A 72,089-nucleotide genomic window follows, 5' to 3' on the forward strand; every position below is an offset into this window, starting at 1 on the left:
CCATCACAGTTAGCATGGTTCTGAGCAGAGAGGACCTTCGGAGTCGAGGCAGTCATACGCTATGCAGCATCATCATGCCTGTTACATCCCAGCACCAAATCATTGCCAATGGCAAGGGGCTTTGTTGGGTTAGGATGTGCCAGATCTGAAGCCCTCCACTGTGAGGGCTTTGAAGGCCTTTGAAGGCCTTTCTTAAGGTTTCAAAACATATGATGGTCACTCTATCATCTGTATTGCCTTTGTTGAAGCATGGTGATTGGTTTGCGGTACTTTCATATCGCTATTCATAAGGAACATCGTAAATACCAGGGCTTTCTTTATCAGAACAGGGTTTTTCATTATAAGGTGCTCCCTTTTGGGTTATCTACTGCACCATGGGTGTTCATCAAATGCATGGCACCTGTTGTGACTTTTCTCAGGGAGCAGGGGTGTGCCATCTTTCTGTATTTGGTTGATTATCTTATAGTGGCAAATACACAGGAATGGTTAATACAGGATGTGAATCTTGTTGTGCGCACTTGTGCATTTCTGGGATTCCTGATACATTTTGATGTCCAAACTGTTGGAATATATGTGTGTTGCAAGGTCTGAGATTCAGTCATTATGGGGTTAATGTGTTTACCTACCATGCTATTGTTTAGATTGACCTGGAAAGGGAACCTGGCACAAAGCCAATAATCTGCAAGCCCGGGAAACTTGAGAGTGTTTGTAAACTGTTATTGGTCAACAGGTCAGGTGACTGTCCTTTCAGGGTCAAGAAGAAGGAGGAAGAAGAAGATTCTCCACTTCCATTATCCTAGCTCTTTGTTGTAAACAGTAGTGAGAAATGTAGCTCCAGGTGTTTTTGTTTTGTAGGCAACCTGTGACCCTTTTCCCTTTAGAAGTAAATGTTTTTTAAAAGCTAAACTCGTGTGCTGACTCTCTATTGATCCAAGATCCATTGCACCTATGATTTAAAGCTATTTTAACCTTTTTTTTCCCAACAAAGTGGTAGCAGAGAGGATGGTTGATTTTGGCGATTTTGGTTGGTGATTTTGTTATGGTGGTTTGTTTTGCCAAACAAGCAAATAATTTCGAAATGGATCTTTAAAGAGAGACTAAGCTAGATAGGCACAAAGGCTCAGATTTTTTTCTCTACCAAACCTTTTTTTGCTGCATTCAGTTGTAACTGGGAAAAGGAGATTATTTTAAAGATCTTGTTGTCTTTAAAAGTTTCTTAAAACTGGTCTGCACTGAGAAAACTGCAGCTGAGAACTATTGGAAGTTTTTCTTTACCCTCGGAGCCGAGCAGAGACGGCAGAGAGAACAAAGGAGATCGTTAACTCCACGTGTGCCTGAATCTTCACAGCTGAAAAATGAGTTCCTCTGACCAGGGAGTCGTGAGTAATCCAAAGCCATTTCAAATTAGCCAAGGAAATTTCTATATGCCCCATTTAAATAAAAACAACTTTACTTGGTGGCTGGCATTATTAAAAAGCCAACTTGAAATGCATAATGCTGAGGACATTCTAACTGCAAACGTACCAGATGATCCTCAAATAAAGCTTGAATTTACCAGGAAAAATGCTCTAGCCAAAACATTAATTATGACCTCAGTATCTCATTATGAAGTCCAGGACTTGCATACCTTTGATACTGCAAAAGAGATGCTTGAAGCTTTAAAGAAGCGTTTTGAAAAACAGACATGCACCAAAATAATCTATCTTAAAACAGAATTGTTTGATTTTAAAATTAAAGAAGGGGATTCCATACCAGCCCAATTGCAAAGATTTATGAAATTGTATAGAGAGTTGGAAGAACTCGGAGAGGCTCCGAAAGAGCGAGATGTTGTTGTTGCCTTGCTGAAAAGTTTACCAAGTAGCTATGAAAATTTAGCACTTCTCTTGAGACATAAAGAGAATTTAACACTGGAGCAATTGTTGACAAGTTTAAGAGAGGAACTGGATTCAAGAGAGGGAAGGAATTTACAGGCTGTGTCTAATGGAATGACTGTTTTGAATTTGGGAAATGGATATAGAGGCAGACAGACTAACTGCTTTTCTTGTGGTGGAAGGAGCCACATGGCCAGAGACTGTGCATTAAACCGAATGAATAATGGAGCGGCCATTGCTAGCCAATCAAATGCACGTTACCCTAGTACAGAGACTCATGTTGAAAGAGCATCTTCTCGTGGCAGAAGAGATTATAGCCAAAAAGGGAATTTCAGAGCCAGAAGCAGAGGGAGTATGTCTAGAGGCAGATTTCAGAGAAATGGCAGGAGTGATTGTGCACAAAGAGTTTTTGATGATGAAGATATTCAGGATAAGAAATTATTCCTCATCGATTCAGGAAGCTGCTGGCATATTTGCAAATATCGTGAATTGTTTTCTGAACTTGATACTGATGATAAACCCAGACTGTTCCAAGCAAATAAACAACCACTTAATGTGCTAGGAACTGGAAAGGTGCCAATTAAGCTATGCACAACAAGAGGGGAAATAGTAAATGTTACCCTTCAAGATGTGGCACTTGTTCCTGAAGCAGCAGAGAATTTAATCTCAACTAAGAAACTTGTGGAAAAGGACTGTGTGGTGGTTCTTCAGAAGAGAATGGGTAGTAGAAGTGTAATTGTTGAAAAGAAATCTGGAGTTAAGTTTGCTGTTGAAGAGAGAAATGGACTGCATTATTTTGTGGATGTTAGTGAAAGACCAGAAGTTGCTGATGCTGGTGAAGGACAGATTTATCAAACTAGCCAAGGTGCTTGTGATCACAGGAAATGCTTGTATTCATGGCATGTAAAAACAGGCCATAGAGGCATACAAAGTGTTGAAAAGTTGTTAGAGGACTGTGGAATTTTTGTTCCTGTTTGTGATAAAGCAAGAGAGAAATGTGAAACCTGTCTTAAAGCAAAGGGAACTAGCCCAAGCTACACAGGAAAGTCCACTACTCATAATGAGGAACTTCTAGAGACTGTATACTCTGATCTTGTTGGTCCACTAGCGCCATCTCTTGGCGGCAACAGATATTTTGCAACTTTTACTGAAAGTAAAACGAGGTATAGCATTGTATATCTGATGAAGAGCAAAGATGAAACACTTGAGAAATTTAAATCTTTTGTTGCCACAGTTAAGAATAAGTTTGGAAAAGCTCCTCAAAGCTTACGTACTGATGGTGGTGGAGAATATTGCAATGCAGAATTTAAGAAATTTTTGCAATTTGAAGGCATTGAACATAAAGTCACTATACATCACTCTCCACAACAAAATGGTTGTTCTGAGAGACTGAATCGGACTATACAGGAAATGTGCAGATCTATGCTTATACATTCTGGATTACCCAATGCATTATGGGCCGAAGCTGTGAACACAGCAGTTTATCTACACAACAGAGTACCTTCAAAGGTGACAGGCATTACTCCATTTGAAGCCTGGTTTGGCAAGAAGCCTGCTCTGAAGCACATCAAAGCATTTGGTTCCAAGGCCTATGCTTTTATACCAAAGGAAAGGAGAGGAAAGCTTGATCCTCGAGCTGAAGTTGGACTAATTGTAGGGTATGCCACTGGTGGAAGAGGATACAGAATTTACAATCCTCAAGAGCACAGAGTCAAAGAACAGAACGTGGTGTATGTGGATGAGAGCCATTTATTACATGCTTCTAATGCAACTGAATCCACAGTGACAACTGATCCAAGTGATACAGAAACTGCTCCTGTAGAATTGGTCGATTGGTTACCTGCAGTGACACCCGGGAAACCGGCAAGTCCACCTTCTCAAGAGATTACCCAAACAGAAGGGGAAGCAGGGACTGGACCAGAGGAGACAGAAGCAGCAACCACTGTGAGACGATCGGAAAGAAGCAACAAAGGAAACCCACCAAAGAAGTATGGATTCTGTGAAACTGTGCAACTTATCCAAGAACCTAAGAACTGGAAAGATATATGCAAACTACCTGCAGATGAAAGAGACAAATGGATTGAAGCAATGGAAGAAGAACTGCAATCCATAAATACAAAACAAGTATGGACTCTCACAAATTTACCCCCAGACAGAAGACCTGTTGGATGCAAATGGGTGTTCAAAATCAAGCACAGTGCTGATGGGACTGTTGAGAAATACAAAGCATGTTTAGTAGCTAAAGGATTCTCCCAGGAATATGGAACTGACTACTTTGAGACTTTTGCACCAGTTATCAACCATGCAACGTTCAGGACACTACTCAGTGTTGCAGCATCAAGAAACATGATAGTAGAGCATCTGGATATAAAGACAGCCTTTCTCAACGGAGAATTATCTGAGGAAATCTATATGGAGCAACCTGAAGGATTCCAGATCAAGGGAATGGAAGATCATGTGTACAAGCTCAACAAAGGTCTATATGGCTTAAAGCAAGCAGCAAAAGCCTGGTATGACAAAATATCAGGGCTACTACAAAAGCAAGGATTCAAGCAAGGAAAAGCTGAACCATGTCTGTACACCAGAGTTAAAAATGGACAATACCAGTACATTCTTATTTATGTTGATGACTTGATAATATCTTGCCAAGACAGACAAGACATCAAAGAAATAGTTGATGGACTGAACAAAGAGGTAGAGGTGAAGCAACTTGGAGACGCACAACATTACCTCGGAATACAGCTAGAAAGACTTGAAGATGGAACTTTTCTTCTAAGTCAGAAAAGAAAGACATTGGACTTTATAGAATCTATTGGCATGAAAAACTGCAATGCGACATATATACCACTTGAACCTGATTACTTGAAAGAAAGAGATGGAAAACCACTTAGGAATATTGGTGAATACAGAGAAGCAATTGGAAAACTTCTGTACTTGAGCAAAACCACAAGACCTGATATAGCAGTAGCTGTTAGCATCTTATGCAGAAAAGTAAGTTCTCCTAATCATCATGACTGGAATGCGATAAAGAAAATAGCAAGATACCTGAAAGGAACAGCAGACCTAAAGCTGAGAATCTCGCCATCTGAGAAACCAAGACTGGTTGGATATATGGATGCCAATTGGGGAGAAGAAACAAGTGACTACAGATCAACCAGCGGATATCTATTCTTTTATGGAAATGGACTGATAGACTGGACTAGTAGAAAACAAACCATTGTAGCACAATCTACAGCAGAAGCTGAAGGTGTGTCAGCGGCGAGTGCCTGCAGTGAACTAGAGTGGATCTTCAACCTGCTAAAGGACTTTGGAATAAATGAACCTATACCTGTAGTTATGTTTGAGGACAATCAAGCGTGTATTACTATATGCCAAGGAGAAAGTACTAAAGCAAGAAGCAGATCTATTGGACTTAAATGTGAACTTGTGAAAGATATGTACCAGAAGGGACTAATAGAAATTGAACACTGTCGTACTGAAGAAATGGTGGCTGATATTCTGACTAAACCATTGTCTAAAACCAAGTTTGAGTATCTTCGTGAAATGTTGAATATGTTTGATCCTAATGCTGAAAGAAAAGTTGAATGATGTTTGTTAAATATGAATGCATAATGACTTCCATGCTAGACCTTGAGAAGGGGTGTTGGAATATATGTGTGTTGCAAGGTCTGAGATTCAGTCATTATGGGGTTAATGTGTTTACCTACCATGCTATTGTTTAGATTGACCTGGAAAGGGAACCTGGCACAAAGCCAATAATCTGCAAGCCCGGGAAACTTGAGAGTGTTTGTAAACTGTTATTGGTCAACAGGTCAGGTGACTGTCCTTTCAGGGTCAAGAAGAAGGAGGAAGAAGAAGATTCTCCACTTCCATTATCCTAGCTCTTTGTTGTAAACAGTAGTGAGAAATGTAGCTCCAGGTGTTTTTGTTTTGTAGGCAACCTGTGACCCTTTTCCCTTTAGAAGTAAATGTTTTTTAAAAGCTAAACTCGTGTGCTGACTCTCTATTGATCCAAGATCCATTGCACCTATGATTTAAAGCTATTTTAACCTTTTTTTTCCCAACACAAACTTGAGCCCAGTCAGATAATTTCATATATTGGAGTGGTCTTGGATTCTAATATGGCAAGGGCCTTGTTGCCACAAGAAAGATGGTCGCTGATTTTTCTAAGAATAGCTTTCAAACGGTTTGTAAAATACAGTGCCTATTGAGGCATAAGGCAGCCACTACGTCAGTGGTTACTTTTGTCAGACTCAACATGAGAACATTACAAAACCGGTTCATTAGAAAATATGATCCTACAGTACATTCCCCACCTGTAAAGGTTTTCCATGACAAGATGTATAGTGGAGTCGTTGGCATGGTAGACAGATGATGGAAATCTATTTAAAGGAGTGCCCTTTGGTTATGTGCAGAATGATGTTATTGTAACAACAGGTGCTTCATTGCAGGGTTGGGGCGCTCACTGTAATTCATTGTTTCTGCAGAATGTGTGGTCTGAGAGAGAACAAATGTTACATATCAACTTGTTGGATTTAAGATCTATACACTTTGTGCTTGTCTCATTTGCAGCTTTCCTCCAAAACCAAAATGTGTTGGTTCAGACAGACAACACCACGGCGATGTACTATGTGAACTGACAAGGTGGCACTGCATCTCTGACTCTCTGCAAGGAGGCTATAATTATCTGGGAGTGGGCCATTTCAAACTATGTGTTCATTCAGGCTACAAATATTGCAGGTTCAGACAATGCAAAAGCAGATGTACTCAGCAGTGTTAGTATCGAACCACGAGAGGTCCATGAACAACATTTACCTGCTTTCTATTTTCAATCTGTAGGGTACTCCAGAGATAGATGTGTTTGCAACATCAGAGAATGTTAACATCTGGATATTTTGCTCCAGGGCAGGAAGCGACCCTCTGTCACTAGGGATGCCTTACAAATTGCATGGGGGAAAAGACTGCATTACATGTTTCCCCCAGTTCCTCTCATTGCAAAGGTACTTTGCAAGATAGAGACTGCATCTTGATAACACTGTTTTGGCCCAGACAAGTGTGGTTACCCAAACTTCTAGAGCTGTCCAAACGGACATATGTCAAGTTACCCCAACAGCCAGGCATTCTTCTTTATGGGATACTGTTCCATGATGACCTGGACACTCTGCACCTGACAAAGTAGCGAATTTGCCCGACTTTAAATTTTTCAGTGCAGGTGCAACAGGTCCTCCTAAATGCTAGGAGACCATCGACTAGGCAATCCTACGAGGCTAAGTGGACACACTTTTCTGCCTGGGCAGTGTCTAAGAGTGTTGTCGCTACTGATTGTCCTTTAAACTTGATTTTTTACTACTTCTGTGAGTTGAAAGCTCAGGGTTTGATGGTAACATCATTAAAAGAGCATTCGGCAACTATTTCTGCTTTTCATCAGCAGATTGAGGGGCAAACTGTTTTTCCCCATTTTAAATACCACGAATTCCTTAAAGGAATGTTTAATCTTTACCCACCTGTAGCATCACCAGTTCCACAGTGGTCCTTATCGCTTGTGTTGGCACAGCTTATGTTGCCTCCGTTTGAACCTTTAGCTACATGTACCTTAGATCTACACTCTTACAAAGCATTTCTTGTAGCCATCATCTCAGCTAGGAGGGTGAGCGAATTGGCCGCATTTAGATTTGACCTTCCATTTTTGAAGTTTCTTACCAATAAGGTAGTACTTAGACCCAGTCTTCATTTTTTTGCCAAAGGTTTTGACTGCATTCCACCTGCAGCAGGATATTTCCTTGCCTGTTTTCTTTCCTAACCCAGTATCAAAGGGAGAAAGAGCTCTGCACACATTAGATTTGAAAAGAGCTTTAGCTTTTTATTAGGACAGAACAAAAATCTTTCATGAAAGTCCACATTTTTTGTGTGTTTTGGGGGCTCAGACAAAGGCAAAAAGGCATCCTCTCAAACGGTGTCATGTTGGATTGTGTCACCCATTGAAAAGTCTCTTGTGGCATGACAATGCAAGCATGTAGTCTTTGTTTGTGTTTGTTGGGCTTCCCAAGACCCTTGATATTTCATGATATGATAGTTAGCTTAGACATAATTCAAAAATAGGAGCTCTATAGCTGTAAACAGAAATATACCCCAGTAGTCCATTTAGGGGAGTTCCAAGCTCTATCTGCTGCCTCTTGAGTTTTTTGGGGAGTGAGGAGGAGAGGGAGGAAAGAGAAAACAATGACAGAAAAGACAAAAGAAAAACAAAGCAGTAAAGAGAAAGAAACTAAGAAAGTTGTAAAAGTTAAAGTGAACACACCCAGGCATGTCTGAGGCTCTAGTGCCCATTAGCTGGCCTGACCAATATCATGGAATAAAGAAAAAAACAGAAAAAACAGTAAAAGAGGCTAGCTGATCAACTGCATATAACATGGCTAACTATGACAGCTTCCCTACTGGCTAACTTAGAAGGGAACCAGATACAAAAGGGGAGGAAAACAAATGAGCAATAAATTAGGAAGAAGGTTAGAGACGAAACAGAGGGGAAGATGGAGTGCAACCCAATATCTATATTGGAAATGTAGAGAAATTAGTCCCAAAGCAAACAAATAGAGAAAAGAAATATGGCAATGTAATCTTTGGCAAACCATACACCAGTCACAGGAATTACCTGAGGGAATCTGCAGGCTGGTTGCTGTGTCAATTCTTTAGACAGCAGAAGACACAAGACTCATGAAATGACTTGCTTGGCATAGGAAACTCCTGAAATCAGTTCTGATGTAGGGTTGCCAACTTCCAAGAGGTGGCTGGAGTTCTCCTGGCATTACTACTGCTCCTCAGGTCACAGAGATCAGTTGCCCTGGAGAAAATGGCTGATTTGGAGAGTGGAGTTGATGAAATTATACCCTGCAGAAGTCCCTTCCCACTACCCTCCCCAGGCTTCACCCCTAAAATTTCCAAGAATTTCCCAACCCAGAGCTAGGTCTTGATCAGGATAGGAAACTCCTGAAGTCATTTTTGATGCAGACATCTTGTTTCTGTTGAGCTTTATTGCTGTTTCAGAAATTTAGGTTGCTGCATAAAGTATCACTCTCTGCAGTAGAGCTGAATTGATATATGCAAAACTGATGTATACAAAACAAAATTACTGGGAGTAAAGAGAAAAAGCTGGCAAACTACTGGCTTTTAAAATAAAGCCAATATGTACTTGTAACAATATTGCAGCAGTTAAGGATAAACAAAGGCAGGTTCATGTCACTCAAAAACCAATTAATGACTAATGCACAGTTTTCTTCAGCTCTTTATTCTATAGATGGTGTACCTTCTACAGATGCTGTTTCAAAGCTTTGAACAACCAACATCAGGAATTTCTGACAGCTCCTCTAACAGATTCTGAGATTGCAACAGCAATCCAAAATACGAAAAGTGGAAAGACTTCAGGGCCTGATGGGTATTCTATGGAATGGTATAAGGCCCTCAGTAATGAATTGTTACCCTTCTTAATTTGAATTGCAGGAAATGCACAAGATTCTGGTATTCTGTGAAAGTCAATATCTGAAGCATCCATTACACTTTCCCCTAAGCCAGGGAAAGACCCACTTCTCTGTTCTAACTACACACCAATATCCCTTATATATGTTGATGCAATAATCCTTGAAACTGCTCTTGCAACATGCTTTAAACATGTGTTAGCTAAGTTATTCCATTCAAATCAAGTAGGTTTTGTCTCAAGGAAATAAATACTAAGTATCTCAGACACGTGTTATTCTTGTTGCACACAATACAGATGTGATCCTTTGTTGGCCTTGGCACTGGATGAAGAAAAGGCTTTTGACAGGTTGAACTGGGAATATTCTGTGATGCAATTCTTTGTCATTCCTTCAGAATTTATTAACTTTTAGAGATCCTTTTAAAATAACTCTGTTCTAGAGTAATTACTAATGGGTTCCATTCAGAGACTTTTCCTGTTGCTCATGACCCATGCCAAGGTCGCCTTCTCACCTTGGCATATGCCATCCAACAAACAGTGAACACTAAAGGTAGCAAAGTGTGGGACACTGAACTCAAGCTCATGTTGTGCACAGATGATGCACTAGTTCTGCTGTCTGATCCTGAGCAACCTGCTGCCCTGGGCCATGGACAACCTCCTGGAATATGGCCACCCTCCAGGGACGTTTATACCAAAAAGGTGGAAAAACACAATTGGAGGGTAAGGGGTTTAAAGAAACCCCAACTCAGGTGGAATAATAATAATTTAATAGAATTTAATTGGAAGAAATTGAAAGTGACAGTGCTCTAATAAATACTCGATACAAAATATATACAGACTATTCCTATAATATCAAATATATACAAAAATACATGGAATAAATAAGGCCATGAAAGACTGTCCTCCGCCCCGCTGTTGCTAATAATGTCCTAAATTTATTTTAATTTTTTTTCTTTTTTCTTTTTCTTTGTAGGTACAGCTTGAGATGTAAAACTGGAAACAAGTCCAATCAGATATGCATCCACAGAAACAAAAACTATTAAATGCTGATATTTCTTTGTTTTTTTCTTTCATCAGGTGACACCGTGAACGTTGGGGCACCCAGAGTGGGCGCTACTCCTCCTCCCAACACAGGGCCAGCTACAAGTCTTGATGTTTCGTCCATGGACTTCCTCAGGGGCAAACTAAAGGCTCACCTGAATAATTCTATAAATACATGATAAAGTGCTTTAAACAAGCAGAAGCCAATACAATAAAAATAAAGCTAGAAAATCAAGAATCAACTCACCATCACATAAGATATTGTTCACACATAAAACATGTAGCTTGTCTTGATTGGCAGCTGAAAGCAACACCACTCATAATTATACATGTTGCTAGGTTATTATACAGCAAAAAAGTTTAAAGGGACTTATACAGGATTCTTTCTTACCATTATACAAAATGCATATAAAGATTACATGTGTAATGTACACAGATACAATAAATCAATTTACAAATAGCATGAGAGATTTATTTCATTATTTAAACCACATGGTCTTAAACTATCCAAAGTGTGTATCCAGTAAGTTTCTTTATGCAGGAGTTCTTTCTGAATCAATTTAGGAGGTCCCTTAATGGCTGAATACAATACCATAAACAAAAATTCATCCTATCATGAGTACAATTAAAATGTTCTGTCATTGGAGTATCCACTACTCTATTTCTTACGCATGACATATGTTCAGATAGGCAAATTCTCAGGAGGTGAGTTATTTAGGTACAATATACATATGTGTCTTCAGCACTCAAAGACTACACCTTCAAGAGATGACTTGCATGTGTGAAACTGCCATCTCAGATCACAAACAACAGAACGTTCATGTCAGCTTATACAGTTACAGACAGGAAACTTGATTGATCAAGCTATTGCTTTTCATGAGAAGCCTCCCAAAAATACCAAGTAGATCAAACTCCTCATTACCCAAAACTACATCAGAAGATGATTCAGTGGTTTATCTGACAGCTTGAGTCAGGATTATTGGGAAAGGTGAACAGGATAAACAAGCTCAGGTGACAAAGTAAAATGAGATTATTATTGTCTGACTCAGTTTCTTAGCCTTTGGGGCATGCTTCATTCTAGTTGCCAATTTTTCTCCATATGGTGTAGGTCTAGAAATCCTTGTCTACAGTTCTCTAGCAAGTGATGAATTTAAGGTTTAAGATATTTCAACTAGCAATCTCAAATATCCCCAGTTTCCTAGCTTGCTCTCCTTTGGAAGGGTTTATCTAATGCGTTGAAATGCGTTTTAGTAGTAGCATGATACTCTTGCAAGACCTCCAATGAATGAAACATGGTGCATATATTCCAGAGGAGCATGAGAGGAAGATATTTTCCTGTACCTTTTAAAAAAAACCTATAGGACTGTATATTCCAGTGTTGGGGAAGACCTTGCTGGTTCAAGGCTACTTCCACGTGGAGATTTTTTTTCCTGCATGGACAGTGTGAAGCCTCCTGACAATAAAGGGCAGCATTTCGACAACATGATGTCCAATGTAGGGGTGAGCACCTGAAAAATATCCTTCCCCTCCCATCAGGAGAAAAAAGGAGTGGGGTGGGAAGTTTGAAAGCAAGCAGCACTTTTCTTGCTTTTTGCAATGCAAAGTGATACAAATCACTTTGTAAAGCTTTGCTTCGGGACTCCTGAATTGGCTTAGCAATGCTGAGGCCGATTCAGGAATCCCGAATCTTTACAAATTGGGCCCAAGAAACCCAAATTGCACATCCCTAGTCCAATGTGTTCATGCCTTACTGGTTTCTTTTTAATTCCTTTTTACTCCAGGAGTAAAGGAGAAATAGCAGGCTGGCTGCAGATGCCACCATGGAGTGGGAAGCAAAGCTAAATTCAGCATTACCTCTCCCTTTCAGCTCTTTAAAGGGCATTTCACTCTTTCCCTAAAGAAGAATACTGTGGCATTATGGCATGGGTCAGCAGGGAAAAGGACAATAAAGGGAAAGCAGGAGTTTCTAGTCCACAAGGGATCCTAGCAACAGGAAAAACAGACAAGAACAGCAGGTAGGTACAGTGGCAATAGCAAACAGCTCAGATATGGTTTATGTGTGCACAGCAGTGGCACCAGGGTTTTCGGCGCCCACAGCAGGCCAGCAGGCTGGGCGCCTGCGCGCGCACCCACGCACCGGCCTGCATGATGATGTCATGTGTGACGTCATCACAGGTGCGTGCACGCCACCAGCCCAATTTTTGCAGTGGGTGGCTGGGACGGCATGCGGGTGGCCTCCCAGCTCACCCACTCAGTTGCCCTGTGCTGCCGCAGATGTCTGCCCGTGGCTGCTGCACCTGGCTGGGGGCATGTGCTGCTGGCGGCAGCTGCGCAGGGCAGGGGGGGAGGGCTAGGAGGCTGCAGCTCCATGGCGCACGCTCCCGCCCCCTGTACCTCCTCCGGCGCCCCCTCCGGCACCCCGCGCCCTGAGGCCACTGCCTGCCTGGCCTCAATGGGCGCGCCGGCCCTGTGTGCACACCATTCCTTCCCTTTCCCATTCTACTTGCCGTTGTGGCAGGGATGTCTTTCACAACCGTGTGGATGTAGCCTAGCATTCTGTTTTTAGCAATAACAAACCAGATACTCCTATGCAGTTTAACAAATCTAACATTTCCTGTATTTTAATATCCCTGTTAGTGGGCGAATGAGGCTCAAAGAAATCCAGACAAACAGAGTTTAGTTTGCTCCCTTCCAAGGAGATGAAAACTAGCTGGAAATGTGGGCTGACCAAACCTTGTTTTGAAATAAAGTTTCAGTTATCTTAAGAAGAGATACAGCTGTCAGTGATATCAGCATTGTGGGGGGGATGGGGGATGAATGTCAAAATTATATAGGAATAATAAAGGAAAACATTCGGGAGAGTAGGTGGGCACAGCAGGTCTGCAAATCATTTGATATGGACAGCAAGATGCACCTGCAAAAGATGCAGCTGAGAGTCGGAAGATCCTAAAAATTAGCAGGAAGCATGGAATATCAGAGACAATGTTAGTTTGTTGCCCCCAAATAAAAAAGACTAGTGACACCTTGAAAACTAATGAAGCGGGCTCTAGTACACAAGAAGAATTTGTAACTCTATTAGTTTAAGGTGCCACAAGATCCCTGTTAGTTCAGGAAACATCAAGAAATTGATACTACTTACGAGAAGACAGGACAAAATGGGCAGAAGAAAAAGCAACAAGAAGAAAAGGAAAGCGAAACAATGAACAAAAGAGGTGTACATGAAACTAACACAATGGGTTGTGACCTACTTCAGGGGTGAAGATTATCTATTATTCATGGTAATAGGAGAGAAACTCTGCATGTCCCTCAGTGCTCAAGAACCAAGAGATGCTTTTAAAAGAGTGTTGAGTCATACCCTTGATTCCCAGAACAAAATCAGTTTTAGGGGATGAGATGGGAAGCTCTATCATTAGATGCGAAAGCAATGGCAGGGGGCGGGGGGGGGGCAGCAACCATCTTCTTGCCCTACCCATTGATCACCTCCACCTGGTAAATGAAGCAGCTAATTTCCCCCTGCTCTTCCCAGTTCTATTTTTTAAAAGTACAGAAGGCCACACCCACACCCTATAGGGCTTCCCAAATTGTTGCCAGATTCCTTCCTCTCAGGAAAGCTCCACCACTGTTTTGGTTGTTCCTTTTCCTTAACTCTCTTAAGTGCTGAGAATTTCCCAGATGATAGATCCAGAGTACTGCACAGCTAGTGGAAAGGGTTCTTCTAAGTATATATTGATCAGAGAAGGAGATCACAGGTGACAGGAGAAGGAAACGTAGGGGAGATGGGTTTAAGATAATTCTGGGGGAAAACGTTATAAAAATAAATGGTTTGTCTGCCCCAAACAGTCTATGATATTTGTTGGCATGTGAACTGCAAACAAAGAGGGATAAGTAGATTTTGGTGACTCACAAATTATACTGATAAAAAGAATCAGAGTAGTCATTAGCTAGAAAGAGAATGTGGGAGCTAGGTTTTGCAAAAGCTACATCCCGAGAGTTTTTCCATATTATTTCCCTAGCTGACACATGTTTCATATTATACAGAGGCTGTGGGAAACATGCCAGAAGTATAGCTGTGCCCACGTGCAGTACAAATATAAGAAGGCAGAGGATCAACTGGTGGATTACTGTCCAATTTCTGGTGGACCACCTACTATCCACTGAGATCCTTACAAAAGTTGCTAATTGAGGAGGCCCTGAATCTGATCCAGTAGTGTATATATGTTCTTAAGCCAGAGTGCTTACTATGCCTTAATTTTTTAAGAGATAGAGATGCATAATTATTCTGTAGATTTAAAAGATGCTGATGCGGGATCCTTATGGCTTCCAGTTCGGTGAGAGCCAGCAGCTGCAGATTTAAAAGATAGCGGTGGACCATAGCGTTTTTCCATGTTCAGAGGAAAGTATACTTCGAATACCACATACAGGAGAAACACACAAAAACAGGCCAATGGATAAATATCATGCATCCGAATATTCAGAGACTGACTATTATTGGAAAAAGAACGCTGGACTAGAGCCATAGCTTTTTCTGATCCAGCAAGACAATTTTCCTTGCTCTCCCAGCTCCACATACCAAACTAAAAGCTAGCAGAGCACAGGTGTAGGCTGAAAAAAAGTGCTTTCCTTCCATCTCCAGCTCCCCCAAGATCAGAAAGTGAGAAGGTTTCTCGACTTTTCAGCCTAAGGAGTATTCTTTTTTCTTATAAACTTTATTGAAACATAAGCAGGTTGTACAATAAGAGCTTAAAAACATTATACATAAAAAGTTAGAAATCAAAACATTGAAGAGTACTTAATATTAAAGTATATATAAGCAGGGCGGGATCGAGGGGGGGCAGGCGGTAGTCTGCCCCCGGCGTTGCCAAGGAGGGGGCACCGGGCACAGCTGCCAGCCACCGGGAAAACACAGGCGGCCTCCCAGCCCCCCACACTGCCTTTCGCCTGCCCTGCAGGACAGAGGGCAGCCGGCTTGCCATGCACCCCCTGTCCTGTGGGGCAGGCAAAAGGCAGCACGGGGGGCCGGGAGCACGTGCACACGCACAAGGGGCCGGACTTGGGTTGCCCTGGGTGCCGGCAACCCTAGATCTGGCCCTGTATATAAGGATTACTAAATAATTAAATAGCAATGAGTCAACTAAACTTATTTAAAATCATAGATAGAACTACAGTTAACAACATAACTACATCATAAAAGTAGGAACTGTTTGGGCTGAGTGAAGTGGAATATTGTCTCATTACTTGCTATAAAGTCAATTATAGGTTTCTACGTTTCAGCAAAATCAGAAATATATTGGTCTGATTCGATTTGCTTCTGTTGATCTAGAATTCTCTCCATTACAAATATGTCCCATATCTTCTTGTACCAATCAGATAACAAAGGGAGTTTACTGCTCTTCCAGTGTTCTGCAATGACTAAGTGTGCTTCAGCACATAAAAATGTCAAGTCTGATCAGGGGCATACTAGTATTTTAAAGGAAATTCAACAACATTGCTTATGGCTTAAAGAAATTAGATAGGATGTTATAATAGATATTTGAATTTGAATTAGACACCAGAATGATAGAATATGCTTACAAGATCACCAAGTATGGAAATATGATCCTTGGTCTCCACAGTTTCCAGCAGGTTGATTGTTGATTACACTTCATATGATGAATTTTAACTGGCATAAGATACCATATAATTAATATTTTAAACATCTGGGTTTTAATATTGATTGATCTGGAAGCAGCCAATTTAGATTGCTGGATCTGTTGCCATTGATCTTAAGAGAGTGTAAATCCAAGTTCTCTATGCCAAGCCTGCACATACGATGGTGGTTTGTTATTGGAGGCTGTTAATAAGACTGTGTAGATGTTTGAGATAATTCCTTTGTCACTTGCTGAAGATGTTTTTTAAAAAATTTCAAAGTCAGTCAAAGGTTTAGACAAACATTCTTTATAAGAGTTAACTAAGTGTCTAATTTGAAAGTATTGATACCAATAGGTTCAGGAATCTAGTTTTAGAGAAATCTGTTTTTGGTTAAATCTATTAGCCTTGTACAGTGAGTTTTCCTCCAAAACATGTAGTCTTGTGTCTGCAACCCTGGTTTATACCATGATTAAACTATGAAGGTAGAAAGTGGTGATATTGAGGTGCAAGCTTGGAACACCAAGCAGTGAATTTGCAGTGAATTTAAGAGGAAAATGTTATCAACAACAGAGTTTGGTGTTTCCTTTGGATTATTCCAAAATATTTCAGGAAAGGTTTTTGGATAAACAAAACTCTGCTCTATGAGCTAAGCTACAAGAGACGAATAACATGAAGAGGAGCACGTGAAGGGAGTTGCAATGTTAGCTGGGAAGCTGAGTTTTAAAAGAGGTCAGAAGGCTTTGTCAATTTCCCCTCTCTACAGAGGGAGGGAGATTGCTGCTAAGAGGGTTTAGTTCTTCTTTGCCTCCTAGAAAGAGAGGTGAAACTGACAGAGCCTTCCAGAGGCAAAGAGGAAATTAACAAACCCTCTGAGCAGTGATCTCCCTCAACCTGTAGAGGGGGGAAATTAACAAAGCCTTCCAATCTCTTTTAAAACTCACTTCCCAGCTAACATTGTGACTCCCTTCATGTGCTCCTCTTTGTGTAATTCGTAGCTTGGCTTTATGTATATCCAATCTAAAGATATACATAAAGGATTTAGAGTTTTTAATAGACTTGCTAGAAGTGATGCATCTCAATACAGTTTTAGATCCGGGTAATCGACTGCTCCCTGATTCTTAGGTTTACTCAGAGTGTTAAAACTAATTCTAGGTTTTTTGTTGTTCCATACAAAGTCATTAAAAGATTGTTAAACTTTCTTAAGGAACGTGTTTGGGAGAGGAATTGGTAAGGTTCTAAAGAAAATGATAAATTTAGGTAGAATAAATGATTTAATCAAATTAGTTTTCTCTAGCCAGGAAAATTGTAGATTATTCCAATACGTAAAGAGGGAAAGTGTTGAATGATATAAATCCAAAAAAAATTATATTTAAACAAATCATTTAGATCAACCGGAATCTTCATCCCCAAATGCCGCCAGAATGTAGAAACCCATTTATATTCATAAGATTTTTGGATTTGAAAGGTAGTCATTTTGGAGAGATATATAAGAAATATTACTGATTTAGTCCGGTTAACTTGAAGACCCAAAATTGCTGAAAATTGGGAACTTTCTGTGTACCCAATTTTTAAACTGGAAATGCCAGGGATTGAGCCTGAGGTCTTCTGCTTGCCCAGCAGATGCTCTACCACTGTTTCTGTAAGGAAAGTGGACATTCAATTTGGAAGTGAGAAACATCTCAGCTAGAGCTAGGGGGCAGGAGCAGGGAGGGAGAAAAAAAGGAAGATCTTGGTAATCAGAATTCTGAAGATCTGAAGTGGAACCTACAATGTTCAAGGTGATGGAAATCAACAACAGAGTGTCAAAAACTTTTAAGAGATCAATCCTAATTAGGTCTACTCAAAATCCTACTGAAGTAGGAAATTACTCCAAGGAAAGTGTTCTTAAGGTTACATGGATTTACAGTGTGACAAAAAAATGTATGGGTAACTATAATTTAGAAAATGTGAACAAAAGGTTTGTACTTCTACGTTTAATCTACAAAACCCTTTACAAGTACAACCACCATTCAGTTGAATGGGTCTTGCATTGCTGGAAAGTTTTGAGCTGCTTTAGCTTCACAACACGCAGTTGGATACCAACTATGTTTTCTTCTAGCAAAGGGCAGTACAGTAAATTTTTCACCTCTTCCACTACAGACCCCCATGCTGTTCACTTCCATGTTGTTCTCGGGGGAGGGTGTCACAGATCCCTGGGGGCAGAGCAGGCTGGGGGGGGGGGGGGCTATAAAATTTTGCTCTCCTAAGCACTTGTGTGTTTGTGCTAACTAGGATCCAATTAAACTATTGTATTCTTTAAGAAACCCAGTTATTTTAAAAACATGCCAGGTACCCATCTTTAAATACTTAGTTGTTTAAAGAAGTTCTGTTTGGGGTTGCTCAGAAACTCTCGGCTTTTTTTGTGTGCAATATCCTGGGTGACGTGTCTTAATTTTGGCACCTATAGTACTCAAATTATAGCTCCAGTGTTTACAGAATCTTTTCTTACCACATGTGGTGTGTCATCCTTTGGATAATTAACAAGGCTTAATCACCTGCTATCGGATGATGAGCAGTACGTTCCATTACCATCATTACTAAGAATGTTACATGAATCCTGATACTATGAAACAGAACTTTTGCATTTCAAAGCAATCTATAAAATCTTTACATTTAGATTTCACAAAACCTGAAACATTTTTCATGTTCATCTGGCTTCACAAAACTATATATATATATATATATATTTTAATTTCAGATCTCATATTGGACCAGTGGTTCTATCTGGCAACAAAACAAGAGAGCTTTCATTATACTGGCCAGTTATGGCATGTTCCAAGTTTTCCAGTTAATAGTAGAACATGTCATCTGGTATTTTTTAAAAAAAAAAATACCGTATTATTTAAATATTGAAGTTGAATAGTACATAACATTTCATTGGGATTTATTTCCCAACAATACTTTCAAAATGATGTTTTCTATCTGTAGCAGAGTGGTAAAGTGGTTGGGATGTCTGCTTGTTCAAATCCCACTACTGTCATGAGCTTTGCAGGCGGCCTTGGGTAAACTACTCTTTTCAATCACAGGTCCCCGGCTGTGTTGTGGGGATAATAACAACACTGACTTTGTTCACTGATCTGAGCTGAGTACTACTCTGTCTAGAAAGAGCAGTATATATTTTATCATTGTGTAAAGTCTGAAACTCCAGCAGAAGCTATTATACATGTAAGGGTCTTGCCCAGAAGTTCAGTGTATTGAGCAGCAAATGTATACTTGTTTTTGTGCAGATTCTTGAAAATTTGCTCCAATATGAAGCCATATTTTCAGATAGAAAGATCTAGGAAGTAAGCAATTACAGTAGGATCCAACAACACTACGATCCTATCTAAAATCCCCTCCTGTCGCTTACTCTGTGAGTTGACCCTGCCTTCAGAGATTAGGTGGGTGGTCACTGGCTTTTTCTACTGGTAGCATCTGTCTTCCCATAGCTACTCTTCTGGTCCTGAATCGGACCATCAGTCCATCAAGGTCAGTATTGTCTACGTAAACAAACAGAAGTTCTCCAGGATCTCAGGCAAAGGACTTTCACATCACCTGCTACCTGGTCCTTTTAACTAAAGATGCTTGAGATTGCCCTGGGACCTTCTGTGTGCAAAACAGAGGCTCAACCATGGAGTCCCAGCCACTCCCACTTAGACTCTCAACTGCAGGTACCAGAATAAAGCATTTTGCTCACTCAGAGTTTGGTTGATTTTAGATTAACTTTGTGTGGGTGTGTTGCTCCCTCACCCCATTCTTCTAAAGTTTTTCACCTCACTGTTTGTTTTTAACTTATTGGCTTTTAATTTATTTATTTTAATTTATTTTATTGTTGTTATTTTAAATCAGTTTTAATCAATATTGTTTTGGACTCTGTTAGACAAGAGGTAGGGTGCAAATCTTTCAACTAAACAAATATTAAGTTTTCTTTCAAGAAGGTGCTCTTTTTTTCAAGTCTTGCATTTTCCCAGTAGCCCAACCACAACACATCCATCAGTGGAAAAATGTAGAGAAGAGTAGTGAGAATTGAGTCGGACCTGTTTTTAACATTTTTGTGGGAGTTGATCATCTGCTTGGAAAGCAAATTTCCCATTCTGTTGAGTATTAGCTATAGTTTAAAAAAATTCAAAGCACTTGTACCCATACATAGCTACCTAGGACTATAACTTAGGAGAATTGTGGGGCAGTTATGTAGCAGAGTGTCTATGATGATGGCCTGCAACACAATACCACACACACTGTTTTGCTGTTTGGTAAGCTTTTTTTAAAAAAACGTTTTTAAAAAATCCCAGTGCCTTACCAGGATCTCATTTTCCCCTCTCCCACTATTTTTTCTCTCTCTTCCTTTAAAGCCCCCATATCCTCTTCCCTTTCCTGCTTCCTTCTCTCCTTCCCACCCACCAGCCAACATACCTTTATCTGCCCCTGTCTTCAGCTCCCCCCCCCAACACACTTTTAGCCTCTATCTGGCTTACCATTCCCCTGCTGATGGCAGAGAGCTTCCTGATGCTACTCAGCTTGCCAGTGGAGGGGAAATGACAGGAAATGGGGGGAGGGGATCAGCAGTGTCCCAGTATGCTCATGTCCCATGCACCCAGAAGTGACATTAGTGCATTGCCAGGGGAAGGATGGGATGCTTCAGTATTTGGGTAAAACTCTATGGTTTAACTTCCAGATGCACAGGAGTGACATCAGAGCATCACAGGCAATGAGATTATGTTGCTGATGAGCCCCCTCCCATGACCCAGTAAGTCTCCCCACTAGTGTTGCCAATCTCCAGGTGGTAGCTGGAGATCTCCTGGAATTACAACTGATCTCCAGGTGACAGAGATTAGTACCCCTGGAGAAAATGGCCATTTCAGAAGGTGAACTCGATGGCATTATACCCCATTGAGGTAAACATAATTCTCTGGGTTTGTTTCGGGCTGTTAATAGCTTCCAGCCTTAACAAGTCTATATTAACAGGTCTTTCTTTCAAAAGATAACTCAGATGCATTACAGCCAGTTGCTTATTTTTCCAAGGTGGCATACAGCCTCTATATCTACATATCATCAAGCAAATCTTGTTTGGTTGTAATATCAATTCTTGGGATGGCTTTTTATTGCTTATTTGATTTCCTAATTGATGCCTTCCTCTTTCCAGTCTAGCTTTCTCGGCCATAGAGGAAGGTTCAGGGCAGCTCATTTTCATGTATCTTTCATTAACTAGCCCTTGCACTATCTGTGTTAGCTCTACAAGCTGAGTTTTTAAATCCACCAATGAGTCAAAGATAAGCTGCACTGTCTTAGCAGTCAGTTCAGAATAGTTTATCAGTACATCTTAGTTTAATTCTTCTCTAGTCCCTTCTTTCATTTTTCCAAGGTCTCCCAATTCTCCCAAATCCACCACTTCTTCCATATTAGTATTCTTTGTGTCTAGAATTGTAAATTTATTTGAAACAGGAACATTATATATTGTATAACTCTCGGGAGCAAAAAAATCTACTATTTTTGTCTGTTTGCTAGCAGGCAGTGAAAGAGTCTCCTCCTCCTCTTCTTTAACACACCAGCGTTTGCCAACTCCCATTTTACTAAGGGTAGTGTTTTGCTTGAGACAGCAAACTATAAGCTTATCTTCTGGTTTCACAACAGAAATACTCATTAATTAAGCCAAATCTTGAGAGGGTTTATATATATATATATATATAAACCCTCTCAAGATTTGGCTTAATTAATGAGTACATGAGTATTTCTGTTGGGCTGAATGGGAAAAGGGGGGCTGGCAACCCTAGCCCCTACTCAGGAAAACTGGGTAGAGGCTGGGTAGAGTTGTGTGGTGGCAGCCAGTTGTGTGGTGGCAGCCAGGACACCTTGCACAGTGGGAAATCTGCTAGGACTTGTGGGTAACACCTTATTTTCCCCATGTTCATCTTTCCCTCCTCCTGGCAGCCCCATATGCTCTCCTGTCTCTGCTTCCTTCTCCCCTTACTACCCACCAAGCCACTAACCTACCTTTTATCTGCTTCTCATCTTCACCTATTTTTAAATTTATTTACTTCATTTACACCCTGCCTTTTCCCCCAGTGTGGATTCAAAGCAGCTTACATTGTTCTCCTCTCCTCCATTTTATCCGCAAAGCCAGTGAGCCAGAAACGTGATTTGTGTAACTAGCACTTTGGAAAGATAGACCTTCCACTGCAATCTTCTTGGATGGTACAATCTCTGTCTCTCTGCTGATTGGTAAATACCCTGTCACTTACATATCCACTGAAAGACACCACACTCTGACCTTCTTGAGGTAAATCAGACAGCCAAGTGACAGAATAACAGCTGGATCCTAATGTTTCTGATACTTTTTTTCAATTTGGATTTGTTAAAATAGTATTAAATAATATGTGTCCAGTTGGAGTTTAATCATTTCTGATTGCACATTCCTAGTATTGTAGTTCCATTGAAGTGGTAGATCAAAGATCAAAAGAGTACTTTAGTGATGAAGTTACTGCTGGTTGCAAAAATTGGTGTGAACACACCCTTAGGAATCAGGGCAGGGCGGAAGTAGCTGAGATATCTCTCCTTTCTTCCAGCCACGCTGCATACTCTCATGTTGGTTAGAGACTTATTTTAGGAGCTATTCTGGTTATTCTAATGCTGAAGCATTAGTTGCAAAATCAGATTCCATTACAGTATGGTTTGGGGTGCCATTATACACCAGTGAAAATGAATGAAATTCGGTCTGGAGCACTGAGAGAGCATGAATCGCTCGTCTCTGTCCAATCAGGAAGTAACCCAAGACAGACGGCAATGGAACTGTTAACATGAACAGTCAGAACCTGGTCCTATGTAGAGTGACATAATTTGACCACAGTTCAACAAATGAGTTTTCTGTGGTTTCATGAATCTGCCTTGTTCGATAGGCTTCAGCAGCACCGTCATGTTCTGCATGCTGCTCTTGGAAGGCACTCTATGGTGCTTCAGAATTCAGTTCTTTGGTACTATAAAAATCTGTGTTATGGAGTTTTATAACAGCAGAGACTTTATTGGTACTAGATACTTGTTCTATAAAGTTCTATGGAATGCTGACATCTCTTCTGTAGTACTGCAGCCCTGTTTAGTTTAAAGGTTTGAGAATAAGCCTTACAGTTTCCCATCATGTTCTAGAGGAGCACTTTTCTATAAGATTAATTCTGTTGTTTGAATACAGGGGATGTGATCTGTGGCCTTCCATTCAGGCTTGTTCTCTCTACAGCATGCTATTGCAGTTAGTTACTCTCTTCTCCTGAAAACCATGTTCTTATGAAATACAGGATGACTAAGAATCAGGTTAGCCAGCAATCTTACTATAGTTTTTTTCCCCCTCCCCTGATGTGATCCTTCAGGTCCATAAACAATTTGCTCACGATCACCCTCCATGGCTGTCAAAAGGAACATTATCTTTCCTGGCAACCATTTGCTGAAATAATAATAATCTTTAAACCTATAAACAGATAATATTGTCCAGAATAAAGCGTGGATGTGGGGTATGAGTGAGTCCAAAATAGCAAAACAACAACTCGTTTGTTATTTTTAAATAACTGTCTTTCATTCCAGAACAAACTCATGGGTGCTTGAATGAATAAAGCACTCTGAATGTTGAGCGCTAGCCGCGCTGCACAAAACAGTTATTTCCTTCTCTTCACTGAACACATGGCCCTGGAAGGTACGTGCAAGCATGTTGCAAAAAACCCGTTTTCTCCTACCGATAAGCAAGCTCTCTACCAGTCTCTCACGGCATATACAGAGTTAAATAGACTCCTCCCTCCTCCTCCTCCTCCGATCACATGGCACAGAATTGCAAAGTTAGACAGTCAGCTGACCACACAGTCACAGGACTGGATTGCTCAGTCATCCCCTTAATATCAGAGGGTGCAAGCACGAGCAAATTAGGACTTGCAGGGGTGGCAGGAGCGTTGCAGCCTTAGCGCAAACCCGACTCGCTGCGATCCGGCACAGGCGCCTGCAGACATGGCGGTCCGTTCTTTGCTACTGCTGGCATCTCTTGTGGCCGTTTGCTCATCCCTGATCAGGTGAGGACCGGCTTCTTCTCAGCGGGGGTTGAAAGAGGAGGCGGTTCAGGACTAGCAAGGATGTGTGTGGAGAAGCCAACACGCGGCTGCTTGGCTTGGGGAGTACATTGCAATACAAGATCACCCGGCCGCCTGCTCCCAAGAGTAGCCTGGTCGCGGTGCTGGGGAAAGCAGCGCTGATCCCCTCCCGGATTCTTCCAGTCATTCAGGAGGGCGTGCCTGGATGGAGGCTCTTGCCTGTTCCATTGATGATGTTGGTTTTGTCATCATTAATGAGCGTGACTATGAGGCCACCACGGAGGATTTGGGGAGAGCTTGCCGTTCGCGTCTTAGCTACCTGATTGGGACGATTTGTAAAGGAACAAGGATCCTTTCTTTCTGCAGAAAGAAGTTGAGTTTGAAGGATTAGATTGCAGTGAAGTCGGGAGAGGGGAGCCCCCAAACAGGACTAGTGACTTTGCTTTCTCTTGGAACTTAAGTGACATCCTCAGACCTAAGCATGTTAAATGTGCATGTTCAATGGGATTTGCTTCCTCATAGGTCTATCTAAGACTGCAGCTTAATTTTGACAAGTGAAGATAAATGTTCTCGTTTCTTTCATTTATAAACTGGGGTGTAGTTAGTTACAAATCCACAGATACGGAATATGCTTGATTGGGGCCCAGTTTGGGCTGTAGCAATTCTTTGGGGCACTTGGTGTGCCTGGCTTTCCATATATCAACACCATGTAGATTGTGACAAGTTTAATTTATGAGGCTGTCAAGACTGAGGGAAGGGAGAGAGAGAAAAAATATATGTTTGGGTTATCTTGCAAGCAAATCATAGAACTGATGTGGGGTGACAAGTTATTGCCAGAGAAAAAGACAAAAAGAATTTCAGGAGGTTAGTGAGAAATATATGTTTTGGTGTGTAAAAATAGCATTGAGAGGTCTGATTTTCTCCCTTGTACATTTTTAAGTAGACAGCCATATGGTGAAGAAGATTGTAGAATGACAATGAACTATTTTTATTCCTATCTGTTGAAAAACTGCAAAAGCAGACATTGATGTATGACGACTCACATGCTCATAACTTGGGGGCTTTTCTTAAAAGATAAAAATCTTCCAGTGACTCCTATTATTCATTTTTTCCTCTTTTGAATGTGCATATGCATTTGTGAATATGCACACAGTTGCACCTCTTCACATGAGACACCACCTATCTGAAGAGATGACACTAGATTAAAAAAAAGCCACCACACTTGCATAGTGAGCAAACAAGTTTGATTGTTGGTGTTCTGACATGAAGAAAGTACCTCCTACATGGTAGGCAGTGTTATATAGTTCAGATGCCTTATCTGTCCTTACTATCTAAATACACAAGGCACAACTACGGTTTTTAAAAAAATAATTAAAAGCCTCTTGCAAGTATGTTAGCTTTATCCAGAATCAGAGGAGTTTTTCTTTAGAAAATGGTTAATTATTTTACTTAATTTATTTCAAAGGGGGCACACTGATAGCAAAAGCTGAAATATTAGTTCTATACAGGAATCCACAAATGTAGTCACCAGTGAAAATCATACATTTCTATCTACTAAACAACCAGAAATTGCAGAAAGCTTGGCATGGAGTCTCCTGCCTTGTGCCACATAGGAGAGACTGTTTCCCAGGCATAGAGAACTATCAACGTCAGGGGTGAATTCTCACTTTTTGCTGGGTTTTGGAGACATTCATAAGCAGTGAAAGCACTTTGCTGCTGCTGAGTGTCACAGAGCCTATCTGTGAAGTGAGAAACTGACCCCTTTCCTCAAACCCTTCACCATATTGAGAACTTGAGGTAGAAGTGGTGACCAAGTTGGCGGCAAAATAAGCAGGCTCCCAAGGCCAGACAAACTTTAGGTACCCCCGTTTCCCATTAATGCTGTTAACAAAAGAAACCATAAACTTGAAGTGGTACTGGGTTGCTAGCTTCTCACATATGAAAACTAACAAGACCTGTTTCCCAACTGTTTTAAACATGATTTTCTCCAGTTTCTAATGTGGATTGAACTGCACATTTCATTAGAATTGTACTGCTGTCTGTTTACTGTAAAGTGATCATCTCTGAACCAAACCATAAAACTTGCAGTTGACTTCCTGTGGTGGGTTTTGACTGGTGCTGCTGTTTTAAAACCTGGCTGCCAAAAAACCCCCTCCTTTTCTTACCCCTCCCTCCCAGTAGTGGTTCATTAAAGCTGTTACTGCTGAATTTAAATCCCTGCTTAACCATGAGCTTGACTAGTAGTTTTGTTACCACCTTGTTTTTAAGAGTGAACACTAGGTTCCTAAAGTCCAGTGAATGTTACTGATGCTTAAGGTTGTATTGGCTCTGACTGTGATGGGAGAAAAAAGGGCTTAAGCATAAGATGGGAATGGTAGGAAGGCTTGTGCACTGGAGACAGGTGTTAATTTGATACATGGGGCATCTGGGTTATGCTTCTGATGGTTAGCCTTCATTACCCTAAGACTGCTTTTTAGTATACTTACTTTAAATTTGTCTAACTTAAAAGTAGTTGATGCTTACAGATGAAAGGTGTCATTTAAGATTATTGTAATTAAAAGTCAGATAGCAAATTCCCAGCAGTCCGCCTTGCAGCAAGCATTACTTAATAATAAAAAAACCCTTCTAAAACTTGATCCACTAGGGAGGTTCCCACTAGATAGTGCCAGATTTCTTGCAGGAGTAGATTAACAAGGATCCATTAGCCACACAACAGCCAAACCAGTAAACACTAGTGAAGAATATGATACCCATAGAAACTGCTAGGTGTCTATCCTCAAAAAAGGAAAAGATGCTGCCATTGCTACAAAGGGAAGTGTCTTACTAAACAGTGCTGATAATGAAACTGTTCCTTTGGTGTTTAGCCCTTATCTTGACACTTGCTAGCCTCAACCAAAAGAACAGTTTCATTACTGGCACAGCCTAGTTCTAGTTCAAGAGTTGAGTATGAGGGTGGGGGAAGATAACAAAAGGGCTACGTACTCCAGCTAATGCAATGTGTATCTTTTAAAATCAGGATCCCATTGAAGAAGTTCCCTTCCATGCGCAGCATCTATACTGAATATGGGAACAATATCCAAGACCTGATTGAGATGGGGGAGATGTTAAAGTACAAATATGGGGCTCCAGGTGTGGCTACTCCTACCCCAGAAGCATTGAAGAACTACATGGATGTAAGTATAACTGCTGATCTTTCCTTCTTTAATGTCTATGTAAAAAAACACTTTTCCCCTCTTTTAACAATAAGGTTTTTGCATTAAGGCAGAGCCCTGTTTACTCCGTGTTCGTGCTGTAAACCAGGCCGCTAGGGAAAGGGTCTGTGTACGTTTGTACAAGGAACTTTTATACAGATAATCTTCAAACATCCAGCGCCTCGTGTTTCACTGATGAAATGGCTCAGCTTTGTTCCTTGGCAGGCTCAGTATGTGGGCAAGTTTATTTTACTACTATCCCATCCACACCCAGTGGAGTGCTTTGCTCTTTGGGATGTGGCCTGTTTCCTGAGGATTCATTGTGTGTGTATGGGATTTGAGATAGGCTAATATAGACGGTGATAATTACTTTATGCAACGGTAGCTATTGAGACAAATGGGAATGTGTAGGAGGAGTATGAAGAAATCAATTAATCTTAAATATAAGATATTAAGGATGATTCCAGTGTTCCTGAGGGCTTGACTTCTGAAATCATATCCATCCTAATCAAAGATGTTCACACAGGTGAAGGATCAAATGTTGTAAACATTCTGCATATGATGATCAGATAACCATAAAGAACCATGGAGTCTTCTTCCAATTTTAGTGGATTTTTCTTCACTGAAGTTGGAGGAAGATTCCTTAGGCTGGAGGAAGGCCCAAGACTTTGCTGAACAGAATAAAGATAAATTCATGCCCCTCTGTTACTTTCTGGTCATGTAAAATGACAAATTGCATCTAATCAAGAAAGGAGTCGATTTATAATCTGTGAAACTTAATGCAGTTAACAGACATGCACAACGATTGGTGGTCCAGTTTTCGACCTCTATGGAGTCTTGACAGTGCTCCTTGCTGTAGGACAGGGGTGGCTAAACATGCTTAATGTAAGATCCACATAGAATAAATGTCAGATGTTTGAGTGCTGCAAGACATGATGCATTGAAGTGACTTCAGATGAAGAGGTGGGTTTGGGGGAGTGTCCTGAAAGTGACATAACAGGAAGGGGTGGGGTTTTGGTGCAGTATGCTGGAAGTGATATCACAAAAATGATGTCACATCCTTGCTAGGCTTTACCCCCTAAGTCCCCAGGTGTTTTCTGAGTCAGACCTGGCAACCCCAACATTTTTATTGAAAATATGAAAGTCATGGAAAGAAGGAAGGAAGGAAAGGAAAAGGGAGGGAATGACATGGAAAGAAAGAAGGGAGGGAGGGAAATAAACTAAACTAAAATGTATGGCCACGCCAATACTTAGAGACCTCTAGGATCTGCACAATGTCTAGAAGAGCCACATGTGGCTCCCGAGCCGCAGTTTGGCCACCCCTGCTCTAGGATATCACAGCTGTTCTTGAACTTGCTTTGCCATCAGAATTGGAAAAGAAAGCTGTGCTGGCTTTTCTTGGAAAAAGGAAAGCCCTGCAGCCTCTGCAAGCTATTTTTCCTCTTTGATCATTCCTTGGAAAGTTGCTGTAAACTGCAGCATCACCCTCTTTGCCCTGCTGGTTTAGTAATGCTGCAGTGCAATGTCTGCTTCTACGGCAATAGTTGGATGGAGAAATGGAAGAAAGGTCTGTCAGGGGCTACTAGCCATGGTGACTAAAAGGAACCTCCACATTCAGAGGGAGTACATCACTGAATACCAGTGCCAGGCCTTCCTCCAGTTTGAGGAATTGGCCTCTGTTCTCTGTTGTTGGCCCTCTGTATTAATTGGTTAGCCACATGTGAGACAGGATGATGGATTAGATGGACTGCAGGTCTGATCCAGCAGGGCTCTTCTTGTGTTTTTAAATACATTTGAAATAAGTGAAGGAATAGCTTGTCTTTGGACAAGACAGTACTCATTTGCAGTACACAGGCTTTTGAGTGGCACAACTCTTCTCTATCCAGATGTTCAAAGGAAAAAAAGTTTGAAAGGAGGAAAATACTTGACGTGTTTGAGTCTGGGCATGATGGTAAGACTAGTTTATCAGTATTTGCCTATTTTCATAATTAGGTTAAGAGTAGGCCATGAGCTTAACGAATCAAGCTGCACTAAATCCTTCTGCAGTAGGGCAGTTATAGGGCTAGTTCCTTTGAAAAACATAAGCCATATTTGTTCAAGGTAGTGCTAATCAGAACTTGCAGGTAAATATATTGAGTAATGCCTAGAACGGTAGGTGGTGAATTGTTGAATATCTCAACAAATGTACAGGGATAAACACATTCAGGTATGTACTTTTACTGGAAGAGCGTTGATGTGGAACTGATCTTCCGGAACTATTCAGAAATTTAGATTTCTATCTCTTGAACTCAGAATGCGCAATACCACTATTACAGGTATTCTGTGAATCATTCAAAGATGCTTTTGACTATTTAAACGTACTTCAGTCTAATCTGGAAATGTTGTAGGCCAGTAAAAATGAAAGTTTTTTGTAATCTTCCAGGATGCAAGGGGTACTTCTGTAAACAGCCATCAATGTTGGATTTGGTGTCTATCAAACAATATGTAGTAAAGTAATGGGATAGATTGAGCTGTCTGCTCAAAAGGTAGATTGCTCCCTATTTTTCTCAGCTTTCATGCTGACAGAAAGCTTGATCATGGGTTCATAAATCACACAGATATGTTGTCCTTTATTCCCTTTTTATTACATCATTACAAGTATTTTAAAAGATGGCATATTGGTTTAGTTTTTCAGTGGTGTGCTTATGGGCGAAACCTGAATTCTGGATGCTATGAATACTGGAGCTAATAATTTTTTTGGATAGTTCAGCTTGAGAATGCGACTCAAACATTTGATTCCTTGACTGTTACAAGTTGTTAGAGTCACATGGTATGATGTATATGGGATCTCTGTAAAATATATTGTGTTCTGTTTCTCGAAGGAGCTCAGGGTAGTGTATATACATTTCCCCTCCTCCATTTTATCTTTACCCTGTGAGGTAGATTTGGTTTGAGAATTCCCTGATCCAAATCTCACACTTTAACCAGTATACAATGCAGCCTCTCCTAGAAGGGGCTGAAAAGAAAATTTACAAGCTATTACGCTATTGTGTCACAGCTATAATTATTTTCCATTTGGCAAAGGCTAACCGAGTCATGTTTGCTATTTCATCATAATGAGGGCTCTGTGCTTTCTGTGCCTACACGTTGTTCTGAAGCTGAGAACCTGTAGCCTGAGAATTGCAATCTAGAGCTTGCTATGTCCAAGCAATTCCAATGAAGTTAAGAATATTTGTTTAGAGGAAACTCGGATGAAGCTGTTCATATTCTTATATTCTGGTTCTTTTTAAAACAAATTAGCAAGTCTCATTTCTATTGAGAAAATATGCAACCATGTTTGTTAATTGCTGAAAAACTACCAGAGGGTTGGGTGTCAGTGCTCTTTCACAATTTCCTCTCCCTGGTGACTTAATTAATGTCTCACTCCCTTATTGTTATCTTACTGTCTTCCTTCCTTCGCCTCCCATCATCCCGATTTTTGTTGTGGCAGAGCACAACTCTTCCTAATTCTGAAAAATCTGAGGGGCCACTTTAATGTTATCTTTGTGGCATGGAAGCCACTGCAAGGTGTGTTTTCCCTATACTGCTGTGGTAACATAGAAAGAATCAGGAGAGGAGCTCACACTGCGGTTCTTTCCCACACTAGTGTAATCTTTTTGCAGAAACTGGGGCAATGTTGATAAGGAGACGAGCCGCATTTTTTAGTCCCGAGACCTTCAGTGTTACTGAGTTGGAAAGGACGCTCACTGCCTTAGCTCCCACATCACAGGGGTGATAGAAGAGGCCCTGTATGATTAACTAACAATGTTGATTGAATGTAAAAATTGGAATTCCTTAGTGCATAACTTTTTATTTGTACCATCATCACTCTTTCTGATGGTAAAGTGACTGGATCCTATACCAGTCACAAGAGCAGCAAAACCAGGCAACTCGCAGACAATTTAAGGGTCTCCAGGTATGTGAGGGATTCCCAAAATTGGCAAATATATCTATAAAAAACACTTGGGGGCACAGAATGTGGAAAGCAATAGAGGATCTGTTTAAAGGAAAATAGAGGGAGGTGGGGTGGGGATTTGGTTCTGAGGATTTACATAATCTGGAGAGGGAGATTAAGGGGAGGAGAGGAGAACATCTCTAAACTGTTTCCCCACTTACTGTGATTCCTTGAGGGTCCTCAACTCATATACATAATGCTTATCTTTTAAAATAAATGGCACTGGAGCTTCAGTGAAGAAAAAGGCCTCGTGCATGATAGATAATACCAAATGTCTGAAACATCTAACTTGTAGTAGCAAATAGATGGTTTGTGATTGTACTCTGTATTCCTGCTTAGCGAATCACCCTCGTGATTATGAACTGGCATTCATGTGATGTTTAGGCCAAGGAGCCCAAATGAAATGTTTCTGTTGTATGCAAAGGAAAGAGTGAAAATGCAGTAAGAATCTTGGACAGCAGTAAGTCATGTTTTCTGTGCCTCATGATGTTCTCAGAAGCGCTGACAGTTTCAACTGATGAAGCTGTGGAGGCTGCTTACCACTTCTGAAAATCCAGTTTCAAAATGCAGCACTAATATTTGAAAGGGGGGGGGGCAAAAAAGGAAACTAGCCAGTGGAGCTACTGGAACTTCAGTACAGTGAAACTATTTGTCCACCAGAAGTGCCCACCTGTATTTGCTGTGCTTTGAATTTGTGTGTCTTTCTCCTGGGAAAACAAGTACCTTGGTTTCTCTTTTCTCTTGCCCCAAGCTGTTGTCAACCATCCAATTTTCTTTTCCTATGATTTGTCACCTCTTTGTGTGCCAATCCCAAAGAAGCTGTACAAGTGTTAAATCAAGAATCTTTGATGTTGAAATGTGAAGATTGCACAATACATTGTAAACCCAAAACTACTTTTTGAAAAGAAAGTACTTCTCATTGACTTTTTATTTTCCTGTATTTGGAGTTAGTGTGAATTGTTGCTGTCCAAACTGTTCATACTCACAATTGATTTCCTCATGCAAAACCCATTAAAGATCACGGTTTGCCTTACTGAGTAGTACAGAATTCCAAATACAGCAAGTAATTCCTAAATGGCTATTCAAATGTAGCACATTTTCCTCTTCCTAATTTTATGCTTGGTGAGATAGGTGATATTGAAAAACTGACTTGCTCAGGGTCTTCCAGTTGAGCTTCATGACAGAGTGGGGTTTTGAACCTAGTCTATCACATTCTAGTTCATTTTCATATATTTTTAATAAATATTATTTTTATGGGGAAGGAGAAACTACTAATATATTGTCGAAGGCTTTCACGGCCGGAGAACGATGGTTGTTGTGGATTTTCCGGGCTGTATAGCCGTGGTTTTGGCATTGTAGTTCCTGACATTTCGCCAGCAGCCGTGGCTGGCATCTTCAGAGGTGTAGCACCAAAAGACAGAGATCTCTCAGTGTCACTCAGTGTTAGTAGATCTCTCAGTGTTAGTAGAAACTACTAAGACCAGGCATAAAAATGACTTGAATGGCTTTATGTTTAAAATGTGTCATGTGTCCCTCTCCTGAAACTGAGTGCAAGCCTCCTTCTTGTCCTTGGAATAATGAAATAATTCTGATAATCTTTATTGTATTTATTAACTCCTAGAGACTAGAGGATCTGGTCAGTCTGAGAATGGTCACTTCTCCTTGGTGGCCATTGAGCAAACTGATGGTTTAAATGTCCTTTATGGCATTCCATGCCGTAGCCTTCCATGTTTTCAGATCACTGGAGCTATTAGGTATTAGAGAAAAGAGTGCTATAGAAGGGTGCAGGCAGTATGATTCTGATCTTCTTTCCTCAGCTCTCAAAAAAAGCATATGCTACTTTCCCCCTTTACAGCACACTTCTTCATAATTCCATTTTTGGCCCTGTCTTTCTCTAAAGCTTTAGTGCACCTGTTCAGATACTTTGGACTGTGGTTGTGTAACATCACTTGTATAAATGTCCTTCCATTTCCCATGGTAATTTGACTCTCCTTTTCCCAAATGTTTTTCTTCTTTACAGAATGAATACTGGGAACAAGATTCTCTTTTTTTCCTGAGGAGTGTTCATCTTCCCATTCTTGCAAAAAAGAAAAGAACCCTCTAAACCACACAGAGTGGTTGTATTCTGCAAAAAAGCTACCCCCCCCCCCCCACAAAGTTACATCAAGTAGGATATTGCACCACAGGTGTATTGCTACTTACAGACTGTGGATTTTTTCACCTTAGTCTTAAACAGCTCACAAATTGTCCTGACTAGAGGACCTCTCCCGTCCAACTTGGGAACTAGAATCTTGCTGTTCTACGTTACATTTGGCCTTAGTGATGCAAAGTTGTCTAAAAATTTTCTCTTGCTCCATGAACATATGAGGCAATGGCTGCTATCCAATCTTTCTGAGGACTAGATTTTCAAACAATTTTAACTGGGTCCCCTGACTTCATAACTTTTGAAAAGGTGGTAGCATACTGATTGCTTATCTAGTAAAAGTTCTACTTAGTTTTAACAAAAGTGCTTTTTAACAGGTGATGCTACATTTTCTACGAGTGGACATACAATTAAATATTCTTTCTTAAGAGTTTATGTTCCTATGGTTGCCAGTTTGGTATAATGGTTAAGATCGTGGGATTCTAATCTGGAGAACCGGGTTTGATTCCCCTCTCCTCCACTAGAAGCCAGCTGGGTGACCTTGGGTCAGTCACAGCTTCTAGGAGCTCTCTTAGCCCCATCCACCTAACAGGGTGATTTTTGTGAGGATAACAATAACACACTTAGTAATCCGCCCTAAGTGGATGTTAAGTTGTCCTGAAGGGCGGTATATAAATAGAATGTTGTTGTTGTTATCTTTCCTCCTCCCTCTCCAGTTCATTAGTACGAAGTGATATTTGTTTCTTCTTCTCCTCTCCTAAACACTTCAGAATAGTATGGATAGCAAGTATTCACAGGGCTTGTCTCATATCTGAGGAGGAATAGCATTGAGGTATGCAGGAATATCACTAGTAAAAGGGGCTAGGATACCTTTTGCTTTGGAATGGTGATAACTGTTACACATCTTTAATTCCTTCCCCAGATAATATAGCAAAAGTTCAGTTTTGTACAATCTTGTTTGAGACAGTTTTCCCAAACTTCTGATGTCCCTTCACAGGACACCAGGCAGTCTCCCAAATTTGGGGTAGCATGGTTAATAGTAAACTTCTGGCTTCTTGCTTTCTTTACTTGTTTTTAAGGATTAGGGGGTGGGAATGTGATTCCAGGTCAACAGTGATGCTTCTAGGATTTTTTTTCTTTATCTGTCAGCCTTATGTGCCAATGTGGTGAGCCAATGTGGTGTAATGGCTAGAGCGACAGACTAGGATCCGGGTGACCCAGGTTTGCTTCCCCACTCTGGCATGGAAGCTCCCAGAGTGACCTTGGGCTAGTCCGACACTTTCAGCCTAGCCTACCTCACAGGGTTGTTGTGAGGAAAAAATGGAGAAGAAGAGAATGATGCAAGTCACTTTGGCTCCCCATTGAGGAGAAAGGTGGGGTATAAATGAAGTAAAATAAAAATCAACAAAAATTGTGCATGGTGTACTAGAGAGTCTTTACTCCCTTCCTTCGAATGATGTCACTGCCCATGCAATGGAAGAAAGGGAGGACCAGTACTGTACAGGGCCTTTCTTTTGGTTGGAAATGGATACATCTGACTTGGTGGCTTAATTTTTCATGGGATACTTCAGCTGTTCTTGGAATATGCCGCTTGGGAATCACTGTCCTAGAAAAAAACCCTCATTTTTTAAAATTAATGTCAGCAAGGGGATTATTTGCATAGGTTAATATGATGTTTCATTAGCTGCTTCTTTAGGGATTGTAATAGATTGTTTCAAAATTACAGACCATTGTCCCTAGGGCAGGACATACCTATAGTTTGCTGAGGTACAATACAACGCTATTTTAACATATTGGCAGGCATTGCCAGCATAATACTGCTGCAATACCAGTATGAATATTCAGGATTAGGGGTACCAGTTGGCTTTTATGCATTAGAAATACACAAACTAGAGGGGGGAACCCTTAGATGCTATTGCTGCCGATGTCAACTATTCAGGAATTAATCACTATTCTTACTCAAATTAAAACATATGCATCTTTGCTTCTTTGGAAAAGGAGGAAGGAAAGGAGAAAAGAATTATAGCCATATCACAAGTCTGGAGTCCTTGAACTTTAAGAACAGCTGCTATTACTAAAGAAGAAACATTGGCAATTCTGCTGAATTCTCTCCAGTTGTTTCTGCCTGAAGCGGACTGGAAGCTCTCACTCTGCCACACCTAGTCCACCTCCACAATTGTTCACTCAAACACACAAAAAAAGCATTATTAATGCTTTTCATTTCTTGCTATGCTAAGTCCAATTAATGCTAAACACTTCTTTTGAAATTACGAGAACCAGAAATTATTGACATCATTTACCTAGATATCAAGACCATTTTCAAAATGGTTGTTCAGCGGATGTTACTCTACTTTTCATAAGAGTAACCCTTCCCACCATCTTCTAAACCAGTCAGGATTAAACCTGAAAAACTGGCTCAGTTTTACTCCTTCCCTGAAGCTCAGGTGGCCTTTTTATGTGTGTGTGCAAGTTCTGAGAGAAACTCCCCATTAGCCTGAAGCCTAAACCTTCTAGCCATGTAGCTGCCACTCCTCTAACACCCCCTCCCTTGCATTTTGCAAGAACAGGACACTTCTGAGTCAGCTTTTTAAAATTAATACCACTTTAGAAAACATAATCTGATTCTGTGTGTCTAGGCTTTGTAAGAACTCTATACCTGTGTTGGCTTTATTCCCTTTTTCTTTGTAATCATGATGCGGTTCTCACACAGTAGCTTACCTTAACTAAATTGGGAAAAGGTTTTATGTCTTGGAGTGACTTGCTCAGATAACTACCCAATGCAAGAACTATTGTAACCTTCATCATTTGGCTGCCATTTCTTCATGCTCTTTTACTACTTTACACATTTATGTACAGCCCGGTTCAGGTGTTGCATTTCTGGTGCTCATATGCCGAACAGTGGGAAAGAATACTGTGTGGTATGTGCAATTACTATTTTTCTGAATCCGTTAACACACTCGTTTTCCAGCCATTGTACATGCTACCTGAAACCCAGATTTTGAGGGTACACGCTTGTACATACTGAAGCTGAAAAATGTGTGTAACCCTTTTCACACGAAATGATGATCATACATACCAAGAAGATCATGTCTTGCTTGCTTTCTCAAAACATGAGACAGGAGTGCCAGAAATTTACTGTCATAAAATTAAATACCTTTCCCTCTTTGTACACTGAGATTCAGTGTGATGTTGTAGTTAGAGAGTTGGACTAGAACTTGGGAAACCTGTCAGATCCCCACCCTGCCATGAAAGCTCTCCAGGTGATTTTGGGCAAATCATTCTTACTTATTATTTATTAAAACATTTTTACCCTGCCTTTCCTTGTGGTTCAAGTTGGCTTACAATGGTAGATTAAAAACATTTGAAGTTAAAACCAAAATAAAATAACAATTCCCCCCCCCCTCCCAAAGATGCCTGACATTCAAACTCCCTCAGAAGCCGTGGCAAACAGACAGGACTTGCAGCACCTTCTAAAGATCTCCAATGAGGGGGCTTCCCTTACCTCTTCAGGGAGCCCATTCCAGAGAACAAAGGCCACAGTGGCAAAGGCCCACGTTCTGGTCAATTCCAGACAGGTCAGCTTAAGATCTGGGATCATCAACAGTCTAGTGTATTTCACAGGCTGGTTGGTGAAGATAAAATGGGGGAGAATCATATATACTGTCCTGAACTGAGATAAAATAAGAGTGAGATAAAAATGTGACAAATAGATATTTTGCTTACCAGTGCCACCCTTCACTTCTCATTAGCAGGACTGATTGGCAGCCATTCTGTCTGCTGAACAGTACCTCTGGATTACTTAAGTGTAGGTTAATTGTTGAATGCATAGAGGGAAAGGGACATGCTTGTACACCTTAAGATGTATGTTAATTTAACATGAGAAGGACTATTTCTTTTTCCCCCAGGATGGGGCAGGTGTAGAAGAGGCACTCAGAGAAAACCACTGGAAGAATTCAGTGGATGTTATAAGTAAATGATATATTTAAGTTAGCCAATACAAGATTAGAAATGCAAATGCTTACCTTAGCAAAATTAGATTTTGTATAAAATGATACACTACAGAAGTAGGATAAAGCTAAGACTGTTGTGAGGTTTTTACAAAAACTTGCAATCAGATTAATTCTTTTGCTGTAAAAACAGCATGAGTATAGTCAGTGAATTTTTTTGAGTCATGAATCCAATGCTCATCAGGTATGCTAATATTGCTAAATTATTATATATGGATGGGCACAAAATAACATGCTTTGCAGCAGCCTTCTAAGAGATGCACTGCAAACAGGTTGAACACACCTGATAATTTCAGTTCAGCAGTCCAGAACATGTGCCAGCCAAACCACCAGCAAAAAAAGGCTTGTAGTTTGAGCTAGAAAAATGAATGCCATACTAAGTCAACAGATTTGTTCTGAGGTCTGAGAAATACTATATGCCTTGGGTTACCAGTCTTCCTGGCAAGGCTCCTGAGTTTTAACAGCCTTATGACAGGTAAACATTCAGGAGCCTTCTCCAGCTTGGAAATTCAGTGATGGGGAAAGCTTCTGTTACTGATTTTGTCTGCCCCAAGAGTTCTGAATAGCCTGAATAGAAATGGGATGCATACTTACTAAAAACAAGAAAGTTGCATTTATTGATACAACTAGGCTGTCCCTACCGATGACTTTCCAACCAGAAAGGGGAAGGCAGGTGATCTCTTCCAAAATAATCAACATCCAGTAGCCTACATGCGGTAGTGTTTTGTGTGGGAGATGACAGTCTCTTTGTAAGTCAATCCCCCTCCTGTCTTTCAATGGCTACTGTGTACAGTGTGTGGGTACAGGGAATCAGGGTATTGCTGCTTCTATTCCTCATCACACCTACCTTTTTACTAATTTGCCAGAACACTGGAAAAGAGGGGCTACTAATCAGTTGGGTTAAATACTTCCTGCATGTGTTTACTTCTGTACTTGAGTGAAAGGGCTGCTAGAGGCTTTTTGGGTATCTTATCCTGTCTGCCTAAGCCAAAGTGTAGGCACTTCCAAGTCAAGTGCAAGATAATTGACACCATATTGTTGCAGCCTGAATAGTGGTTTATTTGAAGGAGATTAGTTGCACTTCTTGGAGCAGGCAACTACGCTAGATTCACTGGTGCAAGGCACAGATGCTTCTGATGTATGTGAAAATCTGTGCAGTGCAGAGATGTGTGCCACCTCCATTTTTAAAGGGCTCTGGCAAGAGCAGAAGGTGGTGGTCTTCAGATACTGGCTTAATAATTTATGTCTTGTGACCCTTTTCGTTTTCAGATAATAAATGTTGCATAATACTGGGCCTTGGATGTGCCCATTGCATAGCAAAGAATGAAAATCAAGGCAGTACCCTGGTCAATTACAAGTACATCTGGAGTGGCACTCTAAAAGTAACAACTAATATCCTTGGCTTATGCTAAGTGCTGCCCAAGTACTTAATAAGAAACACATTGTGCCCTAGTACAGTAATAGTTTTGGTGATCCACAAAATGAAGAAACTCATTTATTTTTGATCTTGCAGGTTGTAGACATAGAACATAATAGCTCATTCAAGAGAACTTGAAAAACAGTACAGTTTCTCTTTTATGTCAATAGCATTTATGAAAACATTAATACCAAGGACATATTTTGGCATTTTACTTTTTGACACTACCCAGGTAGGCGGTCTGGGGAAAGATGGCCTTCTTCTCACCTTGAGTGACCGGGCTGTTGAGAGAACAAGCATCCAAGTGGATATATGGCTTTTGCTATTATAGTGGCCTGTTTGGAATTCTATTTTATTTAATGCAATTGGCACACAATTTGATACATGATTCTATGTTTCAAGTTTGAACACTGATTTGACACCCCTGCACACACATTTCCTTGAAATTTAGGGAAAATGTGAAACAAATAATAAGGCTGTATCTAACATCAAGGTTGAGATATCTGAATAAAATTTGCATACATTCAGAACACAATTCTCTTCTAAACTCAAATACCATCTTAGCCGCCACTTCTGTTTTCCAAGTGGGCCAGGAAAGATGCAGAATATATTGTGATGCAGTATGTGAGACAAGGCCTTCCAAACATTCTACTTTAGTAGTTTATGCAAATTTAGGTTCAGTATGCTGTACTGACTGAAGTGACATACTAGGATCTGGGCGACCCAGGTTTGATTCCCTGCTCTGCCGTGGAAGCTTGTTGGGTGACCTTGGGCCAGTCACATGCTTTCAGCCTAACCTACTTCACAGGGATGTTGTGAGAAAAAATGGAGGAGAGGAGAATGATATAAGCCATTTTTGGTCCCCACTGGGGAGAAAGGTTCCAACAGCCCTGTAAAAAGAAGTTATATTGTATTTTTTCCCAGCAAAGGACTCAAGGCAGTTAACAAACTGTTAAGTCATCCTGCCTTCATTCAATTTAATCATAAATTATTGATACATTTAAAAAAAGCTCCTCACAGTATGTTGTGCTTGAGAGAGAGAGAGAGAGAGAGACGTTGTTATCCTGTGCAGAGTTACTCCAGTCTAAGCCTGTTGAAAATGACTGGAATAATTCTGCACAGCATTGCACTATAACACACCAAAATTAGGATGGGAATATGCAGAAAAGGAGTGAGCAAAGTGCCACATTTTGTAAAACTGTTAGGGTAAAAGCACTCAGTTCTATGTGGTGAAGGACAGACATCCCCTAGAAAGGTAGAATGTGCATGTCGTGATTCACTGCATTGTAGGGTTGCTGGTTCTCTGGTGGGGGTAGGGGATTCCCCGCTCCCATTGTCTGCCCCCACTCACCTAGCCAGCAGGGGGAAAAGGCAGGGGGACGGGGCTCCTGGGATAGGTGCAACAACGTCACTCCAAGGAGTGATGTCATCATGTAGTTTGCCCCAGGCTGATTTGGACCCCAGATGGGTACCAAATCAAATCAAATGTATTATTACGGTCCTAGACCAGCAAAAGAATTACAGGAATGATCAGTGTTACAGAGATAAACTAGAGAATTCCGATTAAAAGATACCTCAGTAACATAATAGATTACATTGCCTTAAAATATTTAAAATGTTTAAAATATTTAAAAATGCTTAAAATTTAAATTTCAGCATATCATAAAACCCAGGTACTATAAAACTATAGTATAAAACTGTCTTTAGTTGGTAGTAAACGAACTCCTGTTCTTTATTGCCATCCAACCACACTTAGCAACCTTATGTGTTATGTCCTGGGATCTATCCGAGAGCATTTTTGAGAGTAGAAAAGCTCTTTGTCTACCTGGATGGGCAGAAAGTATAGGCCTTATATAAACTTCTCGAAGTTGCATATGTATTTTGCAGTCGAAGATGACATGTTCTAGCGATTCTATTTTCCCATCACCACAGGGACACAGGCGTTCTTCCAGTGGCATTCTTTTGTATCTGCCTTCCAGTACAGCTGATGGGAGAGCGTCCCAACGCATTAACGTAAAGGTTCTCCTGTGTTCGTGATTGGCAAGGTTGAAAAGATAAGGCATAGGGGTTAGCCTAACCATGGGGTCAGGATCAAATAGTAACACCTTGAATCTGTTCAAGTCGTGTTGTCTCTTGACCTCTATTATTCTCTGCTTAATGGCCTTTTTGGCTTGATTATAACCCATACTGAGCAATAATTGCTGTGATAAGCCATAGGAGGCTAGTTTACTACCTATCTTGCTAGCCCAAGATGGTGTACAATGATCAGTTAGCATTAGATTTACAAGTCCCTTAGGGAAGAAAGTTAACTTTAACCAATGAAGAATTGCTGCAATCCATAATCTGGCCTCTACTGTTATCAGGCCTGAGTCCAGTCGGACTGCAGCATTTGTAGTACAAAGGGGGACCTGAAAAATACCTCTCAGAAATTTTGATTGTGTTATTTCCATCGGGGTACAGTTGGATTTAACACTAAGCAGAGCTCCATACGTTAATTGGGGTAATGATTTTGCAGAGAATAACCTGAGCGCAGCTGTCAGGCATCTGCCTCCCTTGGTCCAAAAGAATTTTTGAATTGCTCCGGCAGACTTTTGAGCACTCAAGGCAACATGGGCAATATGTGCGTTGCACGACCTAGTTGCTTGGAAGACCACACCCAGATACTTAAAGCATCGTTCTTGCTCCATGCGGACTGAGTTCAGGTTCCATGAATAAGTTCTGGGTCTCTGGGCAAAGACCATTATCTTTGTTTTAGCATAGTTGAGCTCTAGAGTGTTATCCCGGCAATACTGCATAAGTGAGCGCAAAGCTCTCCTCAGACCTATAGGAGTCCTGGAGAGTGTGACTGCGTCATCAGCATACAGAAGCACAGGAATATGCCTGTTCCCAACTTTCGGGAGATGGAAGTCTGGCTTGTTTAAATAGGCTACCATATCATTGATATATAAATTGAACAGAAGGGGGGCCAGTATACATCCCTGTCTGACTCCCTGCCCTACTTCTATTGAATCTGACAGGTGGCCTTGGGGACTGTATCGTACTCGTATTGTATTATTTTCGTGTAGGGCCCGCCCCAGATGGGTCAATTCTTTAAGAATCAGCCTGGTGCACTCCCATGGCCTGCTCGAGGTCATCACTCCCAGAAGTGATGTCATTGTGCCGCACTGGGCGCACACGCGAGGATATTAGAAAGGTGAGTGCCAGGTCCCCCTCCCCACTGGGAGGGTTAGGGGATCTGGCAACTCTACTGCCTTCATGTAGAGATTCACGGCATTCTTTCCAAGGTCTGCACAAAATGTAAGGCTTTCCTTCCCATGATAATGTATTGCTAATCAGTAATAATTTCCACTGGAGTCTTCACTGTCTAAATAACTTGCATAGGGTGTGTGTGTGAGAGAGAGGCAGGGGCAGGGGCAGATGCAGACAGACCTCTGGAGGATGACTGGTTCTTGAGGAATGAATTCTGGTCTCTTGAGAGGAATGTACAATGTCACAAGAAAGAACCCCAAAGTCAATTAAAGTCAGGAAGATCTAGAAGTGAAGGGGACATGAGGGGAGAGACTTTTTGACTCTCTGCTTGTCTCTCCCTTCAGTCAGGCCAAGCTAAGAAGTCAGATTCTGAAGGCCAAGTAGATAGTGGACAGATGAATGTACACCTTTGCAGTGTTGAACAGTGTTCTGGTGTTCACTGCATGTTCTTGATTTTTATGGCATTTTCTGTGGCTGCTGTTGCCAGATGAGGCTTGCATCAGGTTTCACCAGATCATTCTGCAGGTGGTTCTTGTGCTGTAATTATTGTTTACTTCTTCTAAGTGGGATACTATAGGAATGTGCTTCTTGAATTGAAGTATTTCATTGGTTTGCTTCTTCTTTATGGTTAATTTCTCAATGATAAAAATAATGTTTGCAGTCATCCTTTCATTTATATGCTGCAGGAACAGACATTGCAATTTGCAGAGTGATTCCACAAACATGGTATCTATTTTGATATTATATACATTTGCCTGGAATTTTCTTTTCGGTACCAGAGATCTCACCTTTGTCTTTGTGTCTCACTTTTCAGGCTCAGTATTATGGTGAGATTGGAATTGGGACACCACCACAGACATTTACTGTAGTCTTTGACACTGGATCATCCAATCTCTGGGTGCCCTCGGTGCACTGTCGCTTCCTGGACATTGCTTGCTGTAAGTATAGAGAGAGAACGTCTGTAGAGCTTCGTGGCTGCCTTCTTATACATGGATTCCTATGACTAAATTAAGAAGTTGTTCAAGAGGGGGTCTTCAGTTTCCCATTTTTGTAAAGGATATTCTTCACATGCCTTTATGGCAGGCAGTTGCTTTCCCGTGGCTCTGATAGCCCCTGACCATGTGGTTGGGGTATTCACTATTGTACTGAAGCTATATGGAATTCTACCACAGGAAAGCAGCTACAATGAGTTTATGAAAGTGGCTGTGCATAGTATTTCTACATAGAATGAGTTGCAAGAAGTTGGCTCCACACAGTCTCTGCAAATGCACAGTTGAGTCTGCAGTTATTGGTTTGTGAGACTGAGGATGTGTGAGAGGGATTTCCTACACAGGTAATACTTCCAAAGACCCTGCATATCCACATGATAGTATGGGCACTGACCACCATGTACACCTGACTGAACTAGATGTACTTTGTTCCATGTATGCCATAACATATCTAGTGCAAATGTGAAGTCTGTGTAGGAAAAAATTCTATGTGAACTGATCTTGAAATCCACCATCCTCTTGTATCTAACCACTTGACAACCACACCTTAATTAAACTTCTGAATAACCACAGCTAACATTAAAAGACTTAATTTAGTTTACCATTTCATTAATTGTGGGTTGTTTTGAGAAGCTATTATCATTTTGCAGTATTTCTTAGTGCTTTTTTCAAATTTTCTTTTCCTCCCCATATATTCTTAAGGACCTGTGTCTTTGATGCAACGGAACATTGCTTACGAGAGATAAAAATCTGTATCGCATTCCCCAAGTTGCATATTCTTCAAAATGTTTGAACTGGCCAGCCAAATATACCTGTATTGTTCTGACTCATTGCTCAGATACAGAACCTTCTGTACAATATTTGAAAATGTTGAGGGGACGCTTGCAATGTGTATGTGGGGTGGTGGTGATGGTAATATATACTGCATATAGTTATCATTTACAAAACTCAACAATTATTTCCATCCCATTTCCCCCCAAAACAGTAGACATTTAAATAAACAAATACTGGCTAATGCTAACTATTGTCTTGTTCTTACCTATCTGTAATCATTGATAGGATTTTTTTTTTCATTTAACTAATTGAATTTACTTACCTTGCTATTGAAATGGAGCTGCAACCATTTGGGATGACATCCTTGTACACATTTGAATCTTACCCCAGAACTGGGCAACCATATCTAAGGACAAGTGTGTACAAAAACTCAACTGGCTTAAACTAGTGGGTGCTGCCAAATAAGACATTAAGCTACATTGACCAGTAGGCTATCTTCATTTTTATTTGTAGTTGTTAGGGTTTTCTTTATTTAAGCTGTCAGATCCAGTTTTCACATTTCCAAGCATGATGAATCAATTGCATTAGGATGGAGACAGTTTGGGGTAGTTTTCCCCCCAGAGATTAAAATGCAGTCTTATGGAGAGTTACTCCAGTCTGTGTCAATTAAAATCAGTGGTCCTATACTGGAATAACTCTGCATAGGATTGCACCTTCAGAGCAGTTTGAAAGAGAGATTCCTACTTGTAGCAATACATTCATCTAGTTTTGCAAGTTTTACTGTGTTGTTTCAAAAATCTTCAAAACCTGTTTGATCAGAGATAACAGTGAGACAATGGAAATATGTGTTTATATCATGGGAAATGAAACTCTCCCTTAAAATTTCCCAGTTGTTCATATACATATATTCAAGTTTCTCATGTCTCAGGAATCGCTGAGAAGAGAACCAGCCAGGGTGTACTAAGATCTCGAAATTCTCTTGCCAAATCCTTTTAATTCCTCATATATTAGAATAGCTTGAGAAAATAGTTTGTAGTAATGCTTTCAGGTAAAGAATTTCCTACTGGTATCCATTTTGCCTTATTCAAAGTTTCATTGATTCAAAAGACATGAAAAACAACAGTTGCCAGCAGATGGCACCTGTATCTTTTAAATGTGAATGCTTAGTTCTGGTAATAGGACGCTCCAGACTTATCCAAAACCAGGTAAATGTCAGATTGTGCAGTGATTTGTAATGGTCTCCTTCTTGCTCCAAAAGCTCAGATAGTAGTACTAAGGGTTATAGTTGAATTTGAGTTGTGTACTTACTCACAATTAATATTATAGTGGACATGTGGGTGGTATATATGGTTAACAGACAACACTGCATTAAAAAGTGCATTTTTCCAGGAAAAAAGGGCTAGAACTAGGTTCATATCTAAGCACTGGCTGTAGGTATATCAGCCACATCCACATCATATCGCTCAATTTACGATGAGTCCATGGATTTCCAAGGCATATTCCCATAATGACAAACTATGGTTTGTTGTCTGTTAGTTTTCGCAGCAATATATCTCTAGGCCAGGTCTGCACAGCATATGCCAAAGTATGTCTAGTTACTTTTGTCTTTTTGCTTTGGGCATCTGTCTGTGAGAATCCTGAAAGCTATATCCTTAAATAATCAAACAATCCTGGCTTCGACTCATAGCTAAAAAGATGGTAGGCAAGATTTATAACTGGGATCTCTTGTGTTCCTTTTCTCTTGCAGTGCTACATCGCAAATATGATTCTTCCAAATCCAGCACATACGTGAAAAATGGAAGTGACTTTGCCATCCATTATGGTACTGGAAGTCTTTCAGGATATCTCAGCCAAGATACTGTATCGGTTAGTGTATTTCTATCAGCACTTCACTTCTCTGAGCCGTTTAGTTCAAGAGGGATTTTTTTTTTAGCAAAAAAAGGTACTTAACTTCATTGAACTTAGTTACAATTAGATACTCTTGCATACTCTTAAAAGTTGAGTGTGTATTTAAGGTTAATTAAGCCTAGCACGCTGATAAGGCAAGGATACCATAGAAATGTTCCATAAGTAAAAGGATTGAATTGCCTTCTTTATCCAGCTGTTCTTGTGTGAATATGATTATCTTCAACTTCATTATGCTTTTGAAAAATAGTTTCTGTTATTTTTGTTGATGTTACAAATGGGTTAGATCCAATACATATTTTTCGTGGGACCGTGGGGATGGATATTCGTGACTTATGCACATGCTGTAATCCCCCTCCCCAAGCCCAGTTATAGTGCTTTTACATGCAGCCTATGGAATTTTATACGTACTTCTAAAAAAGAAGGGGGCAGGCACAAAGATGGTTTGAAGGTGCTAGCAAAAATGATGTATTTTAACACATTTTCCAGATACTTCCATATACCATCTTTTTAAAAACTTTCCATAAAAACAATTTTTATTTTTAAAACTTATTTGATGTTTATTAACAGATTGACATCAAATTATAAAACTCGCCATGTTTGATATAGAAAAAATAGTATTAGTAAAACATGCTATATATGAGATGAAACAGTCCTTAATAGGGTGAAATTGCTCTTTTGGGCAAGATAGGAAGATTTTAGATGATGATAGAAAAGAGACTAGAAGAAACAGCTGTAACAAATACAGCTACTACCCCTTAAAAAGCAACCTTTAGAATCCTAATTTGAGTGGAGAAGGAGCTATCTAGATTAATCCTACTAGGATAGTGAGGAGGCTTCCAAGATGGTAGCTGCATTAGCTCTGTACCGTTGAACAGCTTTTGTTTCCTGTGGCTTAGATACATGTAGTGGTATGTCCATGACTTTCAATACATCTCTGTTTCTCCATCTTGTCTGTCTTGCATGGCATATGGGAAGGAGAGAGGAAAAGAGGAGAGATTACAGCACCTGAAATATCCTACCTGTTTGTCAAATTATTTTTCATCTTGTTATCAAAATAATTCTAGTTTCTTGTTGTACGGCTTGTTTTTAATGAACCCCTACCATCACTTGCTTTCAGGTTGGTGACCTACAAGTTAAGAACCAGATATTTGGTGAAGCTGTCAGCCAACCCGGCATCACATTCATTGCTGCCAAGTTCGATGGCATCATGGGCATGGCATATCCCAAGATCTCTGTGGATAAAGTTACCCCTTTCTTTGACAGTGCAATGCAACAGAAGCTGTTGGACAAGAACATATTTTCCTTTTATCTCAACAGGTGATATTGGCGGTGACAGAAACAAATGTTACCTATTTTTTTTCCATTCCTGTGGCAAATTCACTAGGCATATGTGTCAAATATGAAAGTCCTTCTGTTTCCAAATAAACTGCTTCATTTTTGCTGGTAGAGAGAAGTAAACCTGCACCTACAGGAAGAGCACAGGGAGCCAGGAAATAAGTACAACACAGGTGTAGAATCTGAATGGTCCTTAAGGCCTATAAAGATTTATTCAGAACTTAAGTAAACCTGGCCCTGTAAGTAGCCTTGATGGTAAACCACTTTGGTAGCCATATATAAGCGCCTTGAACTCTTCAGAAGAACACGGTATAGGTGATATATATCAAGAAAACAGTCGAATGTAAAGGATACTTGGATATTGTCCTGCTGAGTTCAGATGGGCTATTTGCTAGTCTGAGGATTGCAGCCCTAATGTAAACTGGCAAAATCCACTCTCAAGAAAATGTGCAGAGGCTACTCCGGATAAGACTCCTTGCTTTGAGTCCTGTGTTCTTATGCTATGTCCTGCATAATGTGTAATTTTGGATCTTTATCTGACCTGCCATTACCATAGTTCTGTCAATAATCTTTACAAAGATGTGGCAGAAAGGATCTTTATTGTATTTCTGTTGTATTTCACTCCACAAAGTCAATTTAAAATTGTGGCACTGTGTAACTGCATCTTGGAAAGAGGATGTTTAGAGGATATGGAGCTCCCTCAAACTCCTTATTTTGTATTGATACTTATGTGCTTTTTCCCCCCTGAAGGGACCCAAAATCATCTCCAGGAGGAGAATTACTTCTAGGAGGAACAGATCCAAAGTATTATAGTGGAGATTTCAGCTATGTGAATGTTACTCGCCAAGGTTACTGGCAGGTCCACATGGATAAGTGAGTTATTTCTTGTGTTTCACAAATATGCAATTGTATATAGCTTGTCTGAATGCCTGTATCTAAACATTCTACACTGTTTGTCAAAGGAAAACAGTATGTCATGAAAAGTTTGTAGCTTAAGGAGTTACTGTTAGCAAAAAAACCCTACAATACTAGCTCTATGGGGAAGTCTTAACTGATTGAACAAGATGTCAAAGAAATCAGAGTATGCTGAGAGTTTTTTTCAGATGTGGTAGAATAAATTCAGACTTACACCACAGGCTGAAATGAGTTGCCACCTCTTGTGCACAAGATAAATGACTTTTTTAATAAAAAAAAACTTGCTGGTTATCATGACTTCAGATGGGAAAACTGTAAAACTCACTTCCCCTCCCTCCTGCCTCACTTCCCCCCTCCCCTGACGGGAAAAAGCCCAGGAAAGCCTTGGAAAGTTTGTAGGGGTTTATCTGGCAGTGATTTATTCGGTATCCCAATTTTATTTGGGATTCTTGAATGTTATTTGGTGTGCCCAGTTAATGCAGTCCTATAAGTCCATATATTTGCTTTATTGACTATGCCAAAGCCTTCGATTGTGTCGACCATAGCAAGCTCTGGCTTGCATTGAAGCAGATTGGAGTTCCAGCCCATATAATCAGACTGATCAGATCACTGTACATGGACCAAGAAGCGATAGTACGAACTAGATATGGAGACACAGATTGGTTTAAGATCAGAAAAGGCACCAGACAAGGCTGTGTTCTCTCCCCATTCCTCTTCAACTTATACGCAGAAGTAATCATGAGGAAGCTCAACCTGGATGAGATGAACATTGGGGTAAAGGTCGGTGGCAGAACAATCAGCAACCTGCGATATGCAGATGACACTACACTGCTAGCAGAGAAGGTCAAAGATCTGAAGACTCTGATCATGAAACTAAAGACAAGTGAAGTAATGGGGCTTCAGCTGAACATCAAAAAAACAAAGATCATGACCAACACTAACAAACGAGTCCATATCAAGATAAACAATGATGAGATCGACGTGGTTGACAACTTTGTCTTCCTAGGTTCACAAATCAATAACGGTTGACTGGACACCTGAAGCAAAGCGGCGAATCACACTTGGACGATCAGCAATGGTCAGCATGGATTCAATCTGGAAATGCAAAGATGTCACAATAAGCACCAAGCGCCGACTGGTCACAGCCATTGTGTTTCCTATAACAACCTATGGATGTGAGACATGGAACTTAACAAAAATGGACAGGAGAAAAATGGACTCATTCAAACTGTGGTGTCTGAGACGACTCCTGAGGATCCCTTAGACAGCAAAAGTAACAAACCAAGCTGTCTTGGAATGCATAAAACCTGACATGTCTCTGGAGGGGGAGATTACAAAGCAGAAGCTCAGCTATTTCGGGCATGTAATGCAGGCCAACTCACTAGAAACATCAATGATGCTAGGAATGGTGAGTGGAATGAGGAAGAGAGGAAGACCAAAAACCCGCTGGCTGGATACCATCATGAAATGGCTGGATACCATCATGGACTGGACATGAAGGAATTGAAAGAAGCAGTCAGAGATAGAAAGGCCTGGAGGGATACGATCTACAGAGTTGCCAAGGATTGAACACGATTAAATGGCTAGGATTGGATTGGATTGGAAGTCCATTGAAGTCAATTTTTATTGAATGGTTTTAGAAGGGTGTAAATTGCACTGCCAATCACATATTTCCCACCTGTCATGTAGTTAGACATTGGCCTGGGATCTGTGGCATATTATAGTTGCAGAAGAATTCCTTCTTCATTTGACACCACCCTTGTCCAAAATGTGGAATGACTGTTCTTCTGTGCCCTGTACCCAGTGGACAAAAGTGAGTTGAGGATTGCCCCTCTGTGGAAGCCCTCCTTCTGCTTTTTCCCTAAGTATTATTTCCACTCACTGTTCTAAATCTCATTCACTTCTGGTGCTTGAGGAATATAAACATGTACAGAGGGGAGGAGGGGAAATTATTCCCTGACACCAGAGAGCTCTCTTTTCTATGCTGTATTCAGCACAGAGATGTCCCACCAAGCCCTTATTCTTTTGCCTGGCCAACTAAGATTCCCATATTATGTTCCTTTTAAATTCAAATTGTCTTTTTCCTGCTGTTCTTTTTCAAACATAGATTAAGTGGCTGTCTTGTATTCTGGCTATACTAAAGTGAATAGATGTATTTGTTCATGGAGTGGTCTCTCTTTTACAGGGTTAACATTGGCAATGGCCTGACAGTGTGCAGTTCTGGCTGTGAAGCTATCGTAGACACTGGAACGTCTCTTATTACTGGACCAACTGATGAAATTAAGCAGCTGCAGAAAGCCATTGGCGCTAAGCCAATAATTAAAGGACAGGTAAATGCTGGCAGGGACCAGGGTGGAGCATCTGTTCTAATGTGGTAAATGACTAAATGGGAATTAAACTGCTATTTATATATTGGTTTTGACTCTAGTTTGGATTCGGGTGCATTTAGTAGCTTTGGTTTGAGTTGCTTCAAACTACTCAAAAGGCAATTTGGTTACAAGTTCAAACTGGTTATATTAAATGACATGGTATAGTTCCTGGTTTGAATAAGAGCTGTCTATAACAAAGAGTTGGTAACTCCTGCCTGAGATGTTTTCCTGTGCCTTTAGTAGCCGAGGGACAGTGAGAAGCCTAGCAGATATTATTCTTTGGACTGCAGTGCTCCAATAATGAGAAGCAATGCCTGCCAAGTATTCCTGTGCCATCTGGCAACAGAAGACCTGGAAGCATCTTTTTGTTGTCATTGTTTTTGACAAACAGAACTAGGTCCCCCACCTATTTTGGATGTACTAGATGATAACATTTCTTTGACGAGTTGTCAGTCAACCTACCAGTGGAAATGTCATTTTGATTAGAAATTAGCAGGTCACGAAGAAAGAGATACTGGGTTGTAGTGGACTGTTCAGTGAAAACAGTAAGTAGATATGCATCAGTGATGAAAAAGGCAGATTCCATGCTAAGAATCATTAACAAAGAAATTGAAAATAAGACAATCAGTATCCTAATGGCTCTATGTAACTCTACAGTGCAGTTGCACTTGGATTCTGTTCATACTTCTTGTCTATTTTGTAAATGACAGTCTTGAATCCCTTTATAGAAGAAAGGTGGGTTAAAATGCTGCACAGTGCAATACCAAGCAGAGTTACACCCTTCTAAATCCATTGAAGGTAATGGGTTTAAAGGAATATAATTCTGTTAGGATTGCACTATTAAATAAAAAGATGCAGGAAAAGATTACCAGAATTATCAAAAGTTTGGAACACATATCTTAGGATTTTAGAAAGTGGGGGAAGACAACTAGGAGGGAATATAATTGAGCTTTGTCTAATGATGGGGCTGAATCCTACTAGATTTTCTGCTTGATCTCTTCCTATTCTTTACTGTAACTCCCCCCCCCCATGCCATGTGGCTTTTGTGGGCAAAAAGATGATCCCTGGTATAGCCTTTATGGTGGTCTTTCACTAGCAGAAGGATTGGTAGGATCCATACCATGATGTGGAAAAGACTGATAGAGGGAGAAACATTCCTGTCTCTTACAACTCGTTGTCACACAGCAAAATTGATTGGCAATAGATTCAGGACAGGCAATATTTTATATTATGCGTAGTTCACATACAGTTGCTATCACAGGATGCTCTGGGTGCTTGGGTGCCTTGAAGAGGGAGGATTAGACAAACACATGAAAGTCAAGTCTATCAGCTGCTGTTGGCCCTGATAGCTAACTAAAACCTCTGCTTCAGAAACAGTACCCCTCTGAATACCAGTTTCTAAAGAGTAAACAGTGGAGAAGGGCTGTTACCTTCAAGCTGTATTTGTGAACTTTCTGGGAGCACCTGAATGAGCACTGTGGGAAATAGGATAATAATAATAACTCTGTTTTTATACTGCTCCTCTAGACAGGTTAGTGTCCCTCTCAGAGCAGTGAACAAAGTGAGTGTTATCATTATTCCCACAATACAGCTGGGGAGGTGGGGCCGACAGGAGTGGCTTACCCAAGGCCACCTGCAGAGCTCATGACAGTAGTGAGATTCAAACCAGTAGAGTGTTGATTTGCAGCCTGACCACTTAACTACTATGCTACCATAGCTGAGCAAGGTGGGCAATTGTTCTGATCCAACAGGAATTTTATTTCATTAAGTTACTAGGAAGAGAGTTAAAATGAACTGGATCTGGAACTGGTTGATAGGGCCTGTTTAGAAGAATCTTTCTTTTACTGCAGAGGTAAGCGGAGACCATTTGTTGTTGGCTTTCTGTCTGGTGATGGTTGGACTAAAAAAAACAGAGCATTGAGTACAGAAGGAATGTTGTATGGATAATCTGCAGATTAAGAAATGGGAAGAAATTTCGTACTTGTATAAATAAAAATATGCTAGGTATTTGCAATGATTTCATTGCAGAAGGGTAAACTTAATATAGTCATGTCTGGAAAGGCCAGATAAGCTCCGTCCAAGAATATTAAAAAGCTGGCACATGAAAAATTGTGCCCACTAATAAATTGGGATAACTTGGGCTAGGTGATACCAAATGACTAGAAAATAGCTGGTGTGTTGGCCATGGTTTCATTTAGGCTTTTAACCCTTTTTAATGCTTGGAAAAGGAAAGCTGTTTTGGCATACCTAAAGCAAGTTAGCTCTCAAGAGGCCTTTCCCTGCCCTGGAAGGAAAATTCTGACAGTGGCAGCAGGGTGCTGTTGAACTATGGAACACAAAGCTCAGTGCCTGCTAGATAATGGCTCTTCCTTCCACATCACCCAATCAGCCAGAGGTGTCCAGACCTTAAGAATGCTGTCCTAAAGCAGAGTAACACACTTCTAAGCCTATTAACTTCAGTGGACTTAAAAGGGTATAACTCTGCTTAGATGTGCAGTTTAGGAGAGTTCTTCCCAGGGAGTCTTAATAGAATGCTGAATCTTCCCTCCAGCCCTTGGGGAAATACTGCAAAAGATTGTTCTTCCTTTCCTGAAGTTTTTAAGATGTATAACTAACTACTGCTCAGAAGTAAGCTTTTTTGGGTCAAGGGTAGGATGAGACATAAAGCATGGTACTAATTCAGTGTAAGATGTATTTGTAATAATAATACTTTGTATTTATAGAGTGCTTCTAGAATTCTTAAAGAACTTCTCATTCTCTGTAACCCTCACTTCAGCCCTGTAAAGTAGGACGGTACTCCATAACACAGATTGCCTGAGTTGGAGTAGCACCTGAGGCAAAAATCCAAATGGTGCCCCAGTTAATGTGTTAAAAAAAAAAAAGGAAATAATTGACAGTACCTTCTCCTTCCCTCTGCTTGCCTGAGGCTGCTTACTGAGTCCATGGCTGAGGCAAAATTTGAACCAAAGTCTTCCTTGCATAGAGCACAGGAAAATTGGGAACATAATTAATTTAGGAAGGCTGCTGCAGTTATTACGAAGAAAAAAATTGTGCTGTAGAATGAATGAGCATGCAGATTGAAGCTACCTAATGCTGCATTCCTTTTGATGCGAATTCCTGTGTGAAGTAAACAGTACCACCTCGAGCTTATACTTTGGCAACAGAAGAGATGGTGCAATACATTCACTGGCTGCAGGGCCAGACTGGGAAGTTCAGAGGCCCTGGAGTACAACATGTCCAGTGGTTCTCGTTGTGCTACAAGCCCATGCCGCGGGGCCATTTGGCTCAGTGGCACCAGCAATGAGTATTGGCTCATTTATTGCATCCTTCTGCAAACTGCCAACAGTGCAGGAGGAGGTAATTTGTGAGCAAACTCTGATCATCATTGCTGTTTTAAGGGTCTGAGACATGTGGCTCCTGAGGGACTGGCAAAGCTGCTGGGCTTGAGTCTGCTTGTTCCTTGGCATCAGTGACCCACTAAGGTAGCAGCTCACTTGGAAATTACCCTGTAAGTTAATGGCTAATCAGCTAAGAAGTTTGTTGCTTACTTACCAGGACAGTTCAGGCAAGGCCCAAACTCTTGGCACTGGCCCACCTGTTACACAACCAAAGACACTTGTAAATAGAAGAGGGCAGAGGAAGTTATTCTAGCCTTCATAACAGCCATCAGCTTGGGGAGAATGGCTAGGAATGCTGCTGTCCCCTATTCACCCTCAAGGCTTCAAGGTCTGTCTGGCAAAGTGAGCAGAGAGGTTGGAGCCATCACACCTGCCTAGCTGGTAATGGCAAAGGGGCTTAGAAGAAGTCCAGCGTCCTATATTTTAGCATCTCCAAAGCTGATCACGAATTTTGATTTAACCCTTATATATTCCTGGGTTTAAAAATGCTGGCCAGACTGTGGAAGCAATTGCTGATCAATGCTGTTGTGATAACAGGCTCCTATACTCTTTATGGTATGGAGAGGAGATCTTTCTCTTCTTTATTTTTAAAAGGTCTGTGCCATCTCTATGCTTGAAGTGGTTTATAGAAAGAAAGATAGAAAAAAGTCAACATGTAGTGGCTTGTACCCATGTCAGTAACAATAGTCACCAAATAGTCACAGCTCTGATAAAATATCAAAACACAGTCTTGGACTTTCAGTCCTTTCAGAAAAGTTCTCCATTAGCAATAACAGCTAGAGAAAGAGAAGGCCAGAAACTGAGAACTTTTCAGCTGAAGGCTCACTGAAATAAAAAAAGGCTTGCACAATTTGTGCAGTGTAGTCCAGAAAAATGTTCTTAAAACTGACTTCCTCTAAAAGACCATTCCAAAGGCTGGATGCCAAAAGCAAAAAAAATATGGATCTCATAAATAAGCACTATGCATATAGGTAGCCAGTATAGTTGTTGCAAGATTGATATTATAAGCAAATGCCAATCAATACCAGCCAAAAGACATTTTGTGTTGGGGTTATTAGCTTCCATGTTGGATTCTTCTATTTTATTTTCTTCTCTTTTGCAGTACATGCTTCCTTGCGATAAGCTGTCTTCCCTTCCCACTGTGAACCTTGTCCTAGGCGGCAACTCCTATGCCCTAACTCCAGATCAATATGCTTTAAAAGTAAGTAATTTCTCTGAACCTTATCTTAATGGATAACATCTTCAGTTTTATAGGTGTTTACTAAATTTTGTTTTTAAACTTTTTGGAAGAAGCTTTTAAGGGTGTTTGCATGTTAATTTAACTATAACTGAGTTAGCAACCTTGCAATAAGAGAAGCTGTAGAATACCACTGTTGCTTTCTAGAATGCAGGTTTAAAAAATAGCATCTTGATGATTCATTTAAACATGATTTCTCTATTATTATTCTGTTATAAATGGATTCTTTGCTTTTTGGTCACCGTGAAATATAACATAAGAAATTGTTGCTTTCACAGTCTAAAGTTCTCCCGATTGTTTATTTATAAAAAGCTGATTATTTTTTTAAAAAATGCTTTTGTTGTTGTTGTTTCATCTCGTTCTCCTTTTCTCTCTGTAGGTTACTGTTCAAGGGGAAACTCTTTGCCTGAGTGGATTTTCAGGCTTGGATGTCCCACCACCTGGTGGCCCTCTTTGGATCCTTGGAGATGTATTCATTGGTCCATATTACACCGTATTTGACAGAGATAATGACTCAGTTGGTTTTGCAAAGTGTAGCGGCAAAGTGTAAAAGCGACTGAACTCTGCCTCCCACAGTCTCTATAGAATGCACCCCCAGACACCCCAATAAGTTCACTGGAGTTTTATATTGTGATTTATTGGTATTAAGAACAAAATCAGGAAAGTAAAGAAAAAAGAACACAGATTTAAACATTTAAATGAGTAGAGATTTTTAAATTCTATGGGAAAGGACTACTACTGACCATTTAATAATCACTTGCCCCCTCGTGCATAACAGGCTATAGAGTATTGTAGTGAAATCACTGCATCTGAGGAGCCCAAGCATTGTTGGCTCCTCTTTCAGCATCAAGCTACTGAATGGCTCCCCTTTTATCAAGGCTACAAATCTCTCTGTTATTTTGACTAATAAAGTTTTCCATTATCTTCCTCTCCATTTATAAGAATTTCTAAATATTTTTTCCTGATTTTCCCTGTTACTTTGTTTAAAGAAACGAAAATGTTCCTTGAATAAATTTCACAGATTATTTCATGGAAGTAGTAGATTACCAATGCATTTGCATTTGTTTAATACCCGAACTGGACTGTATTGAAGATAAGAAAATGTTTTAGCCATATTTTTTTTTAATCATGAGGGAGAGGGATATAGCAAAAAGGTCCTGATTTGCAAATTTTACAAAGCAAGCTGTCCACCATTGCAGGTAGGGGCGATGGCAGGCTCCAGCCAAGAGAATCCTCAGGGAGTAATAATAGTAGGGAGACCGCTTCCATAGGATGTGACTGGATTCTCCAACTCATATTTTGTACTTTGACCTGGCAAAACCCATTCATGAGATAAAGTCTCAAAGTGTAGTTGTAAAAATCTTCCCCGTTAAAGTCGCCCCAAACCTTTGTACTTCCCATTTTATTTCAAAGACACAGGGAAGTTGCTTTGTGGTTTTTCTCACCTGGAAATATTTCAAGCAATTATATTTGTGAAACCTTCTGGATCAAAATAGTTTTAGGGAAGCATCAACATTCCAGTATGTTTCTCTTAATAAGACCTCATGTTTTTGTCTTTCCTGCCAAGTATGCCCTCCCAGTTTCATCGTGAAGAGGAAAAATTCTAGATGACACTCTAAAATGTACTCTGCTCTGAGAAATTTGGTCGAGGAACCCAATCTTCTATGGCTGCTGTACACAAGCAAACTCCTACTGCCCTAACAGGTTCTACAGCATTTGTTTAAGGAACTGTCTCAGTATTGGGCTATGCTTTTGACTTGACAAGCAAAACACAAGAGGTAGCCATTTGGGGCAGGGAGGGAGGATAGGTGGGGTATTAGTGGTAGGAAGCTAAATTATTTGGAATTTGTTAATATTAACTTGAAGTATAAGGAGATTTTTAGTACTTGTGAGATTTATCTGAAAGGTTCCATTATTCTTTGGATCCAGTTCCAAGTTTGTGAGGCAGCATGGACAACAGAGAACATAAAACCTGAGAGTAAAATGAACAAAAGACTGCTTGTAATGAAAAGCCAAGAGAACTACACTGAGTTTGTTCTCTTGAACTAGTTGAGAAGCTGGCATATGCTGAGCAATACAACAGAAAAGCCTGTCAACTCAAGGAAACAGAAGACCTTTCAGGAACTTGAGCAAGCATTTATGGATTTCTTCCATATTGGGTTGAATACTTTGGATACTGATAGAAGCAGTAAGATGCCCCCAAGGAGGCCATAGAAAAGATGTAGGATGAATTTTTTTTGGTAGTGTCATTTGAGTTTGCTAATGAGTCTCTGCTATTCAAACCAGGTTGAATTATAAATGTGTGTGTATCATATGGAAATGGGTAATAAGTGTTGTGTGTTCTGAATTGCCTGGGCATAATCAATGGACTTCTCAAAGTTCTCTGCTTGGTGCCTACTTTATAGTGGTCTTCAACCCTGAATTAGTAGCTCAAAGTTTTCTCAAGATGCATCTCACTGCAAAATATCAAATGCAAATATTCAAATTGATCAAGGCTCCTTAAAAGAGTAGCTGTGTAGAAAATGTCTAAAATTACTATTTTGTTCAGGGGTCCATTCATAAGGCAGAAGGGTTCATCCTGGGATTGATTGTTTAGCAGACAGATTTATCTTCTTGATGCCATCAAATATATTGAGAGAACTATCTCTGGTTCATAGATATTGAAGTGATTGGCTGGTAATAATATATGTTGTAGCCTGTTGCTTGCAACTGTTAAGACCAGTATAGCCTCTCTATAAGGTTTCTTTTAAGTAGGGAGATTAGTTTGTGTGGAATAATGTGAATGAAGCCACTGGACCTGTAGTTTGCCACCTTCTATTTGTTGTTCTTCTGCTGTTTCTAAACATGTGAAATGCCATTGTGACTCTCAACAAAACATGCTGTCCGGGCTATACTCTCAATTTGTCAGAAAAAAAACTTAAATAAAGTTTTTTCTGCTCCAGCTCTTCTTTTGTAATGTCATTGTAACGTTTTGCTATTTTGATACAACTCTGTAATGATTTACTGTTTATTTTAACCTTAAACTCCCCCCCCCCTTTTGTTAAACCTTTGACTTTGGGCTTTAAATACAGCTGCTCCTTACCTTAATCTTGTATCTCCTGAGGGCTCTGGTAACAGCCAATACACTTTTTAATTCCACTCACACAGAGGTTAGGTCAGGTGTTCTCTACTTTGCCAAGGCTTATACCTCAAGAACACCTTCCCTTTTTTCTGAGTGTGGCCTGTATATTGCTGCCTACACAAAAGATTTTCAGTGCCACCAAAGGCTTTTGCCTTAGATCTCTTCTGCTTAACTAGCACTACAGGAAAGCTTTGTTATAGATTGTAGTTTGACAAAACAGTATGTGAGGGCGGTTGTGAGGTAAAAACATCTTTTTTTTTCTTTAAAAAAATAGAATTTAATTTTAAGTACGTAAGCTTGATGGTTGCAGAGTTTTGATAAGTGAATTGAAGGTATTTTCACAGACTCAGTTACACAAAGTAATTTTCCACGCAGGTCTTCACTGACAGAGTAAACTCTTTTCACATCAACACAGAGATAGATACATAAGAGAAGCCATGTTGGATCAGGCTAATGGCCCATCCAGTCCAACACTCTGTGTCACACAGTGGCCAAAAAACAGGTGTCCTCAGAAGGTCTGCCAGTGGGGAAGGGACACTAGAAGCCCTCCCACTAATTGCGCCCCCCAAACACCAAGAATACATCACTGCCCTAGAGAGAGAGTTCCATCTATACCTTGTGGCTAATAGCCACTGATGGACCTCTGCTCCATATGTTTATCCAGTCCCCTCTTGAAGCTGTCTATGCTTGAAGCCCTCAGGCCTTTCCATACAGCTTGCCTGACTTTGGTAGCTGATAGCACAATCCTGAGGCTTGCCATGCCGCTGGCACCCGTGTACCTAGTGGCACCACTCCTTCACTCCCTAAGGACTTTACGAGAGAGCTATGCTGGTGGCCAAGTCTGGCAAGGCCACAGCAGGGAGCACACACCCTGCTGTTCCCCTGAAAACCCCACCAGCATCCTCCAATGACCACGTCATCCCCACGAGAGGCCTGCAGGTAGCAAGAAAAGGTGCAGTCAATGTGTAAGCTGCAATCACCCCAATACCCATTGACTCCCCGCCTCCGCCAGAGATCAGGGAGTTGGGAACCACATGCCCCTGCGGTCACAGCACCCGCAGCGAGGCACCCAGCCAGGGGATAGCCTTGTGCCATGGAGGCGGCCTCCATCACTGATTGGGCAGGTCATGGGCCCACAGCCCCCCAGCACTGCTGAGCCACCTGAAAGGGCCCAAGTTGCCGGACCCTCCCCACATGGATGCGGGCTGTTTCCCCAGCTCTGTTGCCCATGGCCTCGCAATGCCCTCCCATTCTGGCATTGCACATCCCGCTGGACAGAGCCAGCCTCCCCCACCCAGCCATACACACGTGGGTGCGAAGTGTGAAGGGGATGGCCTGCTCCCTGACCCTCCTGTTGCCATGAAGAATCTGTCTCTGCAGATGATGCTCCCATGGCATGCCCTGCTGGTGCTCACAGGGAACTCAGCCCAGCAGTTGTCATGGCCGCCCTATATCCTCCCACAGCAGCTGGCCGGCCTCCCCACACCAGGGCAAAATGGCTGCTCGTCACAACTGAAAGGATCTTCCAGAAATGGTGGGTGGGGAGACCAGGAGTGGGAGAGCAGCCATTGGGCTACCTGGACCAGTCCTACTGGGACTATTAACTTGGCAAGTACTGCAAGAGAGTTGGTGCATGCTCACACCACCACACATGTGCTCCGATCTCCGCAGACTGGCATTCCATGTGGAAGCTCTGATCTAGGGGGGCTACGGCCATCCCTACACCACTTCTATTCCTTCAGTAGTCTCTGGGTTAATGGTCCTAGTCGAAATGGAGAAATAGCAGGCAGCCACCTGTCCAGAACCTCACTTTCACTGGTAAAGAGAAGAATGCTGTTGTGGCTGCTCCCCTCCAAGTTGTCAGGCTATGGATGACAGGATACAGCAGACAGATCTCTGACCCATTTGCAGTAAGACACAAGTACTTAGTCAAATGGCTTTTATTCAGAAATCAGATCATGTCCATATACAGGTCCATAGGACTACTTAGAAGCAAGGCAAACATCTAAGCATGAGTAGAATTTGACAGGCATGACATCATGTGAGAGAACCTTCTCTTATAACCTTCTAGTTTACGCCTTTCTTCCCCCTCCCAATTGTAAACAATACTTTGGCGCTTTATTTGTGTGAGAACGTTTCACATATTTGTAATATCACATTGAGTTACCAGGAAGCAAGACACAGCACTGTCTGGGAATGAGCACAAGGTCATAAACACTGGAAGCTGTTACAGTCCAACAGATAAACACCTGTGAATGCCTGAGAAACAATAGTTATGACTAGACATGGGCACAAACGAGAGAAAAACTTGAACAGGCTGTTCGGTTTGTTCCCTATGACGAACACGAACAGCTGACTGGACCCAAACATGTCCTGTTCCCAAACGTGTTCGGTGTTCAGCGGCACCAGGGCAGCCCCCTTAGCACTTAGCCCATATTCACAGGGAATGTGCAGCAGGCTTTGCTCCAGCCATCACCCAAGTTTGGTCAAGATTGCAGTATGGATCTTGGAGTTATACATTTCCAAATTCGATGCCCCCAGGAAACTCCCAATCAATACAAACGGAGCCACCCTCCCCAGTCCACTTTGGCCCCGTGTGGTGGACCTGAAGGTAGGCCGCCTGCCCTCTCGTGGTTGGGGGTCTGCCTGCTGGCTGGCGGCACCTCCCACGTGCCCACCCGCCAGGCCTCCCCGAGGCTACTTTCCACCAAGGCAGTATGCCTGCAGCCACCCACCGCATAACCAAATGACCCAGCAAGTCTGCAAAGAAAACCCTCCAGCAAGACATGATGGCGTGCGTGGAGGCCCTGCACACACAAACGCACACCCTGGTGGGTCAGAGACACCAACACACGTCCACCAGATGGGGACATTATGGCATTGGAACCAATGCTCTTGTCCACACACCACACGTGCGTGGTGCAGAGGCTGTCACCACAAAAACACACCAGCTGGACATGGAGCACTGGATGTTTAGGTGCATGGGATAGATAGGTTTCTCAATAGACAGGTGCACAGCTGTATGGGATAGGCGTATAGGATAGAGGGATGCATGGATACATGGAATACCTGTATTGGATAGACAGGAGAGACCGATACCATGTTCAGGGATATTGGGGAGACAGGTGGATCACATTACTGTCTGCGTTATCCCGTCATTGGAAAGTTGGAAGGAAAGAACCAAGGGTGGGAGGTAGGGCCCTCCCCTAATGTGTAGAAGCGGAGGCTCACGTGTTGGCCGTTGAGGCAGTGGAGGATGCCTCAGTGGGGGACAGGTAGGTGCCCACGTGTGCGGCTGTAGGCTGCCCCCCGCATCACCCACCTTCCTGCCTTTGCAGAAAGGATGGTTGTCATGGCGTGGGACCTGTTCCCCCCTGCTCAGAAGGGACAGCAACTGCTTCTGAGCTGCCCCTCGTGGCCAAAACCAGCAGCACCAGGCAGCACCCACCTTCCTGTCTTGATGGAAAGGGCTGGATGTGCAGGACAGGAGAAGTTGGGAAGGGTCAGAGTGGTTCCGGAGAGGGAGAGGTTGAAAGAGGGACCAGCAGCCCCAGGAACTGAGTGGTGATAGAGCAGTCCACACACACCACTCAGAGACAACTTTCCTGTGCAGGCAGGACAGGCACTTCAAATGAGTGGTGTAGGCTCCCATCAGCATCACCCACTTCCTGCCTATGTGGAAAGGATGGGATGGACAGGACAGGAGAGGTGGTTGAGAGGGGTCAATAGAAGGAAAGTTGGGAGTTGACATGGAGAAAAGGACAAAGGCTTCCTGGCCACATTGCACAGCATGACCGGGACAGACGACACCAACATCCACCCTAAAGGATTGCACAGACTTCTGCTGGAAAGGCTTGTCCGCCCCTCCTGTGTCGTAGTGGAGGCTGTCGCCAGCATCACTCACCTTCCTGCCTTCGCAGAAAGGACGTGAGTTGCGGGACCCATTCCCCCCACGCACAGGGGCAACAGCAGTTGCCCATGGATGGGTGCGCAGCTTTCCTTTCCGCAAAACCGTATCTGCAAAAGCTTTTGAGCTGCCCCTCGTGCCAAGAAGCAGCAGCAGCAGTACACACCCACCTTCCCACCTTCATGGAAAGGATGGGAGGGACCCATTTCCCCCCACGCCCAGAGGGGTCAGCAGGAACCATAGATAGGGGCCCCTGTGGTGTGTTACCCTACCACCACCACCAGCAGCAGCATCAGAGTTGGGTAGCAGCAGCAGCTGGCATCACCAACCTTCCTGCCTTCGTGGAAAGGATAGGGTGGACAGGAGAGGAGAGGTCATTGGGAGGGGTTGGAGCGGTTCCAGAGAGGGAGAGGTCGAAAGAGGGAACATCCAGGACCTTGCCGGGGAGAGGACAATGGGTTGACACTGGCTGCATCATGATGCAGGAGTGGGAATACCCCTTCATTGGAGAGCCATGAGCCAAGAAAGCCACTGAGTTGCGGGCTGGCGGCGGCAGTGGACATGTCCCACCTTCCTACCTTCTCGGAAAGGATGGGAGTCACGTTCCCCCCTGCTTCTGCTTCTGAGCTGCCCCTCGTGGCCAAAACCAGCAGCACCAGGCAGCACCCACCTTCCTGCCTTCGCGGAAAGGGTGGGAGGGACCCATTCCCCCCCACACCCAGAGGGGTCATCAGCAGGAGCCCATAGACAGGGCAAGGCAGGGCATCAGCAGCAGCATCAGAGCTGTCCCTCGTGGGCAAAAGCGGCGGCAGCTGAGATCACCCACCATCCTGCCTTTGCAGAAAGGATGGGAGGGAAAGGACAGGAGAGGTCGTTGGGAAGGGTTGGACTGGTTCCAGAGAGGGAGAGGTCGAAAGAGGGAGCGGGAGCTGGGAGATCCTGACAGTTGCGTGGCCTCTTCCGAGCATCCCACTGATGCGCTCAGCGGTGGCAGCTCACATCACCCACCTTCCTGCTTTCATGGAGAGGACGGGAGGGATAGGAGATGTCCTTTGGGGGGGTTGGAGCGGATCAAGAGCAGGCAAGGTTCAAAGAGGGATTGTGAACTTGTAAGGGAGACAGGGACAGAGGGTTGCCACTTCCTGGCTGCTTTGCGGAGCAGGACAGGGGAACACCCAAAGATTTTGGGAGCCTTCGTCTTTGAAAGCCGCTGATCTTGTCAGCAGTGGAAGCAGCCATCACCCACCTTCATGCCTTCGCAGAAAGGATGGGTTGGGGCTGGGCAGGACAGGAGAGGTCACTGGGGAGGGTCAGACTGGTTACAGAGAGGGTCGTTTTCATCAAGGAAGGGGGAGCTTGATGGAGAGAGGAGGACCTCAACATCCAACATGTTGAATTTTGCAGACTGCTCCAGCATAGGCTCTCCTGCCCCTCCTGTGTTGCAGTGGAGGCTGTTGCTGGTGGCACCCACCTTCCTGCCTTCATGGAAAGGACGTGACTGGTTGTGGCAGTACCCATTTCCCCCTGCCCAGAGGGGACATTCACTGCCGTTGACAGGGGCCACCGCATTGTACAATTTTATGTGCAACAGTATGCGAGCTGTCCCTCGTGGCCAAAAGCAGGTGCAGCCAACCTCACTCACCTTCCCGCCTTCACAGGAAGGATGGGATGGGGATGGGCAGGACAGGAGAGGTCGTTGGGGAGGGTCGGAGTGGTTCCAGAGAGGGTTGTTTTCATCGAGGGATGGGGAGCTTGAAGGGGAGAGGAGGACAAGGAGGACCCCCACATCCAGCGTGTTGGATTGTGCAGACTTCTGCAGCATAGGCTTGTCCACCCCTCCTGTGTCACAGTGGAGGCTGTTGCCGGCAGCACACACCTTCCTGCCTTCGTGGAAAGGGTGGGAGGGACCCATTCCACCCCCACGCCCAGAGGGGTCATCAGCAGGAGCCCATAGATAGGGCAAGGCAGGGGATCAGAGCAGCAGCATAGCTGTCCCTCATGGCCAAAAGTGGCAGCAGCTGACATCACCCACCATCCTGCCTTCCTGGAAAGAACGGGGTGGGCAGGAAAGGAGAGGTTGGGGGTGGGGAGTCAGAGGGTTCCGGAGAGGGAGAGGTTGAAAGAGGGAAAGTCCAGGACCTTGCCGGGCAGAGGAGCACAACGGGTTGCTTATCACAGCTGCATCGCAGAGCTGGACCGGGAAGGTCCAGAGATAGCGACCAAAGTGTTGTATTCCCCTGTGCCCAAAGGTGGAGACAGCTGACATCACTCACACTCCTGCTGTCGCGGACAGGACGGGATGGGAAGGGCAAGTTGTGGGGTGGGGTGGTGTTGTTGCCATACAGAGAGGGAGAGGTTGAGAGAGGGAAGGGGAAGGGGAAAGGTTTTCCCAACAGAGGACTGCAGTTCCACAGAATCTGCTCCAATCAGAGACAGCTTACCTGTCAAGGCAGTTCAGGCAGGCTGCTGACAGCATAACCTACCTTCCTGCCTTCACGGAAAGGATGGGAGTTGCAGTGCAGGACCCATTCCCCCCTGCTCAAAAGGGACAGCAACTGCCCCTTGTGGCCAAAACCAGGAGCACCAGACAGCACCCACCTTCCTGCCTTCGCGGAAAGGGTGGGAGGGACCCATTCCCCCCACGCCCAGAGGGGTCAGCAGGAGCCCATAGATAGGGGGTCCCATGCTGTGTTGCCACAATCAGCAGCAACAGCAGAGCAGGGTAGTGGCGGCAGCTGACATCACCCACCGTCTGGCCTTCGCGGAAAGGATGGGGTGGGCAGGAGAGGAGAGGAGAGGTCATTGGGAGGGGTTGGAGCAGTTGCAACCGCAGACAGCAAAGGTGAAAGAGGGACTATCCAGGGAATTGTCAGCTAGAGGACAGGATGGGCTGGACAGGTGGGGAGGGGTCGTAGAGTTGCCATCAAGAGAGGGAGAGGTAGACAGAAGGGCCATCAGGGAATTTGTCTGGGAGAGGAGGACCAGAGGTGCCAGCCATGGAGGCAGCCCCGAGAACCGAGGAGTGCTGAAGCCCATTGCACAGCACCTTGGCCGAGAGCCACAGTAGACTTGGGGAAGCTCAGAGGCCCGATAGGTCCAGGTCCAAGGAAGGATGCCCTAGGAGGTTGAGGTTGACCTTCACGAAGGTCAACATGTCCACCAGGTCCGGGTGCAGGCCTGGTCCTGGTGGGAGGGCAGGACAGGATGTTGGTTGCCACGATGGACAGGTCCGGACAGATGGAAGATTTGCTCGACCAATACTCCAAGGGATTAAAGTGTGTGTGTGGGGGGGGCCTCTGTGGGCTCCACCAGGTACTCTTGCACCATAGCTCCTGCCGAGTCCTCCACCACGAGCGATGCGCCCACTGTGCTGCGCCCAACCACGCAGCCCACCGACGAGGCCCAGAGATCAAATGGGGCCATTTGGGAGGGTGTCTCCTGGCATGGCTCTCTTCCCAACTCCCCCCGTCCCTCCTGGGCCGATTCCAGACGGCCCTCTGCCTCCCGAAATGTTGCGCGTCGTTGCGCGGAAAACGTGAAATATCGCGTTTTCTCGCGTGAGTTTTGCGCAAGGTCGTGCAAAACTTGCGCGAGAAAACGCGATATTTCGCGTTTTCCGCGCGACGACGCGCAACGTTTCGGGAGGCAGAGGGCCGTCTGGAATCGGCCCTGCTCCTCCTCCTCCGCCACCCGCCCCTTACCCCTGCATGGTTCCCTCAGGCTGGCCTTCTCTTTCTGGTAACGGAGCACCGCATTGAGGAGCTCCTTTTTCCAGCGCAGCATCTGACCCGCCCACATGGCGATGCTGCCCTTGATCCGGGGGTCACAAAGGGAAGCCATTTGTTATGGCACCTCGTGGCACAGAGGATGCAAGCGCTTGGCCATGCACACCTGGATCCTCCTCACAAAGTCCTGGACCCTTGGGAGCAGCTCTTTCTCGTGTTTGAGCTCCTTGGCCAGGAACTGGTCGAGCCCATGAAACCGGGGAATGGCCTGACCCAGGCTGGCCTCGTAGGAGCACAGGAGCTTGGTGGCCTCCTAAAAGGGTTTCAGCATCCAGAACATCAGGGCAAGGACTCTCCATTCCATGGAGCTGAGGCTCATCTCCTCTCCCCTCCTCAAAACATCCGTGGATGACAGGATGTCCTTAAATGGGCCCCTCTGCTCTGCCAGACGACATATCATGTCATAGGTGCAGTTCCAACGGGTGGGCAGGTCCTGAAAGAGTTGGTGCTCGGGGTCCCCCCTCCCCCTGCCTCTGGAAGAGCTCACGGGAAGAATTGATGCTGTGGGAGAAGTGGGAAGCGATGCAGCGGCAGCTCTCCAGCAGGTTCCCTCATCCCAACTGTCCCTTGGCTTGCTCCCCAGTAGGGATCCCAGACCCCTGGTGGGGGCGGGGGATCTTCCACCCCTGCTCCCCACACCGCGCCCCCACTTACCTGAGCAGCGAGGGGTGCACCTTCCTTGTGCGCTCCCCCGCAGTGCGGCGTGCTCCCGTACACCGCAGCTGCCAGGATCAGGCCTGTTTTGGCCTGAATTGGGGCCACTGTGGAGCGCAAAACAGGCTCAAAACAGGCCCAATCCATGGCAAATCGGGCCTGTTTTCAGCAGCTGCAGAGCGCAGGAGCGCTTCTGTGCTCCGCAGCACCCCAAAATGGGCCCATTTCGGCTTGGATCGGGCCCTTTTTTGAGGCGCTTCAGAGCGCGGGAACGCTCCTGCGTTCTGCAGCACCTCGAAACCGGGCCCGATCCACAGCAGAACGGCCTGTTTCGGGGGCGTTCTGCATTGGCCGGCCATGCAATGACGTCACCCCCCGAAGTGACGTCATTGTGCCTGTGGGGGCGCGTGCGCATGCTCTGTGCGCACGCACTCCCCTCTCCACAAAGGTAAGTGCCAGGCCCCTGTCCCCCGCTGGGAGATTGAGGGGGCCTGGCAACCCTACTCCCAAGCCCGAGCACGTCCCTCTTCACCAGGTGCAGCTTGTGCGCCATGCACACCAGGCCAGGGAGGGATGTCTCTTTCAGGGCTGCCAACATGTTGCTTCTGGTGTCTGTCACCATGAAGCCACGGACAAACCCTTCTGCCCCTGCTGTCAACTCCCTCAGAGGTGCCTTCACGGTGGTGGCAACGTTCTTCCCAGTATGGACATCATCCATCCCCCGGGCCTGGAGAAGAACCACCCTGTAGCCCAGCGTCAAACATAGTGCCTTTTTCCAGGGAACAGTTCTTGGCCTGGGGCGGCGGAGGTACTCTGGTTGCCACCAGTGGGCGGTGACAGCAAGGTACCCATGATGGCAGCCGCTCCAGAGGTCGGCCGTGAAGTGGATGGTATGGCCTTTGGCAGCCGACAGCTCCCTGAGCACCATGTCTTACATGGACTGGTAGAGGGGAGACAGGACTCGGCGCCCAATGGTGCACCATGACGGCATGGAGAACCATGGGGCAAAGTGCTGAAGCAGCCTTTCCCCCATTAGCATTCCACACCCTGGGAAACTCTTACAGGATGACTCAGCCCAAACCCACCTTCCTGAGTAGATCAAAATTACCTGTTAACATCTTCTCCACACATTGACACTGAGAGATCTCTGTCTTTCGGTGCTACACCTCTGAAGATGCCAGTCACAACTGCTGGCAAATCGTCAGGAACTACAATGCCAAGACCATGGCCATACAGCCTGGAAAATCTACAACAACTAATGTTCTCCGGCCATAAAAGCCGTTGACAATATAAATGAGCCCTGATGATTATTCATAAAATGACATGGGGGATCCCAAATTTGCTTGACCAAGAGAGCTCCCAATAGAAGTTTTGGTTAATGTGAACCATATTGCTGACACAAAATCAGAAGAGCCTCAGCCCTTTACAGGACCATAGTCTTTCCCCCATGTACTCAATAGGGCCTATTTCCCTTTACCACTCAGTGTGTGTGAAATACATATAATGTGCCCTGGGATGTTCAGGAGCAAAAGCTTGCACCTATGTACTACACCCAATGAGGAAAGTGAAATGATTTCTATTGAACACACGCTTTTCTGTTAAATAAAATTTGATAAACATTAGTGCTTGTGGTCTGTTCAGAAAAGAAGGCAAGCAACTAGTTGTCAGCCTGCTAAAGCAAATCCAGTAGGATGATCACAACATTCAACATGGAACAGGGCTCCTGTGAATTTATTAGGGGCAGAGAATAACATTATTGCAAGGGCAACTTCTTCAATGGTTGGAAAAGCTGCACTGGGCAAAATTCACCATTTTGTCATGCTTTGAAAGTATAGCATCCTTGCTGCATGTGTTGATTCTAGTACCTGTACTTTTCTTAAGTAACAGGAAATATTACATGGGATGACTGCTGTAAATGTTTTTCTGTACCTTTCTCCTGAATATTACATGAAAATTGAGAACTGAAGGTCCTCGATTAGCTCTGTATGAACCATGGAAACTATTTCAGGTAAAGATAACGATGTTTTCCTGTTTGGGAAACTTTATTTTCAAAACTCTGAATGTGTCTCCCCCCTCCCCCCCCCTCGCTTCATTGATTTATCATTAGTTTCCTTTGAGATGGGAAGTGGAGTGGAGTTTGAAAGTCTATACATGGAAGAGATGGGGAAATACATAAATACCCCCAGGAGTCAGAAAACAAGCACATACAACTGCTGAGATTCAGAGCAGAACATTTCAAAGAGGAGAAAGGGGAACCAGGATTATCTGTTATGTATTTCTTTTTCCATTAGAAGCTCAATTTTGTATAACTTTCCCAGTGTGGCTGCTGTTCAGTAAATGTTTAAAGAGCACCATTCTATACATGAGCAAAATCCAGGTTCAATAGCACCTTAAAGATCAACTAGATTTCCAAGGTATGAGCTGTTAGGAGTCAAAGCTGTCAAAAACTCATACCTTGGAAATCTAATTAGTCTTTATGGTGTTATTGGACCTGGATCTTGCTCTTCTACTGTTACATACATCTTTGTAGGCGAGTGCTGAGTGGGGGAGGAGAGCGGGGAGGGGGCATGGCAAAAGTTGTGGAGGTAAAGAGGCCACAACTTTATTGAGATTACAGTTCAGGGAGAGACAAAACTGTCAAAGTCCAGATGGTGAAATGGACTATAAATCGTCAAAGAGATATAACAATGGACGCACGGGAGTATTTGTGGAAAAATACACTGAAGATTTCGACTTGTACCAGCATTAAGGAAAACGTTTTTAAGATGATTTATAGGTGGTACTTGACGCCAAAGAAAATAGCTTATGGAAATGCCAAGATGTCTGATAAGCGTTGGAAATGTAAAAATCATGATCATTTTATCATATGTGGTGGACTTGTGAGGTTGCTAGGCAGTACTGGGGAGATATATTAGAAATGATAAATGAGAGTCTGCAGATTTCAGTAATAAAGAACTCCTGCTACTGAACTTAAATATGGAAGATGTTCCTAGGCAACATAGAACATTGCTATTTTACATGACAACAGCGGCAACAACACTATATGCGCAGAAATGGAAAGTGCAAGAAATACCATCTATTGAAGAGTGGATACAAAAGTTGCTGTACATGGCAGAAATGGACAAAATGACAAGAAGGCTGAGAGACCAGAATTCTGAAGAATTTTTTAAGGACTGGGGGAAATTGAAGGAGTATTTGGAGAAAAAGTGGGACGTAATGGGGAAATTATGGCAATTTGAAAGTTATTAATTGGGGAAACTGTTAGGGATAGGGATCTTTACCAGTTAAAGTGAAGTTTTAATTATTGTTAAGTTTAATGTTATAAATAGATTTGATTTTAATGGATATTACTTAGTTTATTAAGGGATTAGGAGACAATAACTTACAGAGAGAATAGATAAGTATATTATAGAATAAGATATGGGTTGGAAAGCTGTTGGAAGTCTTTGAAAAGGGGGGGAGGGAAAGGGTGGGCGAAAATGGCTATTTAGGTTTTTAATTGGAAATTATATTTGTAATTTGTACTCACCTAATAAATTTTTTTTTAAAAAAAGAGAGATTACAGTTCAGGGAGCAAAGGCACGCATATGGCACAGATCCGAGCATCGGCTGACCCGCCTGCCAAGCCGATGATCCACACACACCCTCAGACCCCTGCTGAGGGGGGGGGGACCATGGGATGACAGTCAATGGGATGCCACGTGGGTATACACCACTGTGTGAATCATACCCTGCCACCTGGGAGTGAGGTGGACTGACAGCCCCTGACTGGGCATGCACCGGCCATTCCTCACTCCCCAGACCCCTTATGGGGATCCTCATAATAAGGAAACTGAGCCTAAGGGCCCTGTTTCACGAGAGTGGACCAGGGAAGAATCACCCCGTGGGACTCCCCGTGGGACTCCTACAGCCTCTGCCCTGCATCCTGTTTGATTGAGGTTGGTCACCGTGACCCAACCCATTGCCCAAGGAGGCACTTCCTGAGTCGGGACCCCCTGAGGAGCCCCCCAACTGATCCTGAAGAGTTGCAGGAGGCCCACGTGGCCACTGCTAGGATCCCCCGTGCTGGCACACCCCTCCAAGTCCTGGCCACCTCTCCACCACCGGACCTGACAGCCACCATCCCCACCAGTAAGGCTTCACCAGAACTAGCTCAACATCTTTCCTCGTATTCCTTTCCTCAAAGGAGCTTGGGGTAGTATACATAGCATTATCATCCTGCTTTAGTCTCATAATAGCCATATGCATTACATTTAGCTAAGAGATAGATACCTACACATGCCCTCCCTCCACTGAAGATAATTTGAACATGGGTCTCCAAGGTGCTGTACTACCTGCTATGTTGCACTAGCATAGAGATTACTATTAAAGGTTTTCATCAAAATTATTTAAACCAGCTCATTCTTCAAATTCATCATGCTTGCTGCCCAGAAAAGGTAAGTAATAAAGTGAGAACCACAAGGGTGTTATGCATGTATAAATAAGCAACGATAAAACTTCAAAATATAGCCCCACTTACCAACCAAATTCCACTCTAGCCTTCTAGAAATCTGAGGATCACAGAAACTATGCTGCAACTAGATATATTTGAGTTATTTGAGGAATAGTTTCCTCAATGAATTGGGAACTAGAGTCAATGGTTCTAAAGATCTTCTAGAACTATTGGTAAAGCTTGTTTGGCCAGACTGTTTTGCCTTAAAAAAAATTATCTCCTGCCTTTCTGCTCTTGTGTCACCAAGGCAGCTAACAAATTAAAACATACCTACTAAAATCACATTATAAAACCATTAAAATCGACCAAAACACATCATTAAAACAGTTAAACCCAAAGCTTTTAAAACATACAAAGACATAAAAACAACAGTTAGAATTAAAACTTTGGGCATGAAGGATCACTGAGGGTATGCCAAATGAAACCAAAAAAAGTCTTTACCTGCTGGCAGAAGATAGCAACAAAAGGGGACAGACGAATCTCCCTGGAGAGAGAGTTCCAGAGCATTGGTGCCTCAACCAAGAACACCCTCTCCTAGGTTGACACTTGTCTAATCTCAGAAAGTAGGGGCACCCAAAGCAGGTCCTCTGAAGACAACCACTGTGGTCAGTGGGGCTCATAGGTGGTCCTTCAGATATGTTGGTCATAAATCATACAAGGCTTTAACACCAGTACTGTGAATTGTGTCAAAAAAAACAAACTGCAGTTCAGTGTAAATGGGCCAAGACTGGAGTGATATGGTCCCTATGAGCCACTTCAGTTAACATCCTGACCGCAGCATTCTACACCAAATGAAGTTTCTGAATATTTTTCAGGGGCATTCCCACACGGAGTGCATTGCAGTAATCTAATCTACCGAGGCATGCACCGCATGGCCAGCTCTTTTCTGTCCAGGAAAGGCCACTACTGGCTAACCAGATGAAGCTGGTAAAAGACACTCCTGGCCACAGCTGCCACCTGCTTATCTAGCAGTAGCCCTGCTTATCCAGTTGAAGTCTCCAGAAATGCTCTTTTATTTTTACTCTATCAAATAGTAAAGTGATTTCTTCTTATGCCAATAATGAAAGCAGCAAAACCAAGTAAGAGACATAAAAGGAAGTGATTTCTATATATATGGTGATCTCTTTAGATATGAGAAA

General features: G+C 42.6%; 1 protein-coding gene across 1 annotated transcript; it reads left to right on the forward strand.

The window, feature by feature from the left end:
• Positions 1–23,864: 23,864 nt before the first annotated feature.
• Positions 23,865–57,932, forward strand: CTSD (cathepsin D). The gene is made up of 9 exons (XM_054971058.1): positions 23,865–24,068; positions 27,103–27,259; positions 42,881–43,004; positions 45,577–45,695; positions 46,855–47,054; positions 47,823–47,945; positions 50,173–50,317; positions 54,857–54,955; positions 55,371–57,932. The coding sequence occupies exons 1-9, from the start codon at positions 24,007–24,009 to the stop codon at positions 55,539–55,541; spliced, it is 1,200 nt and encodes a 399-aa protein (XP_054827033.1). The 5' UTR covers positions 23,865–24,006; the 3' UTR covers positions 55,542–57,932.
• Positions 57,933–72,089: the final 14,157 nt, after the last annotated feature.

Source organism: Eublepharis macularius, chromosome 2 (assembly GCF_028583425.1).
Source record: "Eublepharis macularius isolate TG4126 chromosome 2, MPM_Emac_v1.0, whole genome shotgun sequence".
Lineage (NCBI taxonomy): Eukaryota > Metazoa > Chordata > Lepidosauria > Squamata > Eublepharidae > Eublepharis > Eublepharis macularius.

Excerpts from the sequence above, each read along its gene's own strand:
- CTSD (XM_054971058.1), top strand. The coding sequence starts at position 24,007 with ATGGCGGTCCGTTCTTTGCTACTGCTGGCATCTCTTGTGGCCGTTTGC. Across the intron at positions 27,260-42,880 it reads CATTGAAGAACTACATGGAT|GCTCAGTATTATGGTGAGAT; the intron begins GTAAGTATAACT and ends CTCACTTTTCAG. Across the intron at positions 43,005-45,576 it reads CTTCCTGGACATTGCTTGCT|TGCTACATCGCAAATATGAT; the intron begins GTAAGTATAGAG and ends TTTCTCTTGCAG.